Source organism: Apteryx rowi, unplaced genomic scaffold (genome assembly GCF_003343035.1).
Source record: "Apteryx rowi isolate R43461 unplaced genomic scaffold, aptRow1 scaffold_66, whole genome shotgun sequence".
NCBI lineage: Eukaryota > Metazoa > Chordata > Aves > Apterygiformes > Apterygidae > Apteryx > Apteryx rowi.
This window is the reverse complement of record NW_020450938.1, coordinates 1402826-1474120: the sequence shown is the minus strand read 5'-3', so window position 1 is coordinate 1474120 and position 71295 is coordinate 1402826. Positions and strand designations below refer to the sequence as shown.

The following is a 71295-nucleotide window of genomic DNA, read 5'->3' as shown; positions in this document are numbered from 1 at the left end:
AAAGGAGTCTAGTGAACACAGTGGACACAGCTGAGACATGCTGCAGGAAATGATTTTTCTGCTGCCTACACTGAAATAAGCATTTTCAACCCACAGATCTTTTCCTCCTGAGATCGCTATGTGCTGCATTCAAAGGGACTGAAATAGTTTCACAAAGGGTGTATGATGCTCTGTGAAGCAGTGAACACATACACACCCCATCTGTCCGTGGCTATCTCCTTTTTGCCCTGTGGCATATCCTTAAAAGCTAGCATACTTTAATTTGAATGCCACTTGACTTTGTGCTGGAATACGTGAGTTAGCTGAGTGGGAGCCAGTTGCTGTCATCTGGTCTTCAAGTATACTTCTTTCAGCACCATGTRTGGGTGGCCATTTCCCCCTCTAGGACTGCCACCAGCCTCGCTTTTTCTGTAGCAGTCTCTTAGCTGTGGAACTGTCAGATACACTAGTGTAATGTCAACACCCAGCTCCCACTGGGAGGCCAAATTACTCTTGTGTTTACTCCCTAAGCCCTATGCAACACGTTATTTTTTGATAGTGTCAGTGGGACCAAGCTTTGCTTTCACCATGTTGCTTTCCACAGTTTTCATGGAATTTAAAAATTTGAGAATGGTATTTACCCTGCAAAGTAGGACTATGTCAGAATGGGTCCAGCGATCCTATTCTGACAAGGTGTACACAGATGTTTCCAGTTGTGGAAGAAATTGCTGGGTTGCTCACAGCTCTACAGTGATTAGTTGAAGCGCATATGAAGTATGATATGCACAATGTCATCTAAGGCAWGTTTTGTTTTTTTTTCCCTCTCTCTTTAATGAATATACCTGTGCTCTTCTTGCTTTCACCATCCATCTCACCAAAATCCTCTGTACAGAGCAGTGCCTCAGCCTCACAATGCCTGGACTCTTCATCTGCACAGTGGAAAGAGAAACCGACTTCAAAACAGATGTTTTTGAAGGTGCTGACAAAAGACAGCATGAATGCTGTCACCTCTGGGGTGGAGGGTGGCAAACAACCAGCAGTGTCTAGCATGTGTCGAGAATCTTGCAAAATGCCATTGCATGTATGAGGAGCTGAAGCATTTCTGAAAAGCACTTGGCTTGGCACTTGTTAAAGCAGATGTACAGCACAGTTCCGTATTTTATTCAAACCATGTTCTAACATGACCAAATACAACTCACTGATACAAATGGCAGTTAGTATACACTTGCTAGAAGAATTAGATAATGTAAGGTCGTATATCTTTCTTTCTTTCCCTCCTTCCTTTACAAGGAACTGTTATCCCTTGCTCTTTGTTCTTCCTTTTCTTTCATCTTTCTATCTTTTCATACATTAAATCCCTAATGGGCTATATCACAGCAGTATCTTTATCCTAACCAGCTTCCTGATTATCCTCTGCATTGTACTCATTACTTTCTTCCGCAGAACCTTTGTACATGTCACTTAATCTTTTCAGATAACTCGACAAATAGCTTGTGCTATCCTATTTCTAGGGGAGAGAGTAAAAGGTGTGAACGCCCTCAAATTTAAAACTATGAGATTAAGAAGGAGAGTGGTAGTGATAAAGGTGGAAGCTTCATACTGGGGAATTATAAAACTTTCACTATTCTTAATGACTGACATAGAAGGATGTTTGCTGTTCATGTTCTGTCAGCTTTTATTAGACTTTAAGAATAACATAAAGAAAATGGAAGCACACTAAAGCTAACATCCCATTTTGTTGCCTAGCTATAGTACACTGAAGCCAAGTGCTGAAATGTAACTTGTGTTTTTCAGGAGCCAGAAGATTCAAGTTCTTACCTGTGATAGTCAGTTTAATTCCATTGATTTCAAATGCATTATTCTTGATTTATGAAAGAGTCAGTCGGAATCAGATTCATGTTTTGTATCTATGGATCCTGAGATCATATACTTATAAGAAAAAGCTGTGTTAAAGGAATGATATGGTTGTAAAAACAGACAGCCAAACAGTAGGAAATAACAGAAGTTGTCTGCGTAAACTTATTTTGGGCCCTGATTTATATGATGTGATTACATACTGTTGTTCCAGTGGTCTATCCTTTATTCAGTATGTTGAATGAAAGATGCATGCTCAGTGAGCAACTGCTTACCATCTTCTGTCCTCAGGCTCCAGCTACAGGTCTTAATTACTGCAGTAATTAAGTAACAGTAATTACTGTTCACTGAAGACAGAATTATTAATTTCCTTGTGTCTTTTTTTAGATGATGCTTAGTATTCTAGCTTCTAAGTGTCTGACAGTATGAATGAATAACATCTTTACAACATCCCAAAGGGTGTAAGGCTGTTGTTTTTTTGTTTTCCAGTTGGATACCTGAGGCACAGAGGTGCTCACCCATTTTGGGTGTCCAYTGGAGATCCTTTGGCTTATTCTTCAGAGTGCTTGGTATTATAYAGTTAATATATATCTGTTTTATTGTTCCAAGCAGAATTCCCTTTGACTTCAGCTGCAGTTCTGAGCACTCAGCACTTTGGTAAATTGAATCCTGGGTATTTTAATGTGAATCCCTAGAAAAATGAGGAACACAATTAGTGCTCCTCACATGGAGCCAGCTTGGGTGTGCCTGCACCTGTGGTATAGACATGCCCTCAAAACCTCATAAACTGCTGGGAAGGAGGCAGGTGTTATTCACCCTGTTTTGCAGATGGAGATGCACAAAGATGTTAACCCTTTTATGCAGGATCACACAAGAAATCTGTGTTTGGACTTGAAAGTGAAGCCAAATCATTCTTTTGACTGCAAAAATGACTTTCCTGCCTGTTTTGTGGGTGTATATTAGCCAGTTTGTATGGCACAAATGTTAATGGTAGGACAATTTRTATTGACTTCCAGATGTATTTACAAAAAAAGTAGATCAGTGTTTGCTTTGGAAGAAGTCCAGAATACACAAATGCACTGGTATACAGACAACTTGAAGAGCTAAACTGCAGTTTGCTTCCAGTGTTTGCTTTTGTTTTGTTGTGAAAATCATTCAGTGTTTTTTTGGTGAGACTGAGTCTCTCTGGATAGGCTATTGTCTTCAGCATATGTTTATTTTTAGCCATGTCTCTAGCCTACACTGACATTAGCATGTGAAGCACTAGTGGTGGAAGAATCTTATCTCATTCTGTTTGTCTAGGACCGTCTCTTGGCACCACAGTAACTCAGTGATTGCACCGGTCTCCTCACATTGCCACCCTGCTTTTCTGTCCACTGTGCTGTCCTGCTCTACAAGCTCTACAAGATCTACAAGCCTCCTGGCATCAGTCCCGCTGGAGGTCTCGTGCAGAGGTACCACCTAGGGGAATCTCTTGAACTGTTAATATTTAGCAGACATATAGGGGGTTATTTGGAGAATGCAGACCAGTCAAACGTGGAGTGAGCCAAGCCTAACACAAGGCATTATCCTACTACAGATAAGCCAAAGTGCAATTCTTGCATCTCTCACTCTTGCTCATTATATGCCCAGGAAGGCATGTACTAAGCACATCCTTTTATGGAGAAGGATTGAGGCATAGCTTAGAGGTACAGGGTAAGGCTGGAATGTGGAAAGGGGACTTTTTGCTGTTTTTTGGAAATGTTAAGTTCAACCACTAAGAATATCCTGAAAGTGGATTAAACCCTTACATCACCCACATTGGGTAGTCTCAGTTCTGTGCTAGCAATGTTTGTCAGGGAATGCGTAGTATTGTATGTCCCTGACTGTAAGTCAATTGCCATCGTCCAGGCATTTTGTCTGACTAGCAGAGCAGCTGCCTTTGGAAACGTTCTTCCTAAGGGTTATGTCTCCAGGTTTATTTTCTTTAATTAGAAAAAAACAAATCACTGGTGAGATGGTCTTTTGTCAGAGTTCAGAGAATTTGATTTGAATTGACTTTTTGAACTGTAGCTTTCATAGTGATGGATAGGGAACGAGGAGTGAGATTGCAGCTGACAGATACTGCTTCTGCTAAAAAAGCAGATTTGAGTTGATGGTGGTCTTTAGAAAGAGGAATCTTCTGAAAACAAGAGTAAAATCCTGCCTTCAGCTACTAGGGATTAGGAGTTGTCCATCTGTTTTTGTGATTATTTCTGTTTATTTTTCTCAGGGTTGCAGTCTGATTCCCTTGTGAAGCTTCCAGCACATCTGTGGGGGTAGCAGGGAAGGGAGACAGGAGGAAGCTTTGCTCAGGACTGTCTCAAAATCAGCATGAAAGTGTTCATTCTTGTCTCTTTCCCATTCATACCCTCCAACTGAAATCTTTGTATCTAAAAGCCCTTATTTTGGACCAGTTAAAGATGTCTGCCCATTTGTAAATATGTGGATAGAGGGTGAAATGGGAGAGAACATGAACGACTGTTGTGCGGATGGAGACCCAAGAAGCACAAGATATATAGGAGAATGGAGAAGTCAGGGGAGAAACCAGAAATCCAGAAAGGCAGAAAGAGTGACACAGGGTAGCCATGGTGAGCCTGGAAACAGCAACGTGAGAGCTAAGCCAGAAAGCAGAGTTAAGGGAACCAGTAGTCAGAGAGAAAGGGATATGTGGGGATGTAATGGAGAATGGAAACCAGGAAAAAAAGTGATACTGCTTTGTGTGGATATCATGGCTTCTCACCAAGGATTTTGAAAGCATTGCCATCTTCATGTAAGTGAGAAGACAGTGAAGCACTAAGAGATCAACTGACCTCTGAAGGTCTCAGTTTATAACACATCCGAACCAGAGGTACCTGGGAGGTAGGTGTGGCAAGTAGTCAGCCCGGGGCCAGCACTCAAAGAGTCACTGCACCTCTACCTTTTCACGTGACTGAACACAACATTGGCATAAGGCTTTTTGGAAGTAAAGGAAAAATTTAATGTGGCCTCTCTCAGAATGAGATGCCAAATGTGGATGCTGGGTGCTTCTGTGGTGGGACAGAGAAGGGTAATGGGAAGTGGCAGAGCTGGGACAGAAGGCTGTCTCCCAGAGCCAGGGGTAGGGTAGTCCTTGAAGAAAGACTATCTGTGACGCTGCTGAGAGGGGCAGTGACCCTCCTCATGTGGCTCGTAGCCTTGCGCTGGAGTGTCCTCACTTGGTGCTGGCTCCCCTAGGTCACCTCAGCTCCTGCTAAGAGCAATTTGTAGGTCAGTGCTTGCTTGAAATCAGGCACACAAGGGCAGGATACAATCTGCCTTATGCTGTTACATCACAGGCCAAGGAAAATAATGATTATTTTTCCCCATCAGGTGATACCTTCTTTTACACCACAGTGCACTGGTCTCCTTTGTTGGCAGCCTGTTGAAAATTCAGAACTGACTACTAGTCAGTTCTGCTGCTGGTCCCTAGTCCCCTCTTCCCCTCTTCCTCCTTTCCAGAGTTCCTCCCTAGTCCATTATAGCTTGTATTTTTTCCTAGCAGAACCTCATTTGCTTCCTGTCTTCCTGCTTTCTGTAGACCCCTCAGCAATATTTCTCTGCCCTCATTAGCATTCATAATACTTTGCAGTTTTATATTACCTGGAGATTTCATTAGAATATTGTTTAAAGCCCTCTTCCTGATCGTTACTGTTAAAATGAGAATGACAGCTATTAGAGCACTGCAGTACAGTTCCAGACACTTCTCTCAGTTCAGTCCTTGCTCTTCATTATTGCTTTCCCTTTACTCCATTGCTCTTCAACAGCTTTTCAGTAGGGCTGATCATGTTTACATATCCAAGCTGCCACCTTTTCTGTTGGTATGCCAGATTACTCCAAGTAGCTTGTGATCCCTCATTCCAGGCTCTGATCTCATTCTTACGTGTTCAGTTTATCCTCACTCATGGGCCGTTCTGCTAATATTGGATGATCCTTCTGGATTGCAAAGCCATCTTCTAAAAAATTTTGAATCACAATTCTCTGCTGTTATATATACCATGAGCTCAAGCTGATATAATCATTTTTCATTCTCATTTTCCTCTAGTCCAAGGGATCCAGTTTTTCTCCTTTCACTTGTCCAGTGTTAATACAAAATGAATCCACCAAAGCCTTTAAAGATACCTCAGTAAGAGAATTGAGTTATATTACTTCATATTTCACATCTGATGCTTCATATCAAATTCTGAACTAGCATTAGCATATAGCTCTGTCCCCCCCCCCTTTTTTTTGGTGGAACTCTCTATGATCTTTCTATTTTGGAAGTCCTGTACTTCTCTGAAAAACAGAACAAAACTTGCTATGCGTGAGCTTACTTCTTTGAAAAAAAAATAATGTTTCCAACAGGAAAAAATCAGTGTCAGTGTACAGTTCTGAAGCATAAAGTACCTAAGCGTAAAGACCCTACTGATAAACTCTCGGGTCTTATAAAGGAAGGACACTCCCTTTTTTCAGAATTGATGAAATTCAAAGTTTAGTTCTTGCGAAACAATTGCAGGTTCTTTTTCCAATGAGAATAAAGCTCAATGCCAGACACCCCCCACCCCCCATAAAAAAAAAAGGCTGGGTCCTGTTATGGCAATGTATTGACAAGCTTAAATATGGCAAAAATTGCCAAGACATCTGGCTAGAAAGCCCCAAGGCTCCTATTCAGCAAGATGCTTGAGCATGTACCTAGCTCTTCTGAATAGGTGAGTGGTCCCACTGAAGTCAATAGCACTACTTCTGTACTTAAAGTTAGGCACACGCCCTAATATCTTGCTAAACTGAAACCTAAAGACCCACTGAAATCAATCTTCCCAAATACTTCTGCACATTCTGGATCAGGCCATTCAGAAGGAAAGTTTTTCAGTAAAAATAGTTTCCTTAGTTTAAGGATATCTAGGAGGAGCATGGAAAGAAAGAGGAATTCTTCTTGCAGTTTTACAGCATGCTGATTTAGCTGATGTTCCTATTTATTTGAGTTGGAGGTCTGTGCAGGTAGTGAGGGTTAGACTGCAATGCAGAGGATGGCATGGTAATGTACTTTTATTGACTATCAGGCATTGAACACAGTCAGATRATGCATGCTCAGCTTGCTGGATGCTCACAGGCCTGGTCTTTCGGGGTTCTTTCACTGAAAAACAAAAAGCAAGCCTGCTGACTTGTGAGGACTGTGGATTTTACTGAACACGCTCTGAAACATCATCTCTTGTCTACCAAGATAAAATGAGGCAGATTTAGTTTGCTCCAATAACCTGAATAGTCAGTGTGAATATTTTTCTGAGTTTTGTGAGCTAATAAGATTTATATGATGGTACGTAAGAGTCATACTGTTCACTATGGTCACAGGGAAATGTTTTCACTTACCTGACTTGTATTAGAAAACGCAGATATGTGTATCCCAAAGAAGCATATCAATGTCAGCAACAACTGAGATGGGAGAAGTAGTGTTATCAGCTTCCTTGCTTCATTCCAATAATGTTAAATCCTTTCATCTGGATAGAAGAAAAGTATATGGAAACCCATATCCTGAATCCTGGGGTTCAACCTTTACTTTACCTCTATTTATAAGAAACAGACCCCCTACCCAAAACATGCTTTGGGGAGCATGTTTCTTGCTGATTCTACCCTGAAAGAATTTATCACAGAGATTCAATTGTGTCTTCACTTTCCAAAGTGACATTTGGGGCCTATAGCTAGGCCAGTGGTAAAACCATAGCATAGATTCCTTCAGCATTGTAAACTGGCAAAAATTGCTGGTGCACATCACACCACTGCAGTATTGCTGAGTATGTCAGTGTAGTAACATTATGGCAAACTTTTCTTATTGACAAAGCTTTTGCTTCCTTTTTCATATCTAAAAAAGCAGTGGCAAACTAGAATAAATATATTTATTGTTTTTTTCACTTCTTCCTTTCCTGTAAAGTTTAAATAAACCAGATAATGAATAAAATTGAGTTACTTTACAGACACTGGTTCTTTGCTCTTAGGCATAGTGCAGCTCCCATCACTTGAAGAAGAGCTGTGCTGACAGGGAGTTGGTGCTCATGGTGAGAAACTGTATTTTCAACGTCATGCAACATCAGCAGGTTTGCAAAACTCCAGCTGCATATCAGTACTGGCAATCAGCATCTTGCATGTTTTGCCATTTGCATGCAGGGTCTGCTTAATCCATCATCCATCTTTGCAGCAGGGTGGTGATCAGGGGCAGCTATAAGTCATTAGTGAATTGCAAAAAACAAATGGAAAACTTAAAAGCATGCTGAAGCAGTGGCTGTGTGCTCAGCAATGAAACAAATTGGGGAAAAAGAATGGGAGATGCATAGCTGATCTCTGGTTCCTCTGCTAGTGAGACTGTGGAGTTTGTACTTTGTTTAACATTGCTGTTTACAAATTTTTTTGTGTGAAYAGGGTGTGAACACACACGCTCATGCACACACACACACTTATCTGTACCCTGACTTTGCCATGTTGTTTTTGCTTCAACTTATTCCACTTTGGCAAATTTATGATTATTGTCAAGTGCTTAAGAAGATTCCTTAGTTACTTTCTTAATTGCATTTTTTATTAGATTGCTTTGGTTGCAAAGTATRTTGGCATAGGAACACCTGGTAAAGAGAGGAGATGGGAAACTAGAGCTTTTAATGAAATAGTAGGTTCTTAAAATCACTTAAAATAATATAAATGAATATCAGCAACCCACATCCAAGTCATCCTTTATTAAATTTGATAGCAAAGAGATATGTAGCATAGTACCTGTTGATAGGGTATGTGATGATTTGGTATTGTGTGAAATATGTACCACAATACATAACGTCTTATTCCGCTTCACAACATGGCCTCATTCTTTTTCCACATGCCTCTCTGGCGTAAGAATATGAACATATAAGGCATTTGCCTTGCTTTCCTTCTTCTGGTCCAGTGATATCAAGCGCTCTTTCTTTCTGCCTGCACCTGGGTCTCCTGTGGCTGATAGCAGGTTTTCAGCACAACATACATGCTGCCACTGGGAGTGGGAGCAGCACGATCACTGGAATTGCCCTGCTCTTCCACCAACTGAGATAATCACGCCYTGGTGTTTGCAGGCACATGTGTTCTCTGAAATGCCTGTGCCAAAGAGCTGGCAAAATACTTTTACCCCTCACTTGGAGGATTTTATAATTGTTATGTCTATATAATACCATACAGCATGATGCCCAGGTACTCAATTACTGCTGAATGTATCTGCGTGAGAATGAGAAAGTCTAGCCCTGCCACCAGATAAGCATGATTTTTAGGTCAGTAATGGGCAGGCATTTCTCGATCTCAGTCAAAGCTTTGCCTGACTGCCTATCCTAATATGTTAATTAAATCTGAAGCCTGAGAAGGGGGCTGAAGATGCAGCTTCTGTATGAAAGTGTTTTCACAGCTAGTATTTAAGAAGGTTTACAGGAAAAACTCAGCACTATCAGGAACCATGAATGACATGGAGAGAAATAGAGGAAATAGGAAGTCACTTAAAGGATTATGCGATCTTCCAAAAGTTACTCAGGTTGTTTTTTGATTTGATGGCTTGTCCTTCTGTCTGCATGTGTTTGTCTTTCTCTCAAATATGATATTTCTCGTTCTCAGAAGAGACTGCTGCCATTTCTGTTCTCACTGACCATGGGAGCACTGTGCCACTTTGGAGGTCTGGAGTGAGCTGCTCCATGAGTGCTGTATGTGTGCAGAGGCACTCCTTCAGGGCCTTACAGGACAGTGTGAGTGTCAGTGTGGTGGTGTCCTGGAGCTTGTTTGTGCCTCAGTGCCATTGCAGTGCTGCCACCATGCTGCTTGCAATTCTGGGACTAGCTTCTGGCTCTGTGCTATGATGGAGACATCCCTGGATGCATCATGTGAGCCTGCCTCAGAAACACCATCACCGTCTTGCATCTGTGCTTCCTGCAGCAGCTTTAGAGTGAAGTAGGATGAAGTAGCACAGACACTTCTTCCCCCCTTTACTGAGCTGAAATTACCCATCAAGTAGTTTCTATTGCTTCTTCCCAGATCCTTCTTCCCTGCAGCAATGACATGTTTTCTCTCTCTTCTGTACAAAGACATAGTCTTTCAAAAGCTATATTTCCCTGGCAGAGCAGGAACATGGTCCTGCTGCAGAAATCCCTATTCAGAATTTGTTTTGCAAAGGTGGAGAGGTTAGTTCCCAGATCCACATTAGCTGCAAGGCTGACTTTTTTTGCCTTCCTCCTCTGGTTGCAAGAGAGACACTAGTGCTTTTTTTGACCTTACTAGGTATGCCAGGATAGCTAAAGCCAGCCCCCTGTCCAAGCATCAATGTGGATCAAGTTTTCTCCGCTCCCTCTCCCAAAACAGAGGCAGCTGCTATCCTCGTTGTTACCATGAAGAACATCTGCCATCTGTCATCAGGAGTCTGAAACCTTAGCTAGCAACCACCCTGCTGGATGTTTTTAATGCCTGTAAAATAACACTGATGTACCAGCTGCAGTACAGATTAAGGACTAAAGAAGAAACAGTCTCAAAAAACAAGGCATCTCTATATGCGTGGGCACCCAAAGAAATATTTCATCCTCACAGAACAGGATGTTTTAAATTAGATGCTCAAGTCTGCTGGCCTACAAGTAAATTCTTGTGTAAATCCTGTAAAGTTCTTCCTAGAGAAAATTTGGAGAGACTGGCTCTGCTTTCTTTTTGCTAATCAGTATATTCCGTTTCAGACCCACCCCAGCTAGGGGACAAAATAATTCACTCCTCCCAGGGCATTGGATTATAGTAGCAAGAGAAAGCTTTTTGTCTATATAGTGCTCTGGAAGCACTGTTGAAATGACTGGAGGTGTCTGTTCTCTCCATCATGTATGGTAAAATGTATAGGAGATGGAAGAGATTTGGGATCAGGTTCTGTTTTGTCCCTGGATCAGAAAATGAGTTAAGAAAATGAGACTGGTCAGGTTATAATGGAGGAGGAAATGCTCCTTTCCCCTTCTAACATTGCTGAAGAGGTGAAGGTGGTTCAGTTGGGACAAAGAGTGAGAAATGCCCTTTGCTATTTTGGAGGCTGAGAGGACAACTGTCCCAGGCGACCCCTCAGAGCCTTCAAGGACTCCAGTTGAATCACACAGCAGGTTTTCTAGAGAACAGTCACAGTACAACTCCTTCAGCCATCCTTTTTCCAGAGCAGCAGTTTGCCACGTGTTGGTGAATGTGATGGTGACAGTCAGAAGTCAAAAGGGAGTAGATATCCCTCTGGTAAATGGACTGCCTCAGTTTGAAATGCTACAGCTTCTCTCCTATCCCAAAGAACACTCTCCACTAATGCTGGATACAGGGGGGAGTGCAGGTCAGTATTTAGACACCAGACTGGACTTGGAATATTTTAGTGTTTTTCTCAGCTCTGCTGCATCCTTGCTGTTTGACTTGAGACTTGTCACTTCATCTATCCAAGGCGCATTGGGAGCCCCTTAAAACAAGACAGTGCTCATCACATGGCTGTGCTAACCCCAGGAGTTCAAGCTCTGGGTGCCCATCTCTGGTGAAGGAATGAGAAGAGTGGCTTCCCTAGATAACGCTGGGTTCTGGGTAAGTTCTCCCTCCAAAGAAAGCTGTCATTTCTAGTATATGAGCTCTCAACCTCGCAGTGCTATGCAGAGCCCTTCTCACTTGGATTCGGAGTGAATTTTACTTATATGGCTGTTGAGGTTCATACCCAGAACCCCTGTTCTTTTGGCTTTCCATCTGCATGTGTGTGTGTGTGTGTGTTTGTGCGTGTGTTTAACATGGTTTCTTAGGGGTTACAATGCCTCTGCTATCAGACAGCAGAGCCTATAATGACCTCTAGATTTTTATAATCCTCTCTTTCATTTCCATTTAAATGAATCCAACTCTATCTTGCTGAGACACATCAGGTGGTCTGCCTGAAAAGACATACATGTGATTAGATGACAAAGTACTTCAAAGATGCCCCACCTAGAGCTGTTTGTGAACTGCTTAGGGTTAGCGGAAGTCACGTGGCCATGGGTGAGAGTCTCACCATGAGCAGGCCTTTCCCCTTCGGCTGAAATTCCGGGATGAGCCAAAGATTCCACTGCTGTTCTCTCTCATATGGTCGTGTCAGCAGGAAATCTGGGAACTGTTTTAATTTGTCCTGTTTCGACGTGACAGCTCTGCTCCTCCCTGCCAACCCTTCATTTTATGAACAAAATGCCATGATGCCCTAGACAAGAGGGTTGGGAATGCATTAATCCCAGTAAGAGCAGCAAGCCTCTGAATCCTGCTGCCGCCAGAAGTCAGTGTGTACTCCAGGGATTTCCGTATGGGCTGAAGCCACCCCTTGGAGGCGGGAGAGCCTCACCTGGTCACTGTACCCCCTCCTCCAGAAGATCAAAGTTACAGTCCCTTCCGCTGAGGGAGTCACAACAAACTGATGCACTTCTTCACTGGGAACAACTCAGGAGAAAAACAAAAAGCAAACAAAACCCCAAACAAATAAAGCAAAGAAGGCTAAAGGAAGCAGAACCTGTGGGAAGCAATGCAAGAAATAGAGCAGTTAGTCAGCTGGCCTCAGATCCAATCCACCACACACCCCATTTGCCTGATTGTTTGCTCTAAGCTTAGGTATCAGGCTAAGCATTGCCCTCCCAGTGGCACCCCAAGTTGTGTTTTTTCAGGGTTCTCCGCCTCCATGTGACTGGAAACTACTGGCCTTAGAAACTGTTACTTCCTGAAACAACAGGAGCAGAGCACCAAGTTTTTGCCAGGTGAGGCCTGACCCGCTTTCTCCAGTGTTAGCTTTGTGTGCGTGTGCTGTTGCATCGGCACAGCTGGCTGTCACAGAGGAATGCGAAGATGGTGGACAAGACATAAATACTGGAGAGCGTACACAGGAACGGTGCAGTCTTGGAAGATGTATCTCCTATTGTAAAACTGTGATTATCATCTGCTAATTGAAGGGTGCTAGTTCATGAGTTTGATCTTCTTTTGCATGGTCCAGAGTGACATCTAATGGCACAGTACCAGACTGCACCTTGTCTGTGGAGAGTTAAGTGGACAAAAAGTTATAGTTGCCAATTATTCATCAAGTGACAAGGGCAAGGTAAATTCAGTCAGGGCAAAAAAATAAATAGACTATATAAAACTAAAGTATAATGCTCTATTTATAGCTTCAACCTATAGCACATGAATAAAGCTGGTAAGTCAAGTAGTCTAAAGTTATGAAGTGGCAGAATTAAGTTGCCCGTAAAAATGTTAAATATTTCAYGTAATATGTTAGGTTAACGAAATATTAGTGAAGATAAGCAACATGAAATGAGAAAGTCAGGGCAATATTCCAGAAAGAAGTCAATACCCGAAACTCTATTTTGAGTTTCATGTGATGAAACCTTTTCAGATATAACTGCTTTTATCAAAATTGACATGTTCCTACAACACAGTTTGTTTTGAAGAAAAGATGACCCTTCAAATATTTTCAGTCAATGTTGTGTCATGGCATCACTGTTTTGAACTGTGCAAATTGTAGATCAGAGGTCTGTCCAATCTCACCAAGATGAAAATACATTTACGTATGCTATATGAGTTGCCTTTTAGACACGTTTTAAAGGAAATTTTGCATCATGAACTAGTGTTGCAAGAGAAATGCTTCATGTGTAGTGTTCAAGTGTAGGAGTCTGGCATTTAAAATGTGTAATCCAAAAAAAAGGATAACAATATCAAGAAGAGCTTTGGAATTATTTGAGCTAATTTTTTAGGGAAATAGCAGTTTATCTCCTTGCCCTAGACTGACTGATTTTTATTTGCAGAAATGAACATTGAACAATAGCTAATGAACTATATTTCAGTTAGAACATTTTCAGAACTGCAAAATTAAAAGGAAAAATCTACTAACTATATTATACCTATATACATATGTATGTATACCTATGTGTGTGTATATTGGTATATAAACTGCAGTTAATAGGTTGTGTATATAACACTTCAAAGTGTCAATGCCTAAAAAGCATTATTGCACATGGTTTGTGGGCAAGTTTTCAGCTTTAGCACAAATACCTAAAGCGAAATGACACCTACAAACAGTTAAGTTTTGGGAATAACTATTCAGATTGGTTCCATCCTTAAGAAGTCTGAGCAGCATATGGTGAACATAGGGACAGGGTAGCTTTGGTGAGATCTCTTTAGCCATGCCCTACTTAGTAGCATGTTCCTCCTGTAATCTTCACTCTCTTTAACATCCTGCACCTATCTAGGTCCAGCAGCATAAAGGCAGTGGAGCCTTAAGTTAGCTGTAAAGGTTCACTGTAAAAACATATGGTACTGTAATAATTATAGGTACATATAAGGTACATATATTATTGGAATACCACATGGTCCTGTAACAAACTTAGACTTGCAAATTCRTGATAAAGGTGACCTAACAAGACTAAAAAATGAGTTTTTGCCCTTTTAGAAAAGATCTATAAAAGGCATATATATTATTTTCAAAGGATTATTTTCCTTATGGGTTTTTACATTAGGAAGTTGGGTTTCTATCTACCTTTTTCCCTAGAAGTCCTCATAAGGTGATTGAAATTTTATCAGGCTTGTGAAGGTAGAGAAGCAGTACAAAAAAAGTCCTATTCCCACAGTACACAATCGAATTGTGGGACTCATTGCTACAGGATGCTGTGGGGAAAAAAGTGCAGATACTTAGACAACAGAGAATTAGAAAAATGCACGAAAGATTGGTCCACTGGTGGCTGTTAAATGTAGCGGTAGTGCATCTATCCCCTCATGAACTCTAAACTGCTGAGTTTTGGAAAACAGGAGTATAAACAGGGAAAGGATCACTCTTTGACTGCATCATTTCATACATTTTTTCCCTTAGCATCYAGGATTAGTTATTGTCAGAAATGCATTTCAGCTAGATGCACTTTTGCTCTCTCCCCCTATGGCTGTTCTAATGGCTGACTTTTTTTTATATGAAACTTGAGTAACAGAGATGGAAAGTGCTTTTTTCCCTTGATTTTTTTTATGTTTCCACCAAAAACCATGAACTGAACATAAGCTAGTTTTCTGTTAACAATTAACTATCCCCAGCCTTTTAATACAGACAGGGAAAGCATTTGGTCATCTTAGACAATGAGTGGGCTGTATTTTTTTTAATATAAATTAGTTACCATTATGGCCACTTCACCTTAACCTAACATCCAGTGTATTGGGAGATTATTAAGCTAGCAAATATGTAAATGTAATGTTTTTGGTAGCCTCAAGCTTCCTTTCTCTGTAAATTGATTGTGCTCAGAAGGAGCTTTCAGCTGAACATGTAGAGCCTTTAGGCAAGGAGCCTTTGTCTCACAAAGAATTTGGTATCCAGCAGCTGGAGACCTACATTTTTTGACACACCRGTCCTTTTTCAGTTCTGAAGAAGGTGTTTAATTATATATTGTTTCACTTCCAAGAAGTAGTCTGGGGATGCATTCACTACTTTGTAGACTGTCTTCGTGGAAAGACAAAGAATGTTATCTTTTCATTGTGCTTGCTTCATAAAGACCCCTTTCCATCTCAGAGAAGAACAGTATACTATTTTAGGGACAAAAGTCATTAGAAATAAGGCATACTTGTTTTAAGGTGGGGTAATTAAGCATTGGAAATTTTTTAAAATCAAATGGAAGTGTTTTATTAAAAGATGGGAAATAATTCAGAGAAATCCTGAATAGGCTGTGACCCGTTTGAGGTCGGTCTGATTGTCATAATAGTCCCTTCCATCGGCAGTAGGAAAAAAGATGTAAAAAATGTGAGTTGGGGTTCTGAGCTGACTGTTACCTCTCAGGAACAAGATCATGCAATTACAATAGATATTTCTATGAAAACATATAATCAGTGCTCAGCAGCAGTTGAAAAGTTGAATGAGTTGAATGCTAAGATCTGTGGAAGACAGTAGATGGCGCAAAGATGTAAGACAATGTCCAAGGTTTTCATTCAGGTTAGAAATAAGACTAAGCGATTTTAGGGTTAGCATGATAGGAGCAAAAGGATCATAATATGTGTATCTCAGTTTTCTTGCTCAAAATCCAACCAGGATCATGTCTGGGAGAAAATGAAAGAAATAAACTGATACTAGTGCCACTCATAACAACTTTAAAATGTATGTGTGGAAATACTATCTGCTAAAGTATTTCAATCACAGTGTTTTACAAACATTACACTCCTGCTTAGACCTTTATAGCTTTGTCCAGTGTGATTTTTTAGCTCTAGTATCCTTTAAGTTTGGACTTTTTCCAGTCTGCCCTGAGATGAAACCAAACCTTCAGAAAAGACTTAGAAAGAAAAATATCAGTACTTCCAGAATAATCAATAAATTACCACACAGTGCTTCCCCACCCTCAGGCTATTAGAGAGGCATATTTAACTCCTTTATCCCTGATCTCCCCCTATCCTTATTCCAGGCTCTGTACCTTGGGTGCTCTAATTATTAGCTTATTTGAGGTGGACTGGTCTCTTTCTGCCCCTCCCCATTAAAACCTTCATTCTGAAGCTGAGAAACTTTCCTTAACAAAGTTAGGTGGATGTTTTGGTGGAGCAAGTGACTCCTCATGAGAAGTGGTAGTGACTCAGCATTTCCTGACAAAACCTCCTCTCCCCAGGTTTCAGAGCAGTGCAGGGTTCCCCTGCTTTTGTGGGCCCTGGAGTCAGCACTTCACCCTCCCTGCAGCCCCCAGTGCCATGACCATGGAGCTGGGGGCAAGCAGAAGTAACAGACGGCTTATCCATAGCTCAAGTGTATCAAGCTGGGGGTGTTATTTATTTACCCTGACATCTCTGTAGCTGTCTCCACGACTGCTTCCACCTCCACAGCCTTACATACAGCCAAATTCAGTTGATCCTATCATTTTCTTCTCCATGCTCTGCAATCACTGTGTCCTGTGCTCCAACTGAGGGATTGGCAACAGCTCCATAAGCTGCTGCTCTGGGGCAGGATGCTCTCCATGAAGTGCAGGGAAGCAGCTGTCGTACAGGGTGAAGGGCTTTCCTGGGGCGCAGGAGGGGGTGGAGGGAGGAGAGGGCAGATAGGGGTGGTGCTAAATGGTGGAAATTGGATACCCCCAAAAGTGCTACCTATCTGCCTGGCCAGCTTGGTGGGACAAGGAGGAGAGAAAACATTTGGGAGGCTGGAAATTTTAAAAAGCCAAGAGCAGGCAGTACCTCTGGGACAGATAGAAGAGCTTCAAGAAGAGGCACCTGCAGAAACTAGATTGGTCAAATTTCAGTCAAAGTAGGGAGCAGACATGGATATAGGACATGGGGACAGACGCTTGAAAGGGCCAGAAAACAGGTTTCCTACAAAGGAGGGAGGGATCTTGGTAGTTCCACAACTACTACAAATAGTAGTGGTGGAAGGAGAACTAGGCATGCTAGTGATTTTGCATGCACACCGAAGGATAGGTGCCTCTTTAGGTGGGTGGCAGTGAAATGACAGGCATTGTAGAGTGTACTCGACTGTCTGTGCATTAGGAACTAGCTGGGAATGGGAAAACAGGCTTCAAGGATCTTGGATATGCTGAGCTGGGGACAGATATGGCTGGTGCCTTGAAGGAGCTGGTGCCTGTGTGGTACATGGATGGAGGAGTTGGGTAACTGCTAGAAACAGTCAGATATTGTCTGATGAAACAGTTTTCATTGAAAACCAACAGCTTTTCCAATGGAAATATTTTCTAACAACGTGTTGGCTTCAACAAACTTCTGATAAAATGCAGATAGTTTCTTTCTAGCCCACCTGGAAACAAACTCAGCCTTCTGGATTTTGTGGCTGTAGGACAGCACTGCTATCCAGATGTTTCTAGCTACTGTATCCACAGTGTAGCATTGCTGGATTCCAGCCTCATTTACAGTGAGTAAAGGAGCACTGTGGAAAGACATTATAACTAGCGCTAGCTGAGGCTGACTCATCCACCTGGTACAGCATAATGCTGTGCAGACACAACAGACTGTGTCCAAAATTGTTTGTGCAGGACCATATCTGATTTGATAAATCTGCCCTTTGGTTCTCCCGTTTACACAGTGGGTCACCCCCTTCCATTGGGCAAGATAGATCCCTTTCTCAGCAGTCACAGACAGCTGTTTGCATAGCCACAATGCAAACAGTGCAAGGGTAGGAGTTGTGTCATTTCCAGCACTCCTGCTGCAGGGGTCAAAATCATTTGAATTTGCTGCAAGTTCTCAGAGCTTCTCATCGTTATCTTTATAAACATGCAAGGGAAGTCTTTTACTTAATTGCTGAGAAACAAGTAGCCTAAGCATCCCTTTATATTACTGCTTGCCCAGACTCACGCAGCCACAGGAAAAGGCTACCAACAAGAAGTTCACTGAGATGCTGGACAAGATTATAGCTGCTGTGAGAATCCATCCTCGAAAGAAGCTGGTGTTTTCCTACCAGGAGTTTTTGTACCTTGCTGTGATAAGCAGCCAGAAATTTTCAAAGCTCTTAAATCCTTTGAAGTCAGSAGTGATGAAGTGTTATTAGCAGAATATCCCAAATCTGGTCAATATGTCATTTTTCTCTGCTTCAAGTGAAAGTGTTATAAAATGATCAGGAAGTATTTTAAATGAAATGAAATAGAAGAAAAAAAGAGAAAACTTTATCTGCTGCTAAGTGGGTGCCAGTAAGTTTGTACAACGAAATTGTGTGTGTGTGTGTGTGTGTGTGTGTGTGTTTGGATAACATCTTGAGTAATATGGGTTATCTTTAACTCATAGTTAATGTAAAGCAGAGGAAAATAGCCAAAAAAAAAATTACTGGACCCAAAGCAGTCATAAATTGACCTCCATACCTTCATGCAGTATGCGATACTCAGTAGATATAAAATGTCTCATTTTCATTTTTTTTTTATTGGAAGTATACTATTTTTTTAATAGAGCTTGCCCCTATTTTTTTCTGAAACAGTTAAGAAGGAAACATGAATAATCTGGCTCTTAGTAACCAACAGTTAGCTGTATGCTATACTTATAAACTGGGAAGCAGATAGAAAAGTTAATTACAAGTACATTCATTCTCAGAGAATCAGCTAGTGCTACCTCTCAGCCACTGACACAGAACTGCCAAATAAAGAGGGAGAGAAGTTAAAATCCAGCATTGTGAAATCCAGAAAAAAGTCCTGAAAATTGCACCTTGGCAAATAAAATTAGGGTTAGGTAACAGCTGCTTGCAGAGCATTTTTCACCCTTTGAAGTACTGATAGAAATGGAGTCTCCCTGACATTTCAAGTAACAAAGGGAAATTTTCAAATATTGCTGCTTACTTTATGTTAATGCAATACTAAAATGAACTTTAAACATTTACTTGCACAGATTGTTAGGTAACAGCACAAACATTAATGATTATCCTCCTCGTTAAGACGCCCCCTCCCTCCAAGACTTCAGTTGTTAACAAAGGTTAAAATGCAGATTATCCAGTGTGACATAAAACTGGAAGGACAGCGAGTTATAAAACAAAATACAAAAAAAGCCAGCCAGCCAATCAGATATGCCTCTCTACATTTCTCTCTCTCGGGGGGGGGGGGGAAGCTCTGGTAGTATAATGCTATGAATATGAATTTGTACACCTAAAGAGGTTAGGAAAGGAATAGGCCATTCTAACATAGTAATAGTAATACAAAATAACTCTGATTACACAACGTTTGTGTAAGCAGGGAAGTTTATATACGCCATAAAATGGGCAATTCACATGTGTTATGCTCTGATTTTTGACAGGAGTTTTTCACCTAATTTCTTTGTGCTTTTCAAAAATCTTACTTCTCGGGTTCTACATTTATTATCTTCGGTTGCCAGCAAGAGGAGTAGGGCTGCTCTTTGGGATTCATGCTTTCATGCTATACCTCTTGGCATGATAACTAAGTGTCTTTCAAAATGAGCAACAAATGAGGTAACTCATACCAGTTGTTTTAGGGTTTTTCCCATTACCATCTGGAGAGGAATGTTGGGTGTGTGCTGATCATAAAGAAAATCAATATGCTAAACAGCACAATGCACCTCTGAATGTTAAAATAACAGCCCCCAGATACTTGGCTGGTGTCCGTATGTGAAGTTTTTTTAAAGATTCTAGTTTTGTATTCCAGGCTAAAATATAAAAGGAGCTCTGAGACATAAAGGACAGGAGTTGGGGGCTGATGCAGTTGTAACAGTCAGTCTTACAGCTCTGAAAGGCAATTTCTGAATGACAGCTTGTACCATAATCCCCATGTGAGACAATGGGACTTGTGAACATATCACTGTGGAAATCTATCTTACTGTGTTCATTTTTGTTTTGATTATTTTTAAAAATTATTCTTCCTGCATTGAAAATCCTACCTTTCATGAGTCTCAAAATGCTGCAACTGCTGTRCCTGCTTTAGCAAGACTTGTCTTGAGGGGAAAGACCAGAAAAATTTCTCCATTGGAAGCAGCAGCAGTGGATACAGTAACGTAATGTCAGCCAGGGCTACCCAAAAATTCAGAAGAATGAGAGGATAGATACCAAAGTAGAAATAATAATGAAAAATTTGGTTACTTTAATGTCTCACTTTGTCTTCTACAAAATGCTACATCCAAGAAAACATCCATTGTAGCTTTGAAAATATCTGTGGAGTCATATTCTCTATTATACAGAGGGATCAGTGTAATAATGCATAATTCCATTGTGGTACGTGTTCAGTACAATGTGAAAAGTTCATTGATAGGAAGTTCATTGATATGGAAGAAGGACAAGTGCTCTTGTCAGGAACTAACTAGTAGCTATGCTGCACAGCAGGAAGAAAGTTTCAGCAGACACAAGTAGGATCATAGAATAACTGGCCAATCTGTAAACTTCAGCATGAATTGAATCCATTGCAAAGATTCAAAAAGTATCGCAGCGCTGTTGACATTTGGTTTTCCTTTTCTTTTTTCTTCTGATTCACCAATCTGTCAAGTTGTTTGTAACATCTTATGGAAAAAAAAAGATATGACCTGTAAGCAGCTTTGAACAAAAACAAACCTAAATCAATATTATTTTAAATAAATAATAATACAGTGTTTATTAATGCTATTAAACATAGATCATTCTAAAATACAGAATAATAATTTTTAAAGTAAACTTAATTCAAAACTGAATTTGCTTGCAGGAAAATTGCTGAATTTTTTTGGTTAACACTTAAATATCTTTTCCCATTCTGCTATAAATGAAGCCAAATATTTACAGAGCAGATCTTCTCACAGTTCTTTCCCTGCTCCCCAGACATCTGTAAATTGAGCTCTGGAAAAGCTATTCATGCTGAAATGCATGAGTCCTCAGGAACTTTGCTATGAATGACTATGTTTCATGTTCATAGGCTAAGAAGAACAGCAACCCCTTATATTGATTGTCTTTATACAAAAAGCTTGTATGGATGCAAAGTTGCCTTTTAAGTTGGGACACAATTTAATTTTTACACCAGCGGCCAATCAGTTGGCCTCGACTGAGGGTGGCATAGGGTTGTGCCTGTGGCATATGCTGGCCTACTTTTGCTAGCTAGATGAGGTAGCAGTGGAAACACCACTGTGGTGGCACAAGCCTTAACTTGTGTTAGTAACAAAAGCACAAACCATCCTATGGTCTTGACAGCATCCTCTGAATGCAGTCACATTATGTTTTCATTGCTGTTCCCTGACTAGTGTTTTAGCACATTGTACCCATCTTCATGCAGCCAGTGTGGGCTTAACTTGAGAGCTATCCAAGCTAAAATTAGTCCAGGCCTGGTGGTCTCATCCTCTGAGAGGGAAAGGTTCAATCCCCTGCCCTGATTCAGCAACACTGAGGCTTGAGCTTGTGTTTCTAGGTCTTTAAGGAGTACCTGTATTGCTGGGTCGCTAGCAGAGACGTTGTTTCTATTTTCCTTTCTTTCCTTCTAGAGAGAGAGTTTTCTATAGAAAGATACATATACGTTTCCAAGAAAAGTTTTGGTCTCAAGGAGTTGCTGTTTTCTAATGAAAACTGTTTCCTTGGAAAATTCAAAATCTGCTTTATCCCTGAAGATACTTTTCAACAAAGTGTTATCTCTAAATTTCATTTAGGTGTTTCTTCCCACATTACTGGAAAGAAATTCTGGCCTGCATAACAACTCATTTGACCACTTCTCTCAAACTTTGTCATTTGCTCTTTAAAATAATTATGGGAAACTAAAAATTATAGACTTATGAGGTATATGGAAGTAGGTTTTCTATTTGCTTGAATGTTTGTTTATTTTTGAGAGTGGTTGGAATTATATGCTCCAGGCAATAATAGCCAAGATAATTCTACTTTTTTGCTTTTTACCAGTTCTACATTTCCAATTTTCCATTTTTTTTTCATAAATCATTTTATTAGAAAAATGACAGGCATTTTTCTTTTCTCTTTGGATACTCTTCTTCAAAAAGTTTAGCTCAAGGTTTTGCAGTTGCTTGGTGTTATTTTTAAAGCTATTTCTTATCTGTTTCACAGAATAATTGGATCTTCCAGATATTGTAAGCTTAGTTACACTAGATGCAAAGAAAAATGAAGATGCAACAGATGAAAAAGTGAAATGTGATGAAGAAAAGACAGAATAGTCATATCTTGAACTGGGAGATCCAGGGAAGTTCCAGGTTATTGCAATCAGTATTGTTTCTCTTTTGTTATACATGGTTAAAATAAGGTAAATTGGAAAGATTCACTGCCATTCACTTAGTAATTGTCTTGGAATAAATACAATGAATGTTGCTTGTTGGAATGAATCAAATGATAGCAGGCAAAAAACTGATACATGAGTAAATAAATTCTGGGGAAACTACAAATCAGTAAGAACTGAAGAGAAAGCAAGAGCATTACCAAGAACATAGATAATTCCAGGCATTGCAAGTAGTTTCTGTATTTGTTTCCTTGTGTTTATCAGACAGTTGTGTTTACACAATTTACTATTACACTGCAAAGCAATAGATTAAAAAACTCTGAAACAGGTCATTCCTAAGGGCAACACCCTCCCTCCCAGCACAGCAAAAAACCACCTAAAAGCTAGATCTGCCTCTTGTTCATTTTTGTATGTCATTAGCAAATATCTTGTTTAGGTCAGTGGATCAGAGTCCAGTTTGCAAAAATCCGTGTTGGCAGGGCATGAATGGAACTAAGGTATCCCGTCAGCAAAAGAGAAGCCCCCAGGAATTTAGATTTATTGCACAGGGCTTCTCTGCATGAGGACGCAGCCTGCAAGTATGTCTGCAATTTTACTCAGTCTACTTCCACTAACTTGCAGAAAGACACTCTGGGATATGTCTTCACTATACAATGTGGCATCATGTAGCCAACTATATTCTGAGGTTTCCAAGAACCAGAGGCCTCTCTCTTCACCAACATGCTGCTCTTGTGTAACTTATTTCATGCACCTGCTAACATGCTTATGCTGCTGCTAGTTAATTAGGACCCTTAACTCTGTGTGGTGCTGGTTTGTGAGGTCTAGATGTACAGTATGAGAAGAATAAGTGTATCCATGAAGTGTTCATGCATAGTAACTAAAATATTTTAAATTCATGTCCTAGTTTATTTTATGATACTTTTCCTACACAGACAAGTCAGTCATGGGACTATGAAAAGGATCTTGTTGCTTTTGTGCTTTCTGCACTAGAGGATGCTGTTCAACCCTTTTTCGTGAAAAATGTTTTGAAAGACAAATTTCAACTGAATACCTGTATTTCTGTTCCCCCCTTCAAAGAAATCCTTCAAAGMGATTTTTGGAATCCATCTCTATCCTGATTATCTACCTACCTCTGAGCTCAAGAATAACACCAAGTTGTGCGTCTGTTTTAAATTGATACAGATACTTGCAACTGTCTTTGTTTAACAAATGAAGTTTCTCTTCCTATAGAACAGTTAGTTATTAAGCTGTTTTTTTCTTTAGTTAACAATATCTAAGAAAAGCTTTGTCTTTTATCATAAATGACTTGTTTTCTCAAACTTTCATAAATTACACTGCTCTTCTTTGAATTAGTGTCAAACTGCCAAAGAAAGGTACTAGTGACCAAAATAATTCAGAATAACTGTGGATTAGCAAGACAGTTTCCAAAAGGACAAATATCTTTGTTGAAACTTATGGAGAGTTGGATGATGAAGAACCATGTACGCTTTTGGAGGAACCCTCCCCTGCCATTTGAGTGCAGTTTCCTTCAAAGTTCATGTGGTGACAATCTGCATGTTCATGCTGAGGGATATGTGTGGCATATGGGACTGAAACATGAGTTATAAAGCAGGACACAAGAATTACCAGATGGAATTCTATGGCTTGTCTTGAGCAGGGCATCAGACCTCTTGATCATATCCTTTAGTCCTTTCTAGCATTGAAGTTTTGATGATTAGAAGGGCAGAAAAGAATTAACATTTAGGACGTCCTTTCATTTCTTTTCCTTGCCTTGCCTCACCTTGCTTTGCCTGCCATGTCCAAAGTCTGATTCACTGATGTAAATTGATTACATTGGTCCAAACTGGTAAAACACACAAAATTGTTTAGCTGTCTAGTGTCATCCAGATACTCAGGGCTGTAAGTGACTTTCTCTTTGTGAGTAGTTCCAGCTGAAAGTGAATTTTGTTTAAATGCATGAAATAAAGGAGTCACTTCAATGGAAGTTRGTTCTAGATTACTGGCTTTCTGTCTGAAGAGTTTCCAGTCTTTGATGAGAAAGGAGATGATATACCCCAGAAATGAACATACCCATCTTTATTGATAACAAAACTTTTATGAAGAAGTTGCTTCACTGCCCCTATTCTACCTCTTACTTCCTGCAGTCTCCAGCCTAGGTGTCTGCTCTGAGTCCAAATTACAGATAGTGGACAAGTAGCTGATTAGACAATGTCATAAGGCAGTACCAGCCTTGCCAAAATCCTGTCATTCACAGGACATTCATAAGAACTGCAGTGACACTCTGTGATTTCCAATGAAGCAAACAAACACTCTGTGTGCTCAGCATTGCTGAGCTTCTGTCTGATTAATTTCTGGGAGCTTTTGTTTAGCCAGTTATGAAAGTGGGGTTATCAAATGAGGGCATTCAAACCACTTTGAAATGCTTAGGGGAGCATATCAGAATTTCCCATAACTGGAAGTATATCTGAATTTCCCATAACTTTGTCAAAGACATTTCCGGCATCAGGTTAGTCCAAAGTCTAAGAAATGGTATGTTCTATGCCAATAACTTGCAGTGTATCGCCTATTATTTTTCAAAACAAGAATCTGGGAGTCAAAAAAAGTTGAATTTTGGAGTACTGAATAACAGAGGAAGATATGCAAACTGTTGTTGAAAATAGCAACTCCAGACTATGAAAAAAGAATGCCAAGAAAAAATGCCAAGAAATGAAGAGTAAGGTTCTACTCTCTTCTGCAAAGGCAAATTCCCAAAGGTACAACTGTCGATGCATACAAGTAAACTATTGTTTTGAACACATGGTGCAACCTGTAAAGATGTTAATTATATTAAAGTTTTGGGGACTGTATTTATTTAATAGATGTGGTATTTTGAAAAGACCAGTAGTACTCTTGTTATTATGGTGTTCTACATATATAGATGAAGAATATTTGTAAGAAGGTCTGCTATTGAATTAGCATATACAGTGGGAAAAACTTTGGGCCTCAGGGTCAAAATGCTGAAAAAGGATGAAATAAAAGAAGCTAAACCCTTTTTTTACTTAATGAGGAGACAATTATGTTTTTCATAAATATTTTCTCCTCATATTTCCTCAATATCAGCTCAGAGCAATAATGGGCTCACATGAAATCAATCAGCTAATTTGGTTCCCAGACTGTAGTGCAGTCAGTGAAGGGATTCTAAACCCAATTATATCAGCTGGGCCTAGTAAAAATATTCACCTCTCATAAAAATACATTCATCAGAATTTGATTTTGGGGAATTTACCAGACAGTATTCTCAAGCCTACTCTATTTCACTTCTCTTTAAAGCCAAAGTGCCTAAAACTTTCTCCAATCTCATATTCTTCATTCTGGAGGAGAGCAGATAGATCTGCCTTTGAAGAATATGAGTTTCATGTCATATCTCATCCATCCTCTGTTTTTTTTTTCTTTTAGGTGTCAGCAATACCTATTATCAGCTGATTAGAACTTTTCTGATGAAACAAAGTTTGATCAGAAAATACACTGAAATACTACAGAGCAGTCTGATAATAATAGTATTTCCCCTCTGTCTTTCCATGCCAACTCATCAATACCATGTCACTAGTTTTGTGTTTCCTATGTTCCACACCATTTGTTATAAATGAGATATATATACTTTCTGCGGGGCAGATTCTGTATCTCCTATGAACACTGAGTAAATCTGCAGTGAATCATGTCACTAAGTCTTCCTAGGCAATAAGATAATGTTCATCATATGATATTTAAGATATGTTTTATATACATCATATGGTGAGACCCTGATCTTGGAAACGACCAGGTCTAGTACTGGGCTATGAGACATACCAGAATGTTGTGTGTGAACAGCTCGTGAGTATTAAACCACATAAACTGATTGATTTCAAGGACTGCATATGATCTCAGTGTTGCTGATAGATGAAGGAAGCATTTAATTTAATGAAAACATTTAATTAAGTCAAAATGGCCTCACTATATGCATTTTAGCTCATTGATGCTTTATTTAAAAGATATTAGCAATGGGTAAAAATAAGATTGAAATAAAATAATATTCTTTAGAAGGATTTGCATCAAAGTCTATGAAATGTTGTTGAAGTTTGGGAAAGTTCTGAACTGTGGGTCTTCATTGGTGTAATTAGTAAGAGAAAACCATTCTGAAAAATTAATGATCTGGAATTAAAACTGCATGTTCTTTAATATGTGAGTTCAATACAAAAAACTGCAAGCAAATTATATGCTTATTTGAAAGCAGCATTAGTAGCTGGAAAAAATATTTTACTGATTCTCAGAACAAAGAAACGGTCAAAAATGGAAGACTAATCAAGAGGTTTTAAGTTGAGAGCAAAAATAATAATAAAATACGAATTTTAATGTAAAACATGAAGCTAAATATGCAGCTATTGAAACACATTTCCAACAGTGCTTCTGTGCACATTTTCTTTAGATATTTTTTACTCTGAATTTATTTGTAGGTGTTAATTTTTCTTATTTTGCTTAAATGATGTCAGTGTATCTACCTTTTGGTGCAACARTTAGCAACAGCCTACAACTAATTACATTTCTTCAATGACAACACTGTAGTGATCACACCCAATTGAAAACTACAAAATGGTTAATTTGCGCTCTCTGGAGCTGAAACGGAAGATTTCTTTTCATCTATTCAAGGTTTTCATGAAGGTACTTCCCTGATTTCCATACAAAAAGTTTACTGTGAGGGCAGTCAAACGCTGGAGCAGGTTGCCCAGAGAGGTTATGGAGTCTCCATCCTTGGAGATATTCAGAACCTGACTGGATGTGGTCCTGAGCAACCTGCTTTAGGTGAACCTGCTCTGAGCAGGAGGGTTGGACCAGATGATATCCAAAGGTCCCTGCCACCCCAGCTACTCTGTGAGTCTGGGATACAGAATCAAGACTGGACAAAGCTGGCTAAAGAAAATCTCCTGTATTGCATGTACTTAAATATCTGTCATAACAAAACTGCTTCACTGCACCCTTATTGCTTCTAATTGGTTATTTCAGCAGCCAAAATGTTGAAATAAAGACTCCCTTTTCGATGTTAAGAATCAAGTGCATGATGTGATATTTTACTTCCGATTGGATTGCAACTCTGTGCCCAACAAGGCAGAGGGCAGGGCTGCTCCTGGCTGCTCCTTTAGCCTATGTGATCTGTGCTTTTATGTAATGTTCTGTGTTTGATGGCAAATAATGAAGTCAAATTTCTGCTCCTTACCCCAGTAACATACTTTGGCTTAGCTACCTATGCAGGTAGGGCAACAGTGGGCTGGTAGTAGCTGTTTTTTTCCATTCTGGTAATATTTTATCACCTGTGTAGTAAGTAATTATAACATTTCCTGTAGAGGAAAATTGTTATATTATCTTCCCCTTTTGAGCATGCAGAAGAAAATACAACTGAACAAAACTCGTGGTTTATACTATGCCTATTAAAGGTCTGCCTAGGGCAAGGCTTGAGCCATGACTTGTAATTCAGACCTAATCACAATGGCCATAAGAAGGAAGGAAGAAACTATTTTCCCAACCATTTTTCTTGTACTCAAAAGTGGCAAGATCATTTTCACTCAAGCCTTGGCAACAGGTCAAGTTCTCAGCCTGAAAGGCTTTGGGATGATTGACAGTATTGACATGATCCATTCTTCATAAAATAATATGAAACCATATTCACAGATGCTATGAGTGCATACATCTAGACTAGGCTAAAATTCTAATTTTAAGTATAAATGTCAGCTAAGCAAACAGAACAGTGAAATAAAAGCTGAAAATGGATCCTTTCACCAACTGCAACCCGAGAAAGAGCTTAGCTGTATACTTTATACAAATATTGCATAATATAAATGTATGCTGAAGTTGAAGTCATATTTTAGGTCAGATGTTTTATTTATCCATTACAAGATAAATATGGATTCTGGCCAGACACCTTTGACAAGAGTCCAAGTTCCTTGAAGAATACGATAACCTATTGTCCCCTCCTAAAACAGACCAAGGGTGCATTTAGCTATGTGTCCTATGTACAGAAGTGGCCAACAGACAGTAATTAGAGTGTAGGAAGAGCCAGCAAATAATAATTCCTCAAAAAAATTTCCCAGTCTCCAACAATTTGTGGCTTAAGAATCTCCTGAATCTGGAAATATTTGTATTTAACAGCCCTCTGAGAATTTCTGTTCCATAAACTTGTTGCTGTCCTTTGAATGCTTGTCAACTTTCAGCACCACAACATCCTGCAGCAAGGAACTATGAGCTGCTTAGATACTTTTAAGATGAATCAAGAGCTTATGGCTACTCTTGCTTTTAGCATGAAAGTTCTTAGTTTATGTAACACCTGGCATGTTAACATTCCAGTCCAAGTTGTTAGCTCACCATTTCAAAAACATAGGTACAAAACATTTTTTACAGAATGTGCTCAGCTTGGCCTTCTAACTCCTGTTATGTCAGTGTAACTAAGTATAGTTATTCCACACTGGGAAGGCAGACATTTGTACATTTTGTTAAATATTGTAATCTATGCCTGCAGTCATTAGGAATGTAGGACCAGATTACTGCACTGTATCAGTGTTCCTGTGTAATCTATTGCAGTTCCTAATTGGAAAGTGTTTGTTACTTAATAGGAGTACAAATCTCTGCTAGTGCACATTACCAGTTTTATTCAAATTAATGGAGTTCTGCCTTTGTACAGCAGGAGAGAATCATGACAACATTTTGTTTTACCTCCGAGATCAAAGTACTACTGAAATACTTACCCTATCCTTGTATATCAGACCTACCAACAGATGTTCACTGTTTTTAGAGCCCATTGATCTGCCCCCTTCATCACACTGAGCCAATTGATCTGACCCTCTGTGTTATTGCAATATGTGTTCACGCAGCTAAATGCACCTTTAGTCTGTTCTAGAATGGGACATTAGGTTATCATATTCTTTAAAGATTTCATTTTAACTTGGACCCATGTCAAAGGAGTTTGGCCAAAATCAATATTTATCCTGTAATAGATAAATAAAATATTTGACCTCAAATATGACTTGGCCATCAAATCTCTTTTCAGGGCCCTGTCAACATGATGAAATTCCTGCTGCTTTTCCTGCTGTTTTCTGGGCCCTCAAAATCTTAATTTGCATAGCTGGGATGAATCTCTAGCATTTTCAAAGTGAACTGAAAACCTACTATTGATTTCACATGCACTTGTCTTGTATTCTGTTTGCAAAACATATTCTAAATTTCCTTCCTCCAGAATGTTTGGAAAAGACCCCACATTCTCCCAGAATTAGCTAACCATGTTATCATATTAATTTACAGTCAAAATATGAAATTTAATTGCTCTTAATTATCTCATGTCCAATGAACATATGCTAGAGGCCGTGTTAACAGTAATGAAATCAGAATAAACACCTGAAAATGTATGTTGCCTGTTAGCTGGTCTTTGAATCATCATAAAAGCAAATAGGTTACTTTGTTTTTCCTTTGGGACCAACTTATTTCTCACTGAGGTCAAAGAGACACATTTAAATGACCCAGTTGCAGCTGGTTCAGGATTTTTGTATGCAAAGGGCTTGGAAAGGAGGAGTTAAGAAAAGTACATGGACACAAATACCCTATAAATACGTGACCTGCACCTGCCTCTGTCTGTCCAGGATTACACCTTAATGGGGACTTCTAGAAAGAAAGAAAAAGGGAAGAGAAGGGAATGGCAAAGCCTAAAACAGCTTTAGCTGATGTGCTGGAAAAATCAATGATTGCTGCTGACACATTAGAACGTAAAGACCTGATCTTTACCTACAAGGGCACTGTCTACCCCACTACTCTTTGCACTGCTGAAATATTCAAAGCTATGGAGTCCTTTGAAGCCAGAAGAGATGATGTCATCCTAGCAGGTTTTCCTAAATCTGGTATGTTTTGCTTGCTGCACAAAGGAGGATACCATAATAATAATGATAATCAGAATAGTAAGAATAGCAACAACAATAATAATAGCAATACTACTACTGCTGCTACTATTACTAATGCAATAATGCTGTTGCATTTAGAACTATGAAATATTTATTTCAGGTTGTGTTGAGACGGATGAGAGCGCAAAGTGACATTTCTATTTGCAAATTCAACAAAACTGTCTTTGGCATAAAACTGTCTAAATTTTTTTCATGTGCAGTGTTGTATATTCCCCTTCCTATGGGCGATATGAAATATTTCAGTCCTACCAAAATACAAATGTTAGCATTTTTTATCATAGGAAATCACAGAAGCCACAGGAACTCAGACTGAAAAGGGACATTATTTCAGTGTGATCCTTTTGTTTCACTGTGTTCTTATTTCAGTCTTCATAAATTTTAGGCAAGTCTACTGCCCATTGTGCGTTCTCATTTTAAGTTTTTTAGGGCTATAGTCTGTTTTCCTGTTGGGCTAAGAGGAAAAGGAATGGCACATGGGATATGCTGTAACCTTGCTGCTTTCCTCTTCTTGTCACAGTGCAAGGTCTTCTGCTGACATGTAGTGTTGTGATCTTATCAGAGCACAGGCCTTCCTGGCTTGACGTAAGCAACACATTCCTCAGTTGCATTGCTATGAAATGTCCTTCTTCGTTATCAATACTGGTCATCCTTTTAACCCTTGCTCTGCTGTTTCTCCTGGTGCCTGCAGACACACATCCCATTCCTACTGCATTCACACTGGTCTTAACATTTCTGCTACAAGTCTCTGCATGACTTCTTTAAATTTTTAATTATTTACATGTGCTCATACAAATAATGGATCTGACAAAAGAAAAAATTCAAGTTTATGGTAATTTCCACTGACTATGAGTTACATCAGGGTCAGTTCAAGCTAAGAGGAATTTTGACAGACTAGGAAAAAGATCAGAGAGAGAACTTGATCTGTGACAAAACCACAATATTTTCTCGTGGATTTTACTAGTATTCTTGTGCAATCTAACCAAGTAACTCTTTTTATCCAGTACTGTCCTAGTCAATACCCTTCTTAAAAATGTCCTGTCAATTAGCAGTAAAACAAAGAACCAGAGAAATTTGTTTAGAACAATAAGCAACATTTTAATCTCTTCATATTTTATGATTTCATACAAACTCAGTAATACAGTCCTTTCTTTTATCCTAACCAAAGCAGAAGAGACCACAATTACTTCCTTACAGGATTCAGCAATGTTTTAAATACGATGGACTAGGCATATTTTTGGGTGCTGTTCAGTGTCCAGCATCTCATTTCTGTGAGTGTGAATCTCTATGCTGGAAAGTATTTTCTTTGTTTAGCTAATGAGGTTTCACTGGTCCTTCTYATGCACCATTTCATACATTGCATGCAAGACTATGCTCAATGTTTTCCATGCAACTCCCTTCTTTGTGCTTCCAGGTACAAACTGGTTTGGTCAAATCTTAAGTGACTTGATAGCAACAGCTGCAAAGAACAATAAAAATGAAACAAATCATCACAATGATGTGCCAGAAGAATTTCCCTACCTTGAAATTGGAGATCCTGAGAAATACGAGGTGGGCATTGAAGCTTATATGTCATTTCATAACTGAACTTATGTGATATGAAATACATCTTTTCAGAGTCAGTACTATGGACAACTGCAGGGATGCTCTAACCAAAATACATCCATGTAGCCCTGTAAGGAAAAAAGGTTCAAAAGGTCTGTGTGGAACTTCCCAAAATTCAGTCCAATTTTATTCTGTAGAGGTTATGAAGCAGAAGTTTCATGCAAAGACAAATAAAAAGGTCATGTAACACAAGATGACATGCCAGAGATAGTCCCAAATAGAATTTCTATAGCCTCTCCAACAAGCCAGTTCAATGTATTGCTGCTCTGCTGCTCTCTTCCTTACCACCATGACATTTACTTACTAGCATCAAATACATATATTTGTTTTTCAAGGGCAGATACTTTTCATAAGGAAGTACAACATCTGCCTGACCAGTTCAGGTTTCTCTGCACTGTTGCTCTCTGCATTGTTGTCGATCTGAATAAAAGCTAATATGCTTTTATTAGCTCAGCCCTAGAAATGAGTGGATATCTTGATTCTAGGGCTAAGGAGACCTTGCTGTTGGAGCAGCTCACAGGGAGGTTAGATACAGATGGTGCTGGTCAGAAACTTCTGCCACCATATGTCAGAGTTCAGATGCTTGCTCAGGACTTTCTGTGATATTCCTTTTCCCCCAGCTTTCTGCTTTGTTCCAACCTTCTGTCCTTCCAAATTTAATTTCAACTTCTTCCTTCTGCTATTACCTCTTCCTTCTTTTCTTAGTCTCAGCGGACTCCTCCATTTTGATTACAAAAGGCTATGTCATTCTCATTTTCCCCACCAAGATCCCACCCATTACTTTTTGATTTCTCTCACCATATAATGAGGAAGCATGAACTCACATTTTGAAATAGGTCAAAGAAAACTTTTTCCCCTGAACAACTATTATTAAGAGCTTTTAGGGTTAGGGTTACTCAAAACACACAGTATTTGGTCCCGGGAAAAACCTTACAGTTTCTCCTCTCCCAGATGAAATTTTTGGTAAGCTGTTGCATAAGATGCTCAGACTAATAATGTTATATTAATTATGCTGTTTACTTTCTTTGAATTTTATTGAAGCGGATGAAGAAATTACCCCCAAGAAGACTTATACGTACCCATATGGCTCCTCAAAATTTACCTGAGTCCATTTTCAAGAACAAAGCCAAAGTGAGTGCTCATTTTAATGATTTGTAGACATATTGACTTCAATGAATTTTTATGCCAAATTAGACTTCCTTTACCAGTCTTCTATTGGGACCATTTTCTTGTAGTATCACAAGAGGTTGGACTGTGAGTGCAATTCATTCTGCAAAGAATACCATCGTTTTATCCCAATTTGACCTTTCTTGCTCATTTTATCATTTTATCTGATCTATTTTGATAAAAAAGTCCTTTCACCATAAATGGCTTAAAATAAATAATTTGAAATAATTTGGACACAGGTTATAATGTTAAATCAATACTTCAAGGCTACATAGTCCAAGAAATCAGTGCTGGGGTAGTTAAAATGAAAATTGCTATTTTTCTGTTACAGCCCTTTTCTAATACCTGTATATATATTTGCATTTACATTTTCCAGATACTGCTGTTGCTCCGCAATCCGAAAGATTTAGCAACATCTTATTATCATTTTTCCCTAGTCTTTTCTCCTTTTCCATCTTATGAATCTTGGGATAGTTTCTTTAAAGACTTCATGGCAGGAAAAGGTATTGTACTCTCTCTTAATAGAAATATTCACTCACAGTTACTCACATTTTACTCTCACTGTCTTGATCATCAACACAGAACAATCTCTAACACAAATACTATACGGCCTTCACAATGGCTTTCTCATAACTCTCTCTTTAGTTGCCTCAGTTGACTGGGAATGATTTTACTAGAGGGTCTTTGCATGTAGGCAAGGACAGGCAAATGCTTACTGTGACCCTTTCACAGTGTAATAAAGAGAAAATGGATTTTCTCTGAGGATGCTCTCAGTTTGACTAAGCTAACCCCAATTCTGAGGACCTCCTGTAGTTCATTCAGCTCAGCTGGACAGTGAAGACATACTTACAGGAAAACTCTAGAGTCATTAAGGAAACCTTCACTACTTACCATGGCTTTTTGTGATTCAGGGTGTCTCTCCATTATTTTTGAATGTAAAAGTAATATTAAYGATTAATAATAACATGGTTTAGGGTGAGGAAGCAGTGAAAACAGCAGTGATAATAAAAACTCAGCTAAAGCATAAGTATCTGTATCTCTAACTCTATTACATGGCTAAAGTATGATATTTATTTCCAAAGCAAAGTATCCAGTGGATCAAATGAACATAAATATTTCTTAGTACACTGACCTGGGCTAATCACCTTTGCTATGATGTCTAGGTGTTAAGGAGATATTCATTTCTAAAGCCTTTTTTATGCAGAACAAGGTCATGGTTTTACATGGAAGAGAATCCTTTCTGTAGTTACTACACGGATTCTAGATTGGAAAGCATGCACTCCGTCTTTACCAATATGTCATCATGTAATTATTATAATTAATATAAATGTTTCTTATAAGTGAATATAAATTATAAATTAATATAAATACTTCTCTACCTTTATACAGTGCCATGGGGGTCTTATTTCAACTATCTTTCTGAATGGAACAAATACATTGTCAGTGAAAATGTTATGCCTGTAAGTTTTGAAGAAGTAAAAGAGGTAAGTTTAGCACTGTTTGATGTACAGTAGTGGTTTCTGCATCTTTCAAACACAGAATTCGTTGTCAGTATTTATTCTTTTGCAGACTGTCATGCACCCCTGTTGTCTACATTGTAATCAGAAATGATGTAGGTGTGCTAAAACTCTGAAGATGTGTAGGATGAAATATTTCAGCTTGCAAACCACAGTTTGGGGTCCAAGCTCTAGACTTCAGGTAGTATAGATGACTGGAACAGTGTATGGGTGGTTAATAACTATACAAATTGTGTACAAAGCTTGTATGAATACCACATTAGCAGTGTTTCAAAGCAGGATGGGCAAATATGCACCTCTCTGGATTTGCTAACCACGACATTTCACAAGGCCTTTAGCCTGGCCCAGCTGTTTCTTTCTGAAACCCTGCAGCTATGGGCTTGGGATGTAATTGCTTCATAGAGTCATGTCTGTTTGCACACATGACTCAGAAAGCAAAGACTGATGATGCCTGGTTATCGAGAGGTCATATATTAGATGCACATTTGGCTACATGCAAAGCATGTCCATGCATGTCAGATCACGGGATAAGGATATCCAGCCACAGAGTGGACAAAGATAGTGTTTTGTAAAGGGCAAAGGGGCCACAGTGGAGGAATTACTCTAAAATAAAGTAACTGTCCATCTCAGGAAAAAAATGCACCACAGGTTTACACACTGCTTTATTGCATGAGACAATGTTCCAATGCTCTCCTTTCTCAGAAGTGTATTTCTTGAAATTTTTTTTGCTGACATTTCAATAACGAAAAAAGGACAATTTTTTATATATAAATAATTCTCTTCCCCTCTTATTTTCTTACCAGTTATAATATGAATCTAAAACATTTTAATGTAATTTTCAGTTAACTCCGGATTGAATTGATGCACATATTCTTCTGTGCATGTCTTCATCACTGTGTGTGTAAATGGACTCTGTTCATTTTCACAGGGCTTTAGCTATTTAAATCCTGGTTTGAGCAATTAGTTGAATTCATCCTGGGGGCACCTCTATGCATCACTGTCTTTATACAACGATGTGGAGCTAAAAGAGATAGTCAGAGAGTGGAAAGGCTATGGGGAGGAACCAATGTGTTTCATTGGATAATATCCAGCGTGCTACTTTTTTCCTAACAGAATACATATTTAGGAGTGAAAAAAATAGTTGAATTTTTTGAGTTCCCTTTGAATGAAGAAGAAATTCATGCTGTTGTGCAGAGGAGTAGCTTCCAATCTATGAAGACGAACTCCAAGAACACTCATGGGGCATTTGGTGATGTTCTCTTCCGTAAAGGTGAATTTTCCATGCATTCTGAAGATACTGTTCTCAGCCTTTTTATTGTTAGGTATACTATAGCTTCATTGGTCAGTGTAATAACAGAGAAATTTTCCATTCATAAATATTAGCTGAATATTCACATTGTACAATGATGAATATTTCAAAAGAATTTCCTAATTTTAAAGGTTATTTCCCAACAGTCTTTCAACTGACTTAGCACACAGCTTTTTGGACACCTTTCCTCCTTTATAACTGTATGCATCTGACTCACCAAAGTCAAGTAACCTGAGATGGGGAGAGTCAGGGAGTTGGTGATGTGGCAATGAGTTTTTTCCTCCTCTGCAGCTAAAAGAAACCTAGTCTTGTGGCAGCAGTGGCAGAAATTAGGTGACATTTAGTATGACAGAGCTTGTCCAGCCTGCAGTAGACAGCACTGCCTCTTCTTGCTTTTCATTTGGGATGACAGGGTACTGCTGCTCCTCAGAATAACACTCCCAACAGCCTGGGGACGGGAAGGCAGATAAGTCAGTCCCCTTCATTGGCTCCGTGGGTAAAATGGGGCAGCATTAGGACTACTAAGTCCTTCCTTCTTTCATGGAGACATTCACTTTTTTGAAAAATCTATGGGAGCTTTGTGAGGAGTCATCAGCTTTCTGGAAAGAAAATATTAGTTTTTTCAGACTATGAGTCTCTCTGAAAGCCTTTTCCTCCTGACTGGCGGTGTCATCCTCTACTGAAGTAACTCCAGCATTACAGCCTTCATGGAAGGAATAACTAAGGGGCTGGTGAAGAGGTCTTGAACTTCAATAACTGTCCAGTCGATGTATTAAGATGAACAAAAATCAGGCCAGTTAACTTTATTTCACTCATATCACAACCCAGGAGTTACTCTGTGTCTGTTCATTCATCCCTGCCGAAGGCTTGTACTATCTATTGGGTAAGCGAAGCAGAAAGTTGGGGAGCAATGCACCTTACTCAGTGGATCCCGCAGACTAGCAGAACCACTCAAACTTGAAAAGGAATAAAATACAATAATAATTTAACAGGTAAGAAAAACACTCCACATAACACTTGAAGGGATATAAATGACTCATTCTGAGAAAATAAATACAACAAATATTAAAACCTGTGCATTATAGTATCAGTATAGTATCAATACTGTTTCTTTGTAGGTGGTGTTAGCGACTGGAGGAATCTTTTTGAGGAAAAGCATAATCTGGAAATGGACAAAATGTACAAGGAACACTTAGCAGCAACCACTCTTGGAACAAGGTTAAACTATGATGTGTATTGCAAAATCTGAAGGATAAAACTGAACTTTTGAAGCAAACATTTCTTGAACTCTGACCAGTAGTGCAGTTGCATGATGTACAGGAGGCAAGTGGATGTTGCAGACAAATTTTATTCAGACTACAGCTGTCTTTATAGTGACAGCAGTGTATATCAGGTTTTGATTTTAAATGTAAGACCTTTGGCATACTGAGATGGTGTTCATTTACTGGATAGTATTATAATTAATCACATACAGATGAATCAAACAGCTCTGCTTCACAATATACCATCTTAAGGAAATATTCTATTTCCCCTTTTATTATCAAGCTTTTCAGTCTTGCTAGGCTGCTTAGGAGTATTTGATACCTGGAGACTTTGTTAAAAAATATTTCAATTTGGGCTACTTCTTGGCAGAAAGATTTCAAATCAAGGGAATTTTTTTCACTGACTTCATTGGAAATTGAATTAAATCTATATTAAACACTGATAAAAACGAAGGAGGCATTGCAATGCTTAAAACAATAGTAGCTCAATCTTTTTAAAGTGTAGTTATCTTTTTATAAGGAGAATATCAGCCTCTCTCTGCATAGCTTTGGGTAATTTTGATGCATATCTACTGCTGTATATTCTCTGTTAGGTGCTATGCTTTTTTGCATCTGAATCTTATTAACCCATAATATGCCAGCTTGAGCATCCTGTTTTTTTTAAGCTTATAAGAATGATTGTAATAAAACAAACAGTTCATGTTTGTATGTGTTATTCCTAGGCACTACTTTTTTTTTTTATTGATTTAGTCACAATAAAATAAAGCTACAGCTTATAGCTGTCTTTTAAATTGTTTCATGGATTTCCAATGCCTCCCACACCTGTCTTTCTGTGAGATCTGGTCCTGGTTTGAGAGGAGCCATGAGTCAGCTGTGAGGTGACAGTTGGAGAAACAAGAGGCTGATCCATAGCCATAATTTCTCAAGTTACATCACTGAGTGATGTTCTTTGGTTACCTGCAGGCATCAGCTTCTCTGATAATGTTAGGAATATTAGTAATCACTAATGGTTGCTTTACCTGTTAATCCACTGCTGTATGGAGAAGAATCAGAACCAGTATTTACCTGACTGACCTGAATGTGGGAAAGTGACTGGGAGAAGCTCCTGGTCAGGCCTTGGTTCCTAGCTACTTTTTCTGTCCATGCAGGTCTGGTCTGAAGTCAAAAGTTTTCAAACTTGCAGACTTTCATGTGGGGGGTCCTAGAAGCTCAATGCACCTGGCAATGCCGTATTAGCAGTAGGTATTTTTTGTGGGAGGGACGTGTCTTGGCTCTTGCTGTGGAATTCCGCGAAGATATGATCCAGATGTTAGTTTTTAAGGACTTTCAGAAAAACTCAGAAGAAAATTCTAGGCTAAACTTCATCTAACCTTCCAGAAACTTGCCCTGCCTGAGCGCAGTAAGGCTTGTAATAGCCAGTTGCACTGCGTAGACAGCCTGTGTGCTGACCCCAAGGGCAACTGTATTCTCTAGCTTTTCTTAGGTCCTTACATGTGTCTGGGACAGGGCCTACACCTTCCCTGGGAAGTAGAGCAACCTGCAACCTTATGCAGCTGACAAAACTCAACATGTCCCATGCTCATTGCAGTGTCTGAACCGCATAATTTTTGGATCAAAGACTCTGAGAAGGATTTTTCCCTGCTACTAGTTGCTGCAGACCGTGGTAGGACAAGGCTCTGCACCTGAATATTGAAACTCTGTCTCACCTGTGGTCCCAGGAATACTTTTCTCCTCCTGGTTCCTGAGCAGTGAGGGAAGGAAATTGCATAGTTCRGATGCAGAGAGTGCAAGTGCTGGACTCCCCCTGCAAAATAGGGATGTTTTTTAATCTCTTTTAAACTTCCAGATTAGGAAAGAGAGCTTCTAACAAATCTACAGTTCATTTTAGTAAGTTTTCTTCTGCAAGTCAGTTCCCTACATAGCGGCTGATTGCTTCTGCTCACTGCTCTGTGAAGGTGCTGCATTAACATTTCTATAAAGAAAATATAGTTCAGGAATCAACTATTTAAACATTCAGTACTCTTTTTTCATCAGGGTGTTTCCTCAGACCAGCTCTTTATCCACTCTTCAAAGCAGTGTTGTGCCTTTCTCCCTCACCCTACAATTCTCCAACCTGATAGGCTTGGAGAAGGGTAATATTTTGCATTTCTACCACTTTTCTTCCACAGCTTGCTTTGAGTCAGTATGTGTCAACTTAACTGGAGATCACTTTGCTCTTTTTCCAAGTCAACAACTACTGAAGGTTAGTAGGAGCTCCACTGGAAGGAAAGATAAGTGTGGGGGGTTAAAGCCTAATGAGTGAAACAATAGTTTCCCACAATATGATCTGGGCTGTGTACAATAAGCCCTTCACCAAAAAACTGTGTTATTCAGACCAGATTTCTTTGTATGAATTAGTAACTATTCTTATTCTAGGCCTCAAAGCTTCAAGTAAAATCAAGTAAAAACCATTGTAAACAATGAGGTGTCACCAATCCATTGAGGGATAGGGTGTGGGAAAGCCCGGGTGATCCAGCAAAGCTAGTCTCAGCATCCCCTGTTCCACAGGGAGTCAAGGATCCCAGTTACCAAACAGCCTCTGTGGCTGATCACAGGACAGAGCCCCAGCATGGCAACAGCACTGGAACTATTCAGGAGTGAAAAGTTATTTGTTACCTTGTCATTGTACATTAGCAGGAGTCCTGTTGCCTTGTGGCTGACTTTTACTCAGTGTAATTTGGATAAAGTCTGCAGAGTCACAGCTGTTATAAAATTGCTGTTCAGATGGCTATACGGGCTTCAAGACATGGTGAATGAATTCAAAACTGGACCAGTCCCAGGTGTTCATCCTCCCTAGCCACTCTGAAGAACTCTGCCATCTCAGGCTGGAGGTAGTGGGGGAGACAGGGGATGGCCAGGAGGACTGAGCTCCTGAAGCAGTTCCTGACCTGTATCCCTGGTGCATCCAGAAAACTGTCATCATTTTAAGAATACTTTAAAGCAGGATGCTAAAAGCTGCATGTATTCAGACATTTCATCATTAACTGTGTGACAGCAGCAACTGTGGAGTTTCTGGAGTGTAGAACAGTAATAGGTACTGCCAGAAAAACACTTAAACTAATCATCTAAAGATATAAAAGTCTTGTCTTTTCCAAGCCCCATGTGGAAATATATTTCAGACATATCTTAGTATGTCTGGTGAGCTGTGCTATTACTGACTCTTTTTATGTCTTATATGTTTGGAGATAAAACCCCCTCATCCTTACACAATGAAAGAAATCTCAACATAGGAAATGGACTTGAATTAGGAAATGTGGAAAGAAAGATGAAAGCTAAGGGATACTGTTAGGATCAAAAAAGAGAGTGGTGACAATGAGGGAGCCTTTGAGACTAAGAAGGAAGGAGGGGGAAACAGAAAGAGGGAGAAGCTTTCATGTTTTTGTATCTGTTTTTTTCTTGGAATCAAAGGGGACTGTGCATTTTGATTAACTCTAAGCTATAAAAGTTCCCCAGAATGGAGTTGTGAAGAGAAAATTGTCCAGTGCCAGGTACATCAAGTGAAATATGAGCTCACCTTTCCCCTCTAAGAATGAATCTAGAGGTAACAAATGGAATCTAAATAGAGAAGAAAAAAGTGAAGGAGTCCTGCTGGAGCTCAAAATATAGATTGTCAAGATGAACCAAACCTGCTGACCATAAGAAAAAAGGAAGCGAAAATCATGAGGGGAACAAATATACAGTTTTTTATTAGAGCGGGAGGGTAAGAAAATGGTAGAACATGGAAAAAGGAGAAATGGGGAGAAAGAATTCTCCAGAAGTTTTACAGTGAGCACTTGACATCTGGTCCACAGTAGAACGTTTTCAGCAGAGCCCCTCAGTAACTGAGTACGCCCAGGAGACAGGCCAAGAAGACCTGAGTGGCTGCACAAGTGGACTAACCCACTTTGCTCTAGGGCTAGCTCCAGTTCAGGACTGAGACACATTGCCTGGGCACTGTGAGGGAGTGTGAGTTAGTCTGGTATGTATATCTCTACAGAAATATTTCATTATTCATGAGCACTGGGTTCTCTTGGGAACAAAATGCACCACAGGAATTTCTCATTTGCAAATAATGAGATGCTGCATGAGGCAGGAGAAGAAAGACAGGCAGTTACAAGGTAACTGTATTCAGGACAGGAAAGTCTGATTATATGGCTACTGCATGATATACTGGGAAGCCCGTACTGCAACACTAGCTTTGCTAGTCTGTGTCTAGCAGGGCTTAGAGTGCCTGTTCAGCATCAGCTTGTCCAAGCTGACCCCTGAGGAAATGATGCATGAGCTCTTCATGTATTTCTTCTGGGAAAAACTTTTTGCTAAGGCACAGAGCAGCATGACCCAAGACAGCCTGGGTCCAGCACTACATGCAGAGCACTAGGAAATACAGCACAGACATCTGGAGAAGCTCCACAGGGAGCCATCTCATGTCTCTCAGGTTTTGTTAGATATGAAGCTGCCAAAAAGAGTTATGCTGCTAAGATCATCTTGGAAGCAACTCAGGAGTGTTTATCACTCAGTGACATGTCTGAGCTTGTAACTCTTGTTCCAACACTAGCTACCATTAATCTTCAGTCCAACTAAACTGCACACAGATAGTTGAGAATTGGGTGTTTCTAGAGAAGAGATGCACAAATTACTATTTTCATCCCTATTTCCATATATCAGCTCATCTCTCCTGTACCCCTAATCTGCATAGCTTATGACTCCCACAGCAGAGCCCTGTGTCTTCCTCCTATATCCCAAACCTCACTCCCAGCTGTACACGACAAAGCCCTTGTCCTACTCCAGAATGCACAGCATGGAGCATGTTCAGCTTGCTTAGTCCTCTGGTCTAAGGGACTCAGGGAGAGATGAAAAAAAGTGGTATGGCATGGGCCGAGAGTAAGTAGGACGAATGACTGGTGGTGCCCATGTGTTGGCCTGGTAGCCAGCTAATCAGCATCTGAATTAGCCCACAGGCCATTAGCTGGCAGCTCTACTTTAAACTTTCCAAAGCATTAATTTGCAGTGTCATTGATGGGGACTTAACAAAATCCATGGAAAAGCATGTTTTGAAAAAAAACCAACAACATAAAAACATTGTTTATTTTACATGACTTTCCAATCCTGATATTGCAATATTTGAATAAAACTAAATATCTTTTATAAGTTAAATGAAAGAAACAGTAAAAATATCTTAAGACAAGAAATTAAATTATCTTCTCTCTGTGAAAACACACGTTTTTGACTATGCTTATGACCCCACCTGGACATTTCCAACTCCTCTAGGAATATACCCACTCATGTATCATGTGCCCTACTGAGCAAGTTACATTTGCTTTGATAATCCTGATTTGTGCATTTCAGTTCATATATCTAAAATTAGAATTATAGTTACTGTTTGCAAAGAATGTGACATGAGTAATTTTTTCCTTTTCTTAGGCCTCTTAATAACYTGTTCCAAGATATCTACTTAATCAGCTTTGTTTAACATCTAGTAGATTTGTGTTTCAGATATGGCCACATATGCATTACCACATTACACTTTGTCTGTATGACATAATTACTTCTGTATTAAAGATTCCAGAGCTTTGACTATTTTAGGAGCATAGAGCATAATGGGATTATGATCGGTTTGCAGGCAACAGGAGATTTACTGTTTTAGCAAAACTCAGAAAGTCCTCCAAACTTCAGTGAATGTTTTGTAAGGCTTTGACATTGTTTTTGCCTCCCGCTGCCCATCTGTCCCCCTTCCTCCTTTACTTTTGATGTCAAATTCTATGGATACCCATTGGAGCAACAAGTTACTTTTTGACTGGCATTGTGAATCAGGTCACTGGCCTGACTCCTCCTTTTGCACATTTATGTAATAGCAAAATTCCAGAAGAAGATTCCTCCCCTCCTTTTTTTTTTTTTTTTAATGTCACCAGTATTGGTGGAAAACAGATCGGGTCTACAGGATAAAAAACAAAACCAAACAAAATACCCCCTCGCCCCCTCCTCCCCCCCCAAGGAAATGCATCTCTTTTGTGATGGTTTGAGCAGTCTGTTAACATACAGCTTACGTATRCAGATTAGTATGAGAAGGTGATTGCTCCAAAATTCTGTGACAAGAAATGCTGTCTTTGCTGGCACGTCCATCCTCAGTACCCAGTAGAGAATTAACAGGGGGGAGAGGGCAGTTAACCTTTGTATCTGTACTTTGGCCACTAGCCAATGCATAAATAGAGATGTTGAAAGCTGGGGAAAATTGCTTATTTCCTACCTTGTTCCAGCAGAGGGATTGAAAAAGTGGAAACTCTCCAGAGATAGCAAAGCTGAAAAAGAGCTGTGAGAGTGAAGTTTAGGCAGAGCTGGGTATACTTCTGTATTTTTGTGTTTTGATCGTTGTCTAACCTGACATTGTGACAAACCTAGGTCTGGGAAGGCGAGCTTCACTGAGAAGACCGTACAGTTCAGGACAAAAATCAAAAAGTGAAAGAGGATTCAAGAGAATCCTTCTACAAAGGATTAGATCCCAGATCAAACAGTATTTTAGAGGGTAAATAAAATGAGCCTGGATCACGTACAGAGGAATAATTCTTTTTCATCTGTCTTTCTGTATTTCCTGCAGTTTCAAGAAAATAACAATAGTGTCTTATAATCTGGTAAATAATCTGTTTTGTGGCTATTTGCTCCCATCTGTCATGCACTCCTGAGGAGTCACACTGTAGCCCTTCTGGGGTCCACCCAATTAATGTTCTGGGAGCATATAGGTATAAGCTATTGATAAGATTAAGAATTCAGCAACCGGGCTCACATGGACATACTACTGATCTATGGATCCCAGATTTTAACAGAGAGTATATTAGGAACGTGGATCTGTGGACCAAGATTAATTCTACATTCTCTTAAAATTGGAAGGCATAATAATCTTTTGAACCATCAGAACTGGTAAATGTCAAGATAGGAAGATCTATGAAAATTTCTTAAGCTAATTTTTATCTAATTCTGAATCTAGTATGTAGAAGATTGCTATAGCGTACATGTATATAGCACAATAAAGGTAAAAAGATTATGCAGCCACCAAATAAGACGTTCATACCCAAGTAAAGATTTCCTTAAGAACCCAGTTCTTTTGCTCAGCAGCAAAACAGCATTTGAATGGGGTCTTTCTTTACATAATCGCAGTTTTGGGGAACTGAGGTATGTAGAGTCGAGCATGGTTCTTGTGGTGGTAGTTTACCAAACCTTTCACTTACTTCAAGGCAAAGCAGCTAATACACTCAGGGCTCAATGTCTGGAGTGTTTGCATCTAGGAATGTAATTGGATGAGGTTGGCTAATTTTTAACAAGAAATACTAGCTTTTTTACCGAATGAGTGAACAGTGATTTATTCTTCTTGTTGTCTCAACAAGCAGTTTATCTAAGGCAAGTAGCACTCTGTGATGTAGAAAAAACAAGGAGGGTGAAAAGTCTGCTTTATTGAAATCAACAGAAGAAAACACCTYTTAGCTTTAGAAGGACCAGGACTTCATTCAGAGTAACAGAAGAGAGAAGTAAGTATGGCTATAGCCCTTCCTTTGCTGTAATCCCACTCCCAGTAAATCCCATTCCCTCAGCTGAAGGATTGCATCCTATCACCCCAGTCTCTGTCTGGAGGCTTTGGCTCCCCTCTGATCAAGCACAGGCTAAACTATTCAAGGGGAAGAATTGACACATTTGGCTTTTCCATGGTAAAGCCAATTCCACTTTAAGCTCTACTTCTCATGGACTCAGTAGTGGAGCCCAGGAAATGTCCCCCTGGGGTTGATGGATGATCAGAGGGATATTGGGATAGCTTCATGAATGGATCAAGGTTCAAATCTTAAATCTAATTGGGTCATTTTGGAAGACTAATCTATGGAAGCCTTTTCCAGAGTCTGACTGAGATGAATGCAGTTCATAGCAATAATTACAGAGACATATTTTTTCCCATTTAACATCTGAGTGTACAATGTCTTGAGGGTATGTTTGGGGGCTGCTTTGGTGTTTCATTTAACAGAAAATGGATCCACATAAGCAGAGCTGCTCACTAGGCAATTGTCACCTGGCAGTGTCCTGCGCCTATCACAGGAAAGGTCACCAGCCTCTTTCTGCAAAGCTCCACAATCAGGAGAGATCAGGTCTGATACTTTACAGGAAGTCAGGAACCTTTAGAGGCATTGTGGTCACTTCAATAGCAAATACTGCTAATCTGGAGATTACCAAATCCTTTAATCTATTTTTAATCTCCATGTTTTTGAAGCTGCTTCTTAGAAACTTTAAACCAGCTGATGTTTTCCTGCAGTCTCCTCTTTCAGTATTTGGCAGGATCGGAGGGTCTTTCTTATGTAACATGTACAGTGCAAGATACAGTGCTCCCATCTCTCAGCTAAGGTATCATAGCAGATGGCTGTATCAAAGATTCACATTACTAAATCTTGATCCTGCTATTTTTTCCAAGAAATTTAACTCTCCTCAAAATCTCTTCTCATGACTTAGGTCTTCTAATTGGTTTTTCTCCACTAATATGTTTTGTTGGTTCCTGAGGATAAAACATGCCTCCAAGGAATAATTGACCTGATTGCCTTTTCTGGCAAAAATACACTGGAAATCCTCTGGATTTTTTCTCTCAAAGTTTCTCCAGACTATTCTGTCAGGAATAGAATGTGGGAGTGAAATGAGCTGTTTCTATCATGGCAACCCTTGTCATGTTGTTGCCTGAGATAGATCAAACATTTATATATGTTTTCTTTGCTTTTTTACTCTCCCTACCCTTCTGTTGCCAGCAGATAAAAATCCCAATTAAACATATTTTTTAGCTTTACTCCATGACAGTTTCATACCAAGGAAAGGTAAAAGTAAAAAAAAATTGAGGCTTTCATGTTTTGCTGGTGTGGCTGCTTACACATAAAGAATCGGCAAATGTGGATACATGAGAACACTTCATGATACAGCAACTTCTACCAGAAATACTTTGTGTTACCCAAAATGTTGTACAAATTCTTCCAAACCTTTAAATAGCAAATTAGTCCTTTAGCTTCTTTCTGCTGCAGCCAGTCCAGCTCCCACTAATGCCAGTGAAGTGACTGCAGATGGTGCCAGCTGGCTGCATTTTGGTGCTACCCATCTCATTCTACAAATGGATGAGAGAAGAGTCACATGATGCCACTTGGTTCAGACACTCCATGCACATRGGAGGTCTTTATATACTGACATAGCTTTACAGAAAAAAAGGGAAAAAGGGAAAAGCATAAGATTTCTATCAGCTATTCAAAATTGATGTCAAAATGCAACACCTGTAGAGCTAGCTCAGCCTGCCAGTACTTCAGTGTGCCGCAGTGCCCAAACGTGAATTCCTAGGGGCGAGCAAATGGCAAAAGCATGCAGGTGCTCAGCTGCTAGCCCTCCTGCTTGGAGCGCCTGAAATGGCAAAATGGAGATAAGAAAGAATGAAGTTTAGATGCTTGTCATGAATTTTGGAGGGGAAATTTATTTTTTTCATTCCTCTCTTCTTTATAACCCATTCTCATGTGAGACACATACCATTAAATCTGGTCCTAATTGTAGTTTTTCTAGTATGATCAGTGGAGTCAGAGGTTCATCACCTGAAGTACATCATAGATACTGATCATGATAACTGAGGCTATTATCAAATCAGTAATGACTAACCAGTTGCTAAACAATGATGGATCATTAAGGAAAGAATGTATTTAAATTAGTCATTCTTAGGTAAGTTCCAGAAGGTTGAAACTCTGTATTGCAGTCAATTAGAGAAAAGCAATGGCAAAGAGTGTGTTAGTCCCTGTGCCTTCCCAGCTACCAGCTGAAGGGAGCAGCCGGCCACCATCACAGGACAGTCCACAGCTCACTAACACAGTGAATACTTTCTCTCTCCACCTCAATGCTTCTGATCCCAGTTTGGTGAGAATGATGAGTTATACAACAAAAAATCCCACCAGAGTGAATATTGAAAAGAACAGAATTACCATGAGGAATTTGATTATGCAATTTAAACTGTAGACTATATTGAGTGTCCTTGTATTTTGAAATATTACATTTACAAGGTCTGTGCTGTAATTATTTGCAGATTTTTGACATATGATACTTTGAGGTTAGATGAGATTTTTAACCTAAGATGAAATTACATTTTCTTGTTTTTCTTGTTGAGTTACTTTCAACTTCTGTTGATTTCAAAGGGTTCAAGTGACTTAAGGTCTTTGTCTGGAGTTACGTATTTCTTTATGGTTTCAGAAAAAGTAGTAAGCTATTGTTCACAGGATGCAAAAAAAAAAAAAAAAGGCTCTATTAAAAGGTAATCTGTGGTTCTCTTTCTCTGCATAGCATTTCATACTGTGAGAGAACCTGTGTAAGAGAGAAGAATGGAAAAACCGAGGAAGCATTTTATTGATCTGGTAGACAAGGCAATCGTTGCTGCTAACACAATGGACCGTGAGGAACTGCTTTTTTCTTACAAGGGGATTCTCTACCCTGTTACTGTTTGCAGTCCTGAAGTATTCAGAGCCATGGAGTCCCTTGAGGCCAGAACTGATGATGTCATTTTGGCAGGATACCCTAAATCTGGTGAATATAGTTTGCTTTCTTCATTAAAAAAAAGTTATGTAATGAGAAAGAAGTATGTTGTATTTAGCATTTCAGAAAATTTTGTAAAACTATTTTTTTTCTCAAAAGGCACAATGAAGTATGAAGACATCATATAGGGAATTTTTCAAATGAGTGAGAAAATGACATCTGATATTCTTTGCTAATGTGTGTAATATTTTTTTAAATTTAAATTTTATATTTATGAATAAAAATGCACAAATCGGAGAGAATCAAAATATAATTCTCATACCAGAAATAACTAGATCTGCTGACATTGCAGGTCCTGCTCTTACAGTTATATCTGTAAAGCTCCTAGCTTTATATTTCTACATAGAACTGACCTTTTGGCACCTTCATGTGCAATGTTGCATATTCGTTATTTTTTTTCACACAGATATCAAGAATATCTGAAATCCATAACTATGAAAAAAAATGTTTTTATAACAGTCTGAAAGGGTTACACTGATCTTTGACTATGAGGAAGTCAAGAGGAGATCTTTGCTGGGGTTGCTAGTTTACACTACATCCTTGCTGCTTTGCTGCTTTTACCTGAAACTGCTTTTACCACTACACTGGTCACTGTCAGAGCTACAGGTTTGGATTAGATGAGTCACATATCTATTTTAATGTAGCTATTTCTCTCCTTGTGCAGTAGGAGTCACAGTGTCTTGCAGTAAACAGTAACATTTAAAAAAATTGAAACGTGTTTGCTGCTTTATCATGTTCTCTTTTCTACATGTGCTACGCAGCAAAATGTGACCAATGGTACTGTAATGACAACGATGTAGAAACTCTGTGTCCAGAAGTCAGGAAATGGTAAACAAAAGGTGGGAGTTCTCTACAGGCCCTCTTTTATGCTATGAATAAAAATATAATTTAGATACATGGGAAATGTCATTTTAGAAACTTAACATTTTTTAAACTGTAAGAGGAGAAGATGCATACGTGTGTACATATATACATGTACATATATATACATAGGCGTGATAAAGCGAGTTGCTCAGGGTCCACAGGGTTCACTCAGCTTTATGTGGTTTTGTGACTGTGGGGCAGTATATTGAAGTTTTGTGACTCCTCTTTCCTCCCCAAATAATCCTATATAGCTTGTGAGAAACCATAAATAATAAACTAGGTTTTGAGGTACAGGTTTACCACCCCAATCCCCCCTTGTATTTGTCAAAATAAAAATTTGATACATTGATACTTTAGTGATTCTTCTCCTTTTTTTAGTTAATTTATGATACACAAGTTTTTCCAACTGCTACTTAGCCATTTGAGTTGGAGAAATGTACCCTTATGAAGGGAGAAGGTAGTTTCAGTACTCCTGAGGGGAATTATTCAGATAGTCAGCTGTGATTGTATCACATGAAAAAGATTGGGCAACTCACCTGGTAGTGCTAATTACCTCTTGGATCTCCTGGCAAATCCATTTCTGCTTATTCTAAAGGTTTTACAAGCAATTCTGTTTTTTCCCCCTTTCAGGTACAAACTGGGTAGGTCAGATCTTAACTGATCTGGTAGCAACATTTGAAAAGAAAAATCAAGATGAAGAAAACAGTGTGAATGAGGAAGAACTACAAGAATTCCCCTACCTTGAAGTTGGAGATATTGAGAAATATGAGGTGAGCACAGAATACTTATTAAAGTTGTTAAAATTTGGTGTTTCAAATACTTAGAGTGGAATATTTCACATACCATATATTGATTAGATCTCTGACCATTTCTCTGTAGGCTGCATCTGCCCAGAATGAATCTGATGTCTTGCAAATGCTGAAGTATAAATACACACTATAGAGAGCTTGAGAGAAAGCAGGGACTACTGAAATTCATTGTAGCACGTTTTACATTTAAGAAGTTTCATGAAAAGTCAAATAACATAGGAATAGTTTTTGTCTCTTCCATTAGTTCCTCTTCCTCACCCTTTCTCTTTCATTAGGATCCTTTAGCTTTCACCTCCTCCCACTTAGAGTCTGCTTCCTTTCTTTGGATTTGATTCTTCATGTAACAGAACACATTAAATTCATTTAGCTCTGAAGAGAATTAGCAATGGATAATCTTCTTTCCAGATGTTCATTCTCTGGGGCTTTTGCAGATTAGAGCTACTCAGACTAGTCCTCTAAGATCCCAGGATAATACCCAGAGAGCATAAGTACTTCTGTTAGCCAAAAAACGTTGATAAATTTAACAAAGTAATATTTTACTGTAGTAAGATATTATCATGGAAGAGAATACTTCTATTAATTGAACTATCCACTTTCCTCCTTCCAACTCTTAATAAAGCGAATGAACAAATTACCTTCTCGAAGAGTTATATTTACTCATCTCCTTCCTGACAATCTTCCCAGGTCAGTCTTCAAAAATAAAGCCAAGGTGAGTGCTGATTTTAATGTCTCATAAGCACACATCCTAATAGTTTTTTTTAAAGCCAATTTAGTACTTTATTGCTAACTTTCAAAATCACTACTACCCTTAGTAAGTGCTTAGCTGGGCCATTTCTAAGTGTGTGCTAAATAACTGCCATTCATCTTACCAAATGTCAGTGAATCCTGACAACAACAAAGTGGTGTGTCCCTCTCCACAAGGGATATATGAGGGAAAACTTCAGTATTGAAATGTATTTTTACATGGTTTCCGACAGAAGGCTTTTTATGGTGTTGTCACAAGTGAGGGTTTCAGTGTGTTAAGTTTTAGAGAGAATTTTTATTTGTGTGATTTTTTTCCCCATCTACCAAAATAATGAATGATGCTTGTATCGAACAAAATAGGCTTAGATTCTGCATAATTAATTTGTTAACCTGGAAAGGATAACTTAAAAATTATAGGCAATAATCTTCACAAGGCAATGAAGCAAAATGAAACAAATACTTCACCTTCTGGATTTAGAATAAAATTGGTACTTTTGCAAGTAATATATGAGGCAGAATAAATTTCCCAAACTGCTGTTATAAAGTAGATTGTTATTATCTTTATATAGTGGTTTGTTATGTCTTGCTCTAGAAATAACATATTTTAATTTTCTAGATATTACTGCTGATTCGCAATCCGAAAGATGTAGCTACATCTTTTTACCATTTTTCCAATGGCTTATCTCTTCTTCCCTCCTATGAGACCTGGGATGATTTCTTCATAGCTTTCATGACCGGGAAAAGTACAGTATACTCTTCTATCTGTGTCAATTATTCAGTGTTTTGACTTTGTTTGGGCCAAGTCTAGTGTATTATGAAAGAAAGTCACCCTCCCATCCCAGTTTCAAATTGCGTAAGTTCTCCAGTTTGGCATATGCCATGGCCAGCAGAAGGAGGGTTAAGCGGGGTCTCAGGCTGGGTTAGGGAACTCTGCAAGGTTGTTTGAGTACTGATAGCTCTTTGGTGGACTTGCAGCTGAGAGTCCACTGACATTGACAAGTTTCACCATGTGGGCTCAGAAATGGTAGCCTGTGGCCAAGGCACATGCTCATGAAGGTGGCAGCTGCTAGGCTGGGCTTCTGTGGGCTTTTCTCTGGCTCCCTATTCTTGCTGCTGTGGGTCCCGGCCTCAGCTACCCTTCGCTCCCAGCCACATGCTCCTGCCCTGATGTTATTCCCCCCGTTGTTCCAGTATGACCATCTGTGGGGCTGGACGACAAGCCRACTCAGGGAGCAGATCTGGCTTTAAAACAGTCCTGCAAAACATGTGAGAAAGGGAGTGGGCTCCACAGCAATTCTGTCAGCACAGCTAGGGGTCATACAAAACTGGAAGCACACAGCTAGGGTGTGAGCTGCTTAAAAAAAMCCCACACCTGAGAAAAACTTTTCTGTGGAGGTGCTCGCAGAGGTGCTGAGCCTTCCCTGCTGACCTCCCATGAAGGCAGGTCCTTCAGAGCAGCACTGAGTTGGTAAGGAGATCTATGCTGCTGGCGTTGGCTTTAGGGCCAATGATAACAATCTGAACAGTCTGGAGCAAAACCCCATAATTCACACAGAAGGGGGTAAGGCCTTTGGCGTAGATGTGATTAATAATGCCCATGCCTGAGGGAGCAACCTGAGCAGTAAAAATTGGTTTATATTATAAGAAGCATGTCTAATCTTCATTTACTCTTTGTCTTAAGATTATTTTCTTTTATTTAGTGCCCTGGGGATCCTACTTTAATTACCTTTCTGAATGGAACAAGCATGTTGATGATGAAAACATTATGACCATAACTTATGAAGAGCTGAAAGAGGTGAGGTTAACAAATTTAACAAATATTTTTTACTTCAAAGAGCATTTGCTCCTAAACTGATTAACCATTATATTCAAATAGTATGTTCATACTGTATGATACAAGATGAGATAGATTTTTGGGTTTAGGGAGAGCAGAATGAAATTCAAACTTAAAAGACTGTTTTTATTTTATACATGAAAACAGTTCTTGTTTTCTTGTAAGTTGTGGTATAGGCCAAAATCATCATAAATCTAAATCACAAATAATTGTTTTTTGGAGCTCTTATGTACTCAGCACTGTTGATCTGGCTCAACACAGTAACAACTGTGGAAATGAGAAACACTAAGTACTGCTTCAGTCCTACTGAATCCTGCAAATAATTTATATATGTAGCCAGCAGAGAGATGTAGAGAAGTGCAAATACCTTGAAAAGGAAACAATGCATTTTGTTTGAATGACATGTGATGTGTTACTTTTCTTTTTTCAGAATCGGGCCCTGGGAGTGAAAAATATAGCTGCTTTCTTTGGGATTTCCCTGACTGAGGAAGAGCTTCAGAGTGTTGTAGAGAAGAGCAGTTTCCAGTCTATGAAGGAGAACTCACCGAAGACCCACGGGGCGATGGGCAGTATCCTCTTTCGTAAAGGTAGGGGGCCCCAAAAGGTCCAGAGGTGGAAACACCAGTCTCAAGAGCTTGGCTCACCCATCATCAGCATCTTTTTTGCAGACATGATGTTAGCTACACATTAGCATCAGTCACATTCTCACTGTTATGCTTGAGAAGACTAGTTAAGGAGAATGCAAATTTTAGAAGGCCACAGATGAATGTCAGGAAGGAGAGAAAGGCTGACTGAAAGAATAGTCTGGTGTCTGAAATTTCTCCTTCTCTGGTCCAAGACCATTGCATCGTCTTCTTCTATTAGGTGCTTACTTGAGCATGACTGACTCTTTAAAAGCAGGCAAACTGGGCCAAACTCAGCCTGAATGGTATGATCACACATTTTAGGAGTGTGTAGGGTCTCCTGAAAGGGCCACTGCTAACCTCCGTTCACTCTAACCTGCAAGAAAGCCAAAGGAAAACAAAAGGGAACTACTTTTGCAGTCTAGTGTAGAGGACACTCAGTCATGGCAGCCCGGACAGACCTAGTTGCTAGAGTCTATCTACTTCTGCATTTTGCATTAAAAGAGTCACTGGATAAAAACACAAGCTGCCAAGTGAACAGAAACCCAGCTCTGCCTCCTTCCAGGTGACAAGTCTAAATCAATTGCTCATGATCTTTCACCTTGTCAGTCAGAACTGACTCTGGAGTGAAAAGTCACTGGAAAATAGTCCTTTGAGCGGCTTTTTTGGATACAGGCACCTGAAAAAGAGTTTAGGTAGTTTGATCCCTTTCCTTATAGCAGTTTCACACAATTGTCACTCCACTGACTTCACAAAGTTATATTGGTGCAAAAATGGCTGAAGTTTTATCTTGAAAAATGGAGCAGCTCCACTTAATGTACAATAGAACAAGAATAACAGATCTAACTAATAAAAAAATGCAAATTCTTGTTTTTCAAGAGTTTCTTTGCTTCTCTGAAGGTGGTGTAAGTGACTGGAAGAATCTTTTCAATGAAGATCAGAACCAGGAAATGGACAAAGCATTTGAAGAACACATAGCAGGAACTAAACTGGGTACAAAGTTAAAGTATGAAGTATACTGCAGAACCTGAAGCATGAAATATACTGCAAAACCTGATGTGGTTAGCACAAGAGCTTTCCACTATGCGCTCTGATCATCTGAATGATATAAACTAGAAAACTAGCACAATAATGAATAGCAGGCTTTTGGTTTAAACGTGATGTCTTTGGCTTGTTTTGGTTACATCCATTTGCTGAATAATATGGTAATTAATCATATTCAAATAAACTTGATAGCCCTATTTCAGTAGCTATCACTTGGAAGGAAATGCACACGTTCTTTCCAGCTAAACTCAGTCTTTCTAGATTACATAAATTAGGTAGTATGTGGAGATCTTTATGCAAAAATGTTTCAGATCAGGCAATACCTTTGCAAAAAAGATTGCTAGCAAAAATGTGGATCTGACACAACCTTAATTAATGATGATGCGAATCTTCCCCATGACTTCAGCATAAACAGGATCAAAGCTAGATGGAGGGGAATGGAGGGGAATGAAGGGGAATGAAGACCATTTTTAAGGATTTAAATTTTTCTGAATGCAGAATTTCAAGCTGGATTTCAGATTACAGACTAGTGTTAAGAGGCAAGATATGCTCAGAGGTGTTGTTTTTAAACATAAGCACAAATAATTATCCCTTTGTATCAGAAAAATCTCCTAATTATCTTTTTAAAATATTATATAAATTGGCACTTGCTCCACTGAAGACAATGATTTTTTACCTGTACAAAGTTAGTAAAAAGCAAAATCATGACCTTTATATCTTTTCCTTGGGTTTGAAGAGATTTCTTAATCTGTATGCCTGTATGCCTTTTCTAAGGCTGCTTTTATGTTTTCCATGTTAAACCATAAAATGGAAAGATAAGATGCAATGAATATAGACCTGAAGATGATATTCCCCACTATTCTGGCCAGTGGAGCAGTCTTATCACAAAACTACAGTTAGCATTCTCTCTGTTCATTCCTGATTTAACAAAAGTGCCTTCAGTTAAGCTTTAACTTAAATTAATGTTTAAACACTGAAATAGTTTAATTTTCAAACTGAAAATTCTCTGAAACTGAAGATGCCAAAATTCTCTGCAACTGGCTGTATTGCAAAAATTGTAGTGTTAAGGGTGATGGTGTGAGACATTAATATATCTAACTATTTTGTGCCGGCATTGACATTTGGCACTGTGGACACACTATTTCAGACCTGCACAGGGATCAACTGTACTTCAGGCAACTGTTCTGGAAAAACAGAAGAAGATTCTTTCAGTATACTTGAAGTTAAAAAAAWATATATATATAGATCCATCACCTAGCGGATAATAAATAAAAATAAGAGATACCGTAGGAAAGGATAAAGTATTCAATGTCTTTTTGCTTTATTCTTCTAAAAGTGGTTAATTCTGCCCAGATGTGTAGGAATGTAAGTTTCACAAAGGAATTGGAATGCAGATGTAATAATAATTAAAATATTTGGAAAAATTAAATGGATTCAAATCAATAGAATTTAATCAAATTCGCTGTAGAATATATAAAAGATCTTACTCAAGCCATCTCTGAACCATTAGAAATTATTTAGAAAAATCAGAAAGGTTCCAGATGCCTGGGGGAGGGTTTACATAATATCTGCACTTAAAAATGTGAGGAAGAAAAATCAAAATAGACCAGTCATTTTAACCTGATACCTGAAAGGTTACCAGCAGAAATTATCAGGCAATCAACCTTGAAACATTTTGAGGACAGTAAGGTGGTAAGTATAAACCATGTCAAACCCATTTGTGTTCCTCCTTTAGAAGATAACTTCTTGAATAAAGCATAGGCAGAAGATGTGATAGATCCCAGCATTAGAGAGGTTCTGAAGTTGTAGCAGAAGAGACATAGTCTAGATCAACAGATTCAGCAGAATGGAGTCATATGTGAAGATGGCAACTTACCAATGGGATTATGAAACAAATAGAAATTGAATTAAAGTACTGAAAGTAGAGCTGTGTTCCTAGAAATTCTTACAACAGGGACCAGGGTGACCAGCAGGAATATTTGGTATCCACTTATTTACATAGCTCTTATGAAACTGGTTGTAATAGTGCACTCATGGTCCAATTGCATGTACTGGATCATTGCAAAACTGGGAGGAAAATTCAAGAAATATTCTTTAGTGGTGGGTCCTGGTCATATTCAACATTTTCTTTATGCCCTGGTAGACAGAATAACATCTATATAATGTATGATACATGACTGATATTTAGGTTGGGGGATCAGAACAGAGGGCTGTAAATACAGGGGAAAATGGGGATACAATTCAAAATATTATGACAAATGGAAAAGAAGGTTGGAAATCATGAAGTTCAGTAAAGGTAAGTGTAAAATGCTATATTTAGGAAAGAGAAACCAAAGGCACAAGTACAAACTGGTCAAGCAGCAGTCTGCAGAGAAAGATCTGAGGAATCACAATCAGCAAGGGTTAACATGGTGAGGGCACTGAAAAGAAAAAAAAAAAAAAGGTCAAATTCTATCTTGGTCTAGAGTAATAGAGGGATCATATGTAAGACACAGGCAGTAATTATTGAAGTCTATGGTTGCAGGTCATCCTGAACTGGAGCATGCTGCCTAGGGAGGCTGTAGAAAAGTTTAAGCAAACAGAGATACTAGGCAGGAATCTGCAGAGATAACATAAGCATACTTGATACTTCAGCAGTACAGGGGAAGGACTAGAAAATCAGTTTAAGTCCCTTCCCAATCTAAATTTTGAGGCATTTTGGAATACAGTAGATTAGCTTTCCATGTTCTTACTGATCCCCTATTCAAGAAAACCCAGAACATTGTTTGTGTAAATTTTTCTTGAATTAATCAGATCGTTGCCACCAGAAACTTCAAACAGGCAAGACTCTGTCAAGTCTGCCTTCATTTTGTGATTTTTTTCCCCCCAGTTAGATCCACAATGAGTATTAGAGTTACATTCTTCATTCTCACTGGCTGAATCCCACTGTGATTTCATGGCAGCTTTGGGGGTTTTAGATAGATCCTGCAAGAGAGTCTTCACTTGCAGTGAGGCTTTCCAGGTACCCTGGGCTTTGAACAGAAGGTATCTGACTCAGTCAGCATCCTTCTTAAGTCCCTAGTGTGAATATAAATTATTCTGAGTGAAACTCTCCTCTGAGTTATCTATAAATTAAATGTGTCAGAAGGAGGCGTTAAATGTGCATTGTGTTGCTCTGGTTCCAAGGAACTTTTCAGAGGTAAATAGTAATGTAATGGGCAAATTAGTGGACCATGAAACCTGAGAAATATTAGATGGTAGGGTCCTTGCCTCTAGAAAAGCACTTTTTAAAACCTGACCTCATTCATTCCTCCTGCTCGTGACAGTGAACAGTCTTATGATACATCATCCGCATCCTCATCAGCTGACATCATTTTGAAGGGCAAGTCATAGGGCTCATAACAGGGACAGCTGGTCAGCAGAAGCCCCCAGAGGCTGAGGGTTGGTTTATGGCAAGAAAAATAGACTGGATAACACCAGAGGATTTAGTACCACAAAAACTGACAAAATTATTCTTTTCATAAGAGCAGGCTGATAATGTAATGGTGGCAGTATGCAAGCAGGGCGCTCTTACAGAAATGCCAGTTGTAAGGAGCACATTTATGTTAGTCAAGAAGGGGGGTGGTTGATCTTCAAGAAATGTTACAGGTATCGCTGTGTTAGCTCCTAAATTTTGACCCTTGCAGTACTTTTGGATAGAGATTATGTTGGCAGTGGTGATTGAATCTTCCTGGCTTTGGGAACAACCTCTGCAAAGACTGGGTGCTACAGCGCTGACAGGCAAAATGCAAGCTCTCTGGGTAATTCCTCAGATAATAATACTGCCCTGCAACAACTCAGTTCCCACACTATTGAACCAGCTAGATTAAAACTAGTTTGGGTACACCTAACTTCACATGAACTGCGCATATGCCCTTGCAAATCTGATGGAAAAACAGCCAATGACCTGTTCCTGCAGTCTAGCCTCTCCAGTGTTATCCCAGGACCATGGGTTCAATCACCTTCTGCCCTTAAGCTCTCACCTTGAAGGACAGAGCTATTCAGAGCAGTAAATCTCAGGTGCTTTTTCTCTATCAGAGGCACTTTATGGGCCCATGCATTCAGTGGGGTAAGGGAGTAGGAAAGAGGAGGAAGAAAAGGGCCATCTGTCCAAGAAAAGAAAAATAGAATACTTTTCTCCCATCTAATCTTTTCTTTTTACCTATGATTCCTGAAATGGTACCTTTCCACTGAATAGGATACTTGCATTGTATTTCTATCCACTTGCTTTAAAGATGTTGAAGAAACTGCCTCCAGAAGAATTATAATATACTAATGTATCTCCTACCTCATCTCCTGCCCCGTCCTTTTTCCAAAGCAAGGCTAAGATGAGTCTTCTCTTTGCGTTATACTGCACCTACTCCAGCTAACAGCATTTCCACCCCAAGGCAGATTTTCATGCAAATGAATTGAACACCTCAGTGTTTTCACTGGGGACCATGTGAGCTGTGCCACAGTTGCACAGCCTCCCTGCTGGGTCACCCACTTAGTCCAAGCATTGGGCTCCCAGGCAGACAGCACTGGGTATGGGCCTCCCAGTACCCTCCAGGCACCTGGTTGCTTAATTAAGCTTGTGTATGTGGTTACTAAATGCCTAACATCCCTTTATGAAGGAAAAGGTATGAATGTGACGCACAGCAGTGCGGACCCCTCCTTATGTTTGGTGTGGTAAATGAGGCCCATACCGTATTCAAAGTTGAGAAAGAGTGAGAGGCCCCTCCACAGGGTAATTCAGCCCTCCTGTATTGCAAGTCTATATGTTGGGATACAATGAATTAACCTGTGGAGATGCCTGTTTACCCATCTTAGTACTCATTATCTTCTGAAAAGCCATCAACCAGAGTACCAATAACCCTATCAAGAACAATTTAGCCCAAAGATTAAGCCATGGACAAGCATAGAGAGAAATAGAACTCAAATCATACAGGTGGAATTTGCTTCAAGTTAATGGAGAATCTGAGTCTTAAAGCTTAACATGAAAGTAACCCTCCTATAGGATTTGGGGAAGTATAAGGTCTCAAATATGAGTATTTAATCATGAAAGGTAAGCCTTAAATGGTACTTGTACTTAGCTCTGGAGAGACCTTCTGAGGTGATGATGTTAAAATGATTGAGTCAAGTGAAATTTTGACTGCAGAAAAGAAACAGCACCTGAAAGAAAGTTGCCACCTTGGAAATGCATCCATTAGTGGAGTCAGTAGTAAAAAAGGTTGAGAGCCACTATTCTAGTTGCTAGTTTGCACTGCATTGCACCGCATAGCTCACCAGTTAAAAACATTTTAGGCAATATACTTTATAGCTCTTTCTCGAGTTTCATTCAACATTCTGAATGCCAGCAGTGCTGCCATAGTTGTCACAATAGCAATGCTTTGTAGAAAAGAGACTACTGTTGCTACCATCAGCTACACTGGAAACTCCTAGCCTCTACTGTCAGTCTCCAGTACCACGATTTTGAAGTGAGTTAACAGAGCACGGAGTTAATCAGTGACCTGTGTTTTCATTCCTGAGTGAATGCCCTTTACGGTTTCATAATTTGTCATATAAAGTCTTTCTGGATCGTAGAAAGACAGCCTTAATCTCAGCCTGTTTGCAAAGAGTTCCACAGGAATACAAACATGACTAGAAATAGAGAAAGAGTCATTGAAATATTGGAAAAGGCTTTTTTAGAGTGTGAAAAAGTGGCCCTAGAAGATCTGCAGTTTTCCTACAAAGGCATTTTGTTCCCTGCTACTCTTAGCAGCCCAGAAACTTTGGAAGCTCTGAAGTCCTTTGAAGCCAGGAGTGATGATGTGATTCTCATAGGCTATCCTAAAACAGGTGAGTGCTGCTTGCTTCATAAAGAGTCAAATACACAATGCTGCAATCCAGAAGTGTGTGTGATCATTTAACACAGCAGTTATACATGAAGAAAGTTTACGGTGATGTTAATCTGATGTTAATCTGAGGAGTTTACAGGATCAGAAAATTAGATTATAAAGCGCCTCTAGAGGTCACATAATCCAATCTCCTGTTCAAAGCAGGGGTAACTTCAAAGTTATGTCTGGTTGCTCAAGGCTTGTCCAGCAGAGTTTCAAAACTTTGAGAGTACAGATCTCATTGGAAACCTATAACAGTGTTTTCCTTCTGTTGTGCTTTGTTTTTTAACTTTTATGCAGTCAGACTTCCCTTTGCTACAATCTGTAATATTTCCCATTAGTCATTTGCTGGGCAACTCTGAGAAGAGTTTGGCTCTGTCTTCTCAATAACCTCCCTGAAGGTAGTGGAAGACTGCAGTAAGAGCTCCTTTTGCCTCTCTTTTTCTTTTTCTTTTTCTTTTTCTTTTTCTTTTTCTTTTTCTTTTTCTTTTTCTTTTTCTTTTTCTTTTTCTTTTTCTCCAGCCTGAACAAGCCTAGCCTTTCCATATATTTCAGTTGCTCCAGCTCCCAGTGATTTCAGTGGATCTCAGATGGACTCTCCAAATGCTTGATATCTCTTGCACTTGGAGGCCTGAACTGCTCACAATACTCCAGTGGTGGCCTCACCAGTGCTAGGTAAAGCAGGATAATCCCCTTGATTTTCTGACTATACTCTTGCTAAAACAGAAAAGTATATAGTTAGCCTTCTTGCTGCAAGGGCAATACAGGGAATGTTTCCTACTAATGAGGGCAGAAGTATGGTTGTTTTCATAGACTTCTTGCATTGCAGAACACAGGTGATTCCTGTGCATCCGGCTGGATGGAAGGGCATGACTGGGACGAGGACTCTTGGCTATTTCCTCTCCCTCTCAATATGGGTGTTTTGCATTTCTTCATGTTTGTTCCTAATCCCTTCAGAGAAATATGCATACAGATCACTTGCAGAAAAAGAGGAGCTGGTGATCCTTATCATATCTGCTTTGTGTGCAGCCTGCAGAGCTGTGCACAGCCAGAAATGGTGTAAAGATGTGAGGTCCCACCTACACATCCCCGAAGATGTTAGATGTGAGTTGAGGCTTGGCTCACCAAACCCAGTGCCTCATATGGAAGCTGTGCCAGATTACAAAGTCCAAGACAGCTGAGACCGGTGCAAAGGCTGTGAAGAGCTTGGCAGTCTGGTGGTTTGCTCAATAACCCCTTCTCCTGCCGGTTACACAAACCTAGCTGGGGGCAAGGGGTGAGGTCAAACTGTTGACTGACAAGGCTGTAAACAAGAGTGGGTCAGCATTTATCATTTCAGGTACGAACTGGCTCGATGAAATTGTGAGGGAATTGGAATCAACGGATGCCAAATATACAGAGGAAGAAATGAAAGAGACAATAAATGTTGAAAAGGAGCTACAGATATTTCCACGTCTAGAATTTGGAGATCCTGGGAAATTTGAGGTTGGCAGAGACTGGATTTGTCAAATTTTCTATTAAAGGTAGAAATAGCTGAAAGACCATGATTGATCTCAGAGATGATGCACAGGATCTATAGCCATAAAAAGCGCTACAGTCAGCACAAGTAGCGTGTCCTGTTGCCCCTTGTGTCCCACCCCCAGGGCCTCCGAGCACAGACAGTGCTGAAGTGCCACAGGGGCCTGCAGCCCTGGACCAAACACGCTGGATGAGTAAGAACTCTTTCATGGGTGTCCTGTCCTCAGGCCCGTCTCCTGTGAAGTGATGGTCTGTGGCAGAAGCTGGCAGAAGCCTACCCCTCCAATGTGTCCCTGTAGGTTTTTCAAAGGATAGAATCCTCCTTCTCTGGTCTCACCTTTCCCCATTACCCATGATTCCTGAAATGGCACACTTCCACTGAGTAAGAGACTTTTGTCCTCTTTCTTTCCACTTGCTTTAAAGAGAATGAAGAAACTGCCTTCCAGAAGAATTATACTAACCCATCTCCCACCTCATCTCCTGCCAAGGTCCTTTTTCCAAAGCAAGGCTAAGGTGAGTCCTCTCTCTGTGTCACGCTGTAAAAGCATTTCCACCCCAGCTTAGCTTTCTGCTGCCTACGTGAAATGTGTTTCCTGCAGTTTCACCTAGGCTGTCCAATGATCAGGGGCATTTCCAAAGGCGAAGGGGCAGTGTGCTGTGTGTTGAGTCTGTGAACATATGTCCTCTCTCAGCAGCAGCGGTGCTGGCTTAAGAGGGTACTGTCACTGTGCTTGTAGCTGGATGTCACGGCCCCCCTCAGATCTCCACAGAAAGGTGCTTTCAGATTTGTGTTGGGAAACTGAGCAGGGCCTTAGCTTGCCTCTAAGAGTCGGATACTGGTGGAAAGCCCACATCAGGTTGGGGCTAAGGCCCTCTTCAACAGGGTTGGTGCAGCAAGAAACATGGGTGCACCCACAGCCTGCTCATGAGTCTCTTGGTCAGTAGCGCATGAGCTCATTTCTCTTGATTGGAGTGAGCTCAGAGGTGTGTCCCAAGGGCATCGCCAAAAAGTTTTTTGTTGGCAGCCTGATGCTCACATTAGCCGTAAGCAGCCTGCCAAGGCTCTGATTTCTTGCTCAGGAGAAGGAATTAGACCAGCATTGCCCACACTGCATCATGCGAGTGGGTATTCATAGCCCTGTGACTTATTGGGAACTTAGTGTTTTGCCCAGTCATCAAATCCCAACCAAATCATGTGATTTCTTCCACCAGATCCTTCTGCTGGTTCGGAACCCTAAAGATACAGCTGTCTCCTACTACCACTTCAACAACAACTTGCCCATGCTGCCTTCCTTCGCCTCCTGGGATGAGTTCTTCACAGCTTTCATGAATGGGAGATGTATGTTCCCTTCCTTCCTCAGGCATTCTCCTCCACCTCAGGGCATACCCGTCACCCTGGGCCTGGGAATTGCAGCCCAGCATCCCTTCCCAAGCATCTCCCAGGGCATTGTGGAGTTCAGTGCTACCTAATGGCCAGACGCGGGGAGATCCCATGTAGATCTCAGCCAGAAGAACAGAGGTGTTGCTCTGCTCCTCATTTCACAATCCTGGTGCCCCTCTTAGAGAGTCATCTGGGCTAACTCCCCTGTTTGGGAAAGGACCCCTTTCGGGGATACCCTGCATGGCTATGACTCTTGCTCTTGTCCACAGTGAGTTATGGATCCTACTTTGACCACTTAGTGGAATGGAACAAGTGTATCGACAACGAGAGGATCATGGTGATAAGCTATGAGGAACTGAAAGAGGTGGGGTGTCCTGCCCAGCTCTTCCTTCAYGCACACCCTGCACAGCCCCCCTGAATCATATGGCTATGAGGAGGAAGAAAGTCTTGGGTCAAACCTACGTGCCCCCTGAGAAGAGCAAGCCTTTCTGAGGTGTTCTCTTATGCATATGGGAGGTCCATGGGGGTTAGGAGGAGAACAGCTTTCCCTCTCTTTGGATGGAATCATTTCTGGTGCAGTTACTTACAGGAGGGAAGAGAAGGCCTCGAAGCTGAGGCCGCTGCTTGTGGGTTCCCTCTCTATTGCAAGCCCTTACAATTCCTGGGTGATGCTGTGGGAGGAAGCCCTCTTCTGTCAGGCTTTCCACCAGGAGCTGGCTAGGTACCAGAGATAAGGTGCTGAGCCTTTTGGTTTCACCCCTGTGCTACATTCCTTTGGCTAGAACCAGATAGTGGGAATGAAGAAGATCGCTGCCTTCTTTGGGTTTTCCCTAAGTGAGGAAGATTTTCCCAGAATTGTCAAGAAGACCAGTTTCCAAGCCATGAAAGAGAAATCCAAGGAAACCCATGGGAAATTTGGGGACATCCTCTTCCGGAAGGGTAAGTGTCTGCAAGTGGAGAAACTGCCTYATAAGTCTCTTTCCAAATGTGTCACTTAGCCACGAGCCCGCTGGGCTGGTGGGGAAGCACAGGCATGGATGAGGTCTCTCCTGGGTGTCTTGTACAATGAGCTTCTGCTGTTGGCAGAAGCCTAGTGCTGCTAGAGGGGAACATACAGGAGTCCCTCAGCTATCCCAGCTTACAGTCCTCTGCCACTGCTTCCCTTGGCAAACTGTGTTGCTACATTTCCCTGTGGCAGCCCTGGTCAGTCAGCAAGCGCAATGTGAAGACGGAGGCTAGCACTCAGCACCCACTGATGTAGGTTAAGCAAACAGTTATGCACCACTGCTTATGCTGGATGGTTCCTCTTTGTGGACGAGTGGTGGCATGGCCTTCTCCTGGGCAGTCGGGTAGTGAGGCTGATCCTGGATCTGGAGTGGAAGAAGACCAGGTTGGTGTGATGTGTGGAGAAAGGCCCACCTCAGCCTTGCTTGCTTAGGAGAGGAGCTGCCAGGAGATCTTTGGAAAACAAAACCACAAAACCACTTTGGAAAGCTCCCCTGAGGAGGAAAGGTGTGCAGCCAGCCAGCCAGCAGTGCTCTGTACAACTTGGCTGCAGCCATTGTTTCTCTCTCCTTGCTGACTTGCCTTGCCTTGGCAATCGGGCCTCTTGGKGCATAAAGCAGCTCCTTTCCGCCTGACCTTGGTGGTGACTCTGCCAAGTTATTATCCTTTCTCAGTAGTGGCCACCTTTAATCCTTGTTACTTCTTGCTTTATGTAGGGGTTGTTGGGAGCTGGAGAGGCTATTTCTCTAAAGCTCAGAATGAAGAGACGGACAGAAAATTTCATGACTGCCTAAGGGGAACAAAGCTGGCAGCAAGGATGAAATATGATGTGTACTGCAAGGCCTGAAGAGTAGATGAGCAGCCCGACAGCAAGTGGTTTTCCAAAGATGATTTGTCCCCAAGGTTCCTGGCTCTAGAGAAAGAGAGGGACCATGCAGAGATCTTCCCAGCACCGCCAAGCAATTGGGCAGTAATTCCCAGGCATGTGCTCGGTACTGGAGCTTGGGCCTTGCTTGGTGTAACCTAATAAAATGCTTGTGAGCCTTCAGCAAGTGCCTCATGTCTCTTCCAGAAGGGAGATGTTGCATGGGCGTCATAGCACCTGTGTGGTGGGGTCCCTGTGGCTGCTTCATGGCCAGAGACAGCAAGTGAGGCTTCTACTGTGCTCATGGGTGAGGGAGAGGGGCCTCTGAGGGGCCTCTCCTCCCCAACGTAATGAGTTCAACGTGGGTTTGTGGTGTGAGTCTCAGTCCCCAAACATCTGTTTACGAGGAGGGTACACAGTGCCCCTGGAAACATGCTGCTGTTGGGGGCTGCGGGCAGGGAGATGGCCCAATGCTGTGAGGCTGTGGTCTTGGGCAGAGGCCCCAGCACCATGCACTGGCCCCAGTGGTGATCCCGTGTGGCACAGGCTGGTCCACCTTCTTGGCTCATGAACCCCACAAGCTCTCTCTGACCCACCTGGGCTCCCTGGGCTCTTGCTGAAATTCAGATATGCAGGTGCCCCAGGAGTGTGTTCCCATTAAGTTCACAGAGGCTGGCACTGTGTTAGGATGTGATTAATAGGACTGAAGCTGTTAGATGTGGAGTTAGGAAGAAAGCAGGTAGCTAAGTGGTGCTTTCATAGGGATGGGGAGTTGCAACACTGGATGGACATTCTATATTTGTGTTCCAAGTTCAGAAGAGTAATTATTCTGAAGAAATGTTTGCAATGCACTTGTCTCTAAGCCAGCTGTCCAGAAATTCAAGAAAGGCACTGTTGTTCAAAACAGATATAGGGATTGAGCTTTGTCCTGGGAAGGACATTTCTAACTGATATTCTCAAGAGGTCTGTCGTAGTTGTAACTGATATTCTCCTTTATGAGAAGGGACAGAGCAAAGAATATTGTCTATACTATATTTGGCTGGTGTGGGGAGTCCAGGAGCAAGCAGAGTCACACCTCAAGATGTCCTGACATTTTGGAGAGATGGTAGGAAACGAAGAAGATGAAGTTCAGTGAAGAAATGTGCAAAATGCCATGCTTAGTAAAGAGAAATGCAGTGTCATGGACACAGCAGAGTGGGGATTAGCTGGCAAGGAAGAAGCAGGCAGAATAGTGCAATGCATGAACTGTAAAGGAAGATATACTACACCCAAGGGGAATGCTATACTGCTGTAGACATATTGCTTCCAGAGTGGACATTTCCATGCCAGTCAGCTCTACTGTTTCTGCCCAGTTCATCCACGGGTGGCATGAACATACCCTGAAATGATACCTATGGCCTAGCACCAAGGTATGTTGCAGACTGAATTACTTTTACGCAGCCTTCTGACACAAGGGAAAACTGGTGGGATTTCTTTTTTTCAGAGCCTCCTATTCATAGAGCTTTAATTATAGGTAAAGTAGTAGGTTGGCTAATGCAACAGGTATCCGGTTTGTGCTGAGGATGAGCCAGCACTGACCTGCTGGCTACTTTGCAGAGCTCAGGAGCTGCAGCTGCAACAGGGGGAAGGACCATGGGTCATAGAGGCAGGGGGAAGAGGGAAGTAAAAGCGTTGTATTAAGTGATCAAAGGAAGTTAAAAGCACACATACTTCACACAACAGTGGCTGAACTAATAGGAGCTAAGGCATTGCATAACCATGTGAAAATACTTCTATCCTGCACATCATTTGCCAGCATATAGCAAGGATCAGAAAAGGTTCTACATCTCCCTCTGCCCTGTCCTGAGCACCAGTCCTCCTGTAGCAGCACCTGGTGCTGATTAGGGAGGCCATCTGGTCAAAAACTGACCTGACAGAAAAGTCCTGTATTTGTTCAGCATCCAAACCAGCTTGGTCAGTGGCTGCAGGAGCCCTAAGGAATGCCATGCAATAAGGGGGGAGGGTACAAATCCAACAAAGAGGTTTAGATCCACCACAACTGCCACAGTATGGACATTTATGCAGTGGAGCGAGAAAGGCCTTTGTCCCTTTGACAAATTCCTCACTTCGGTGTAAAGTGAGACTTCTGGAATTACTACTGCCACAAACACTTCAGTAACAAACAACTAGATATTTTCCAGAGTTTTTTGCCCCCATTGACTTCTGTGGAGCAGTTAGGWAAGTGAAGAATGGGAAGAGCCATGACCCTTGACTGAGATAGTCAAGGGAAAAGAAGCTGCTGATAACCCCATTGGTAAACTATTAAAACTGTACATGCACTAGAATATACCTGTGCTACCTAGGTATGATTTCCACACCCTTCTTGCTGGAATAAATGTCCTTGCTATAGCTGTGCTCTGTGCAGATCATACCACACAAACTCTTATACAACCAGCAACCAAGAATGTAATTAACAAAACTAGAGGATAATTAGAAGTATTACAGATTTGCCTTTGATGGACCCTTCATGGCAGGCTTCTCAGACAGATTTTCTAAACTTCTAAGCAGGAGCTGCCTCTGTAAAATTTCTGGACACAAGGAACTGTGATGATTCTGGGTTTGTAGATTTTCATTCCCAGCAGAATAGGGCTTCATCTAACTCTGGACTTCCACAGATGAGCAAGCCTCCTCCATGTCCCATAATTTTGAATCAGAAAGATTTTTTGTATATACATATATAATATATATTCATATATATATATTCATATATATTCCTTAATACATGTCCCTTACTATTTCTTGAGATGGTAATATCAAGGGCTATCCAGATAAACAAAAGGCAGTCTGTATCTCAGTGTCTGCAAAGAGCTCCACAAGGTAAAAAGCATGGCTAGAAATAGAGAAAGAATCACTGAAATATTCAAAAGGCTTTTACTGAGGGTAAAAAGATATCCCCTCAAAATCTGTTCTTTTCCTGCAAAGGCRTTTTGCAGCGTAAAGGCTCTTAGCAGCCCAGAAACTTTGGAAGCTCTGAAATCCTTTGAAGTCAGGAGTGATGACACAACATCCTAAAACTGATGAGTGTTTCTTGCTTGATAAAGAGACGAATGTTGCAAACCAGAAATGACTGCACATAATACAGCAATAACATCTGAGACAAGTTAATGGTGACTTCAATCTGCTCTGAAGATGTGGAATTGTTCTATGAATGAGGGCAGAAGAACAGGTGTTACCATCGACTTCTTGCACTGCAGAATACAGGTGATTCCTGTGCGTCTGGGCAAAAGAAAAGACATTTGGTACCATGACTCTTGGATCATTTACTCTCCCTTCCAATCTTGGCATTTTGGATAACTGGATACCTTTTTATTTGTTCCTAATCGCTTCAGAGAAATATTTTAATAGGTCATTGGCAGAAAAAGAGGAGGTCATGTTTGATTTGCATTAYATCCACTTTGCATTCAACCAGAAAAATTTTCGTCAAACAGAAAAGGTACAAAATTGTGAGGTGTGATGTAAATATCAAAAATATTTTGGATATCTTTTGACATTTGAGCCATAACATTGTTAAGTTCCAACAAAACTTATAAGAAATGTGTTAGAAAAAGATTTATATGACCCATTTTAAATTTGATGCAGGCAAGACCCAACTCCCTTGCTTAGACTTGGTATGGCAGTGAATGGGGTAACTTTCTTTTTCAAGAACACATGATCAACTCGAGGCTGTTTCTGATAGTTATCTTTCAATGGAAGCTCAATTTTTGCAAATGCAAAACACTAAAGTACCAAAATAAGGATTTCTTGTCATGTATATAAGATTTCTTGGCTTATAGGGTAGAGGATTGCAGAACTAAATACAGCTTAACCAATATTATCCATTTAACAGATTTTAAATTGGGTTCCTTCTATTTAAAGAACTAATTGGCTTGATCAAATCCTAAAGGACTTGTACTCAGCAGCTGCTAAATTAAAAGAAGGGGAAAAACATAGAAGAATTAATATCAAAAAGGACCTACTGACATTCCTACCTCTAGAATATGGAGATCCAGGGATATTTCAGGCAATCACTGAAAGAATTTTGGAATTGTTGATATGTTTAGTTTAGACATACCAATGATAAGTCTTGATTTTATGCATTTATGAAAGATTTTACCAACCCAACAGGCAGGGGCAAGCAGAGGGAGGCTGGAGCACAGTTTTATGCAACTCCATCACGCTACCCCTTGTTGGTTACCAACGTGTAGAGCTCCTCTGGGTTTGGTGCACCTCTCTTACCTTCCTTCTGCGTGTTGGCAGTGCACTTTCTCTCAGGGGAAGTGCCTGTGCTCATCCTCCCTGGGCTGTCTGGGGGGCTTACAGGCCAGGCCATGGGCACTTCCTCTTCCTGGCATCCCTAGTCTGCTCACAGTCTAAGGCAGGGAGCCAGCCCCCAAAGAAATCTGTGCATTTTTGCTTAGAGGCAGCTGGAAGCTCTTGGTATGGCTTGGTATGGTTTCTGTCTGAGTCTTTCCATGGCACCACCTGACTGGGCCGTTTCTTCCTGCTCATGCCTGCCACCAGGACAAAACGCTTCTGGTTTCTGCAAGGGAGAGCTGCAAGTCACACGACTGAAGAGCTGCAGATTGCTGAGAACGGCCAATGCCTTTTGCAAGTGGCAGCGGGCCCCTCTCCTTCGGCTGCCTTGCGAGGAGAGTGCCCCTGCTGAGAGGGGCCGACGGAGGGGGCACCTCCCCTAGCTGCAGCCTGCCAGCATGCGGCTTCTCACAGTTGCGGCTCCAGTCAGGCCAGGTCCTCTGCTGCCCCTTTCCTCGGTGTCCTGGGAACAGCTGCACCCGGGAAACAGCACCCCTGCCGTGCCCGTGGGCTCCTTCTCTCGGACGCCCCTTCTGGAGCAGCATCACCTCTCAGCAGCTTCTCTCTCCCCTCGCTGGGGACTGCTGCTCTCGGCGGTGGCCCTTGACTCCCTGGCAGAGAGGCATTGCTTCCCCAAATCTCCCTTGCCCTCTCCCACAACAGCAGCAGCAGTGCTACCGCTGCTCAGTGCCTTGCCCTGCTGCTACGGTGGTGTGCACGCCAGGGCATCCTAATAGCCCCGCCACACCTGCAGAACCGTCCAAAAGTCAGTGGAAGACATTTGGTGCCCAAGGGTTGCAGGGAGAGACAAGGAGCCAGCAAATCGTCCTGCGGAAAAGGGCTTTATTGCAGTGATGTTACACGGGCGTAAATCCCAAGTCCCCCTGCTCCTGGTCCGAGGCTCCCCAGGCCCCGAACGGGGAGGTCAGTGCTAACCGCAGACAAGTTCCYGCAGGTAGAAGCACACTGCCCGTCCCAGCAGGGTTCCTGTTGTTACAAGGTGAAAAGGATGCTGCCAAAGGGGTCCTTTCTTTCCTTTTTTTTCTTCCGTTTTGCCTTTCCTTTTTTTCTGTTTTTCTTTCCTTTCTCCTTTCTTTTCTTTCCTTTTCTGTCTTGTTTTTCTTTTTTCCTATTCTTTCTTTCCTTTTCTTCCTCTGTTCCCTTCTTCCCCTTGCCTTTCTTCCCCATTCTTTTCCTCTACTCCTTTTCTTCCCTCATTTTGCTTCCCTTGTTTTTCTTCCCACCTTTTTTTCTCCCAGGCTTTTCTCCCGATTTTTTCTTCCCCCTTTACCCCTCCCCTTTTTGCTTCCCCCTTTTCTCTCCTTCTTTTCTCCACCTTTCTTATCGCCCCCTTCCTTTTCTCCCCCTTTTTTCTCCCTCCCTTTTGCCCCATTCTTTTCTTCCCTTTTTTCCTCCCCCTTTCTTTTCTCCCCTACTTTTGCCCCCTTTTCTCCCTTTTCTTCTCCCACCTTTCCTCTCCCCTTTTTCTCTCCTTTTTTCTTCCCCTCTTTTCTCCCCCTCTTTTCTCCTTTTCTTCCAGCTTTTTCTCTCCCACCTTATTCTTCTCACTTCCTTTCTTCCCTCTTTTTCCTTCCCTCTTTTTCCCTCCCCTTTTTTCCTTCCCCTTTTTTCCCTAACTTCTTTTCCTTTCCCTTTCCCTTTCTCTTTCTTCTTTTCTTTCCTTTCTTTCCTTGGCTTCTCCATTCTTCTTCCCTGTTCTTTTCTTCTCTTTGGTTGTCTGCCCCTTGATTTCTTCCCTTCAGTTTTCTTCCTCCCTTTTTTTACCCCCGCTTTTCTTCCCCTCTTCTTTCTCCCCTGGGGGGGTTCCCCTCCATTTTTTCTCCCCTCTTTTCTTATCCTCCTTTTGCCTTCCCTCTTTCTTGTCTTGCCCTATCCTATCTCCCACTTTCTTATCTCCTGCTTTCTAATTTGCCCCTCTTTAATCATCCCCTTAGTTATCTCACCTCTTTTTCTCCCCCTTTGTCTCCCCCTTTTTCTTCCCCCATTGTCTCTCCCCTTTCTCTCCACTTTTTTCTCCCACCTTTTCTCCCCACATTCTCCCCCGTTTTAGCTCCCTGGCTTTTTCTCCCCCTTTTCTCTCTCTTTTTTCTCCCATGTTCTGCCTCTTTTTTCCTCCCTTTTTTCTCCCCCCTTTTTTCTCCTCCATTTGCCCCCGTTTTTCTTACCCCATTTTTCTTCCACCTTTTTCTTTGTCCCTTTTCCTCCCTTTATCTCCCCCTTCCCCCGTTTTTTCTGCCCCCCTTCTTTTTCCCCTTTCCCCCTTTTTTCTCCCCCTTTTTTCCTTTTCCCCTTTTCTTTCCCCCCTTTTCCTCTGCCATTTTCTATCCCTTTTTCTTCACCCTTTTTTTCTGCTCCCCTTCTTTCTCCCCTTTCCCTCCCCCTTTTTTCTCCATCCTTTTTTCTCCCCTCTTCCCCCCCTTTTCCCCTTCCCTCTTTGTTTCCCCCTTCCCCCCTTTTTGCCCCCTTCCCCCCAATTGCCCCTCCACCCTTTTCCCCTCTTCCCCCTTTTCTCCCTTTATCCCCTTCTTCCCTTTTTCC

The 71295-nt window shown here is 40.6% G+C and overlaps 3 protein-coding genes across 3 annotated transcripts; all 3 read left to right on the top strand.

The window, feature by feature from the left end:
- Positions 1-30135: 30135 nt before the first annotated feature.
- Positions 30136-37241, top strand: LOC112975258 (sulfotransferase 6B1-like). The gene is made up of 7 exons (XM_026085094.1): positions 30136-30337; positions 31809-31945; positions 33041-33130; positions 33543-33669; positions 34556-34650; positions 35797-35953; positions 37111-37241. The coding sequence occupies exons 1-7, from the start codon at positions 30136-30138 to the stop codon at positions 37239-37241; spliced, it is 939 nt and encodes a 312-aa protein (XP_025940879.1).
- A 10392-nt stretch (positions 37242-47633) lies between these two features.
- On the top strand, positions 47634-53749 carry LOC112975257 (sulfotransferase 6B1-like). Its single transcript, XM_026085093.1, has 7 exons — positions 47634-47835; positions 49339-49478; positions 50137-50226; positions 50878-51004; positions 51962-52056; positions 52526-52682; positions 53619-53749. The coding sequence occupies exons 1-7, from the start codon at positions 47634-47636 to the stop codon at positions 53747-53749; spliced, it is 942 nt and encodes a 313-aa protein (XP_025940878.1).
- A 5646-nt stretch (positions 53750-59395) lies between these two features.
- LOC112975264 (sulfotransferase 6B1-like) lies at positions 59396-64386 on the top strand. Its single transcript, XM_026085101.1, has 7 exons — positions 59396-59597; positions 60975-61120; positions 61577-61666; positions 62366-62492; positions 62804-62898; positions 63317-63473; positions 64256-64386. The coding sequence occupies exons 1-7, from the start codon at positions 59396-59398 to the stop codon at positions 64384-64386; spliced, it is 948 nt and encodes a 315-aa protein (XP_025940886.1).
- Positions 64387-71295: the final 6909 nt, after the last annotated feature.

What these genes read in the sequence shown, in the direction of transcription:
- LOC112975258 (XM_026085094.1), top strand. Translation starts at nt 30,136, where the DNA reads ATGGCAAAGCCTAAAACAGCTTTAGCTGATGTGCTGGAAAAATCAATG. An exon ending in AGACTTCATGGCAGGAAAAG is followed by an intron (nt 33,670 to 34,555) that starts GTATTGTACTCT and finishes ACCTTTATACAG; the next exon opens with TGCCATGGGGGTCTTATTTC. An exon ending in TGATGTTCTCTTCCGTAAAG is followed by an intron (nt 35,954 to 37,110) that starts GTGAATTTTCCA and finishes GTTTCTTTGTAG; the next exon opens with GTGGTGTTAGCGACTGGAGG.
- LOC112975257 (XM_026085093.1), top strand. Translation starts at nt 47,634, where the DNA reads ATGGAAAAACCGAGGAAGCATTTTATTGATCTGGTAGACAAGGCAATC. An exon ending in GGCAGGATACCCTAAATCTG is followed by an intron (nt 47,836 to 49,338) that starts GTGAATATAGTT and finishes TCCCCCTTTCAG; the next exon opens with GTACAAACTGGGTAGGTCAG. An exon ending in CAGTATCCTCTTTCGTAAAG is followed by an intron (nt 52,683 to 53,618) that starts GTAGGGGGCCCC and finishes GCTTCTCTGAAG; the next exon opens with GTGGTGTAAGTGACTGGAAG.
- LOC112975264 (XM_026085101.1), top strand. Translation starts at nt 59,396, where the DNA reads ATGACTAGAAATAGAGAAAGAGTCATTGAAATATTGGAAAAGGCTTTT. An exon ending in TTTTCCAAAGCAAGGCTAAG is followed by an intron (nt 61,667 to 62,365) that starts GTGAGTCCTCTC and finishes TTCTTCCACCAG; the next exon opens with ATCCTTCTGCTGGTTCGGAA. An exon ending in AGCTTTCATGAATGGGAGAT is followed by an intron (nt 62,493 to 62,803) that starts GTATGTTCCCTT and finishes TCTTGTCCACAG; the next exon opens with TGAGTTATGGATCCTACTTT.